Below are 70393 nucleotides of genomic sequence, written 5' to 3'. Positions count from 1 at the left end.
TTAGCATTCAGCTCTCTCGGAGCACCTCTGAGTGCATTATGAGTTTGTAGACCTAACTGCCTGGAGACCGGGTACCCCCAGGATCTTGTTGACTGTGCTTTGTTGTTCGTTTTGGATGCCAAGTTTGAAAGGCAACCTGCAGCTTTGTACTTATTTCCAGCTTCTGTTGACCTGCCATGTTCTTCCAGCTCCAAGAGCCCGTGTTCCGTTCATCTCACTCTGCCCATCTCCAGATGACGGACTTGAACCCTGCCAGACAGCCCCTCACTCTGCCAAGGCAGCCCTTCCTCTGTGGCCACTCGTTTGCCCTGTCACATCTGTTTCCAGGGTCGAGTCCCCAGTCTACCTCCCCTGGGTCCTATTCACCTACTAAGTGTTGACTCTTCTGTGGTTTCACTCCCCTGATTTCATTCTTTATGGTATCGGGGCATGCAGAAGGCTAGAGCACCCATGAGATGGGCAGGCTGCCCTTACTGGTCCAAGTGCTGCCCTGGAGATCTATCAGTGCGATGCAAAGGGGCTCAAAACATCTCATTTCTGCACCCAGCTTTGTGAAAGAAAGCTCCTTGGAGGGGCATGGCTTTTGTGGTGCCTTACTCTGCCCTTTCCACTGTGCTTTACTGAGCAGAGGGGGAAACCAGGGAGAGATCCTACAGATCAGGGAAGGTACTGAGGTGTCAGAGAGACATCAGACGTGCATTAAACTTTGCAGTGCCTGGGTGCTGGTCAGGTGGCAGCGTAATCTTGATGAGTTAGGGAAAGACAACCATTGCAAGACATTTCTCTGGGCTCAAACACTCTTGGGCAGTCTGGTCATAGGCCAGCAGAAGTGGGGGGTCCCATGGTAGATTCATAATGCTAGATGCCAGGGCTCTGCTTCACCAAAGGCCCCAGTGTGTAAGGAATGTCCTCTTATGCTGCAGCCAATGAAGTCCACGTGGGTTTTCACGGGGGCTTGAGTGGAATAGGACTCAGAAAGTCCTCACAGATGATCTGGCCTAAAGCAATGTCACTTCTCACCCTCATTTCTAGGTACATCCATGCAGGATCAGTGGGCAGGGGAGGGAACCAGCAGTGGGCAGTCACACACCCAACAGAAAAACACAAATCTCAGCAAAGCCTGATACAGAAATTACTGAAAGGAAATGTAAAGCTTATTTGGATTTTGAGTTCTTCAATGCTGTGTTTCTCCAGCTAATTGATTGCCCTAATGAGGGTGAGGCTCTTATCAGATCCAGAAGGGAGTCCACCTGGGGAAGAATGGGGGAGAAAATGAAGGGTAGATTAACGTGTAGTTAAGAGAGGGATAGTGAGAGGTAAAGTTTGCTGTTGACCACAAGCAAATTCAATCAGGCTATGTCCTTTCCTCCTTACTTTGATGTTGAGAGCTGTTTGCTTGCTGCAGATTTGCTGGGAGCATTGCTGAAAGCCAGGGAGGGAAGCAGCATGCATGGCTCCCTCCCACACTCTCAGCACTCACCGGGAACCCCATGTCTGCACCGACGATGTTACCACATCTCTTCTCACTGGAATCAGGAGTGAAATCCCAGGAGTTGAGGGGCTGGCAGTCGCTGTTAATAAACAGGTATGAGGAATATTTCTAGGCCTGAGCTGCAACAGAGAAACGGGTGATGCACAGGCTTGACCTCTGCATATGCATGTCCTGTATGTGCATACAACCAGAGCCCAGCACCGTGGGTCGCTTCCCAGCAAGTGCCGTGACTCCACAGGCAAGGGAGAGCAAGAATCATTTATCATCCGCCTTGAGAGATATAAAGCCCAGGTACGAATGGTGGCAGAAGATGCAACCACATTCCTGTTTCTTATATAGATTTTTAAAAAAAAAACATGCAATCTGACTGTCTGACTGCAGATCTGCGTAGCACTGGGATATGTCTGTGGGTGTTGAATGTTCGCAAACCTGCTGATGTTTGTCGGTGCTGCAGGTGTTCTGCACCTCAGTGGGTCAGGGGCAGAAAATGTAGGTGGCGAGTGGGTGCATAATGAAACCCCTGCACCCTTGTGCTGCTGTGGGATTGCATCACGCTTCAAATCAGACAAACAAATCAACAGGCCGGGGAGCCCAGACATTCTGACTGCTGACTAACCTCCCCTCCCCACGCCTCTGGCTGCTGAGCGCTGCCGTGGGCTTTTGGCATGGATGAGCCCTGTGGTTTGGTTTGGTAGGAGCTCAAAGTGGCTTGAATAGCAGGAGAAAACCCAAAGGTGGGGACACTTTGCCAAAGCTTCATCACCATGGTTTTTCAAGCAGCATGTAGCAGCAGCGAGCAACTCTCTAGAGCATGTGATGTTATAGAATAAAAGTGTGGGTGGCAGGGGATGCTAACGTGCTGGCAGTAATTCCCAGCTCAATGACAATGAACCACTGATATCATCATACATACTGGGCCAGATCCGGAATTCCTCCTCTCGCCTGAGACCCTGATGAAAGCAATGGGAATTGCCATCTGAGATAATGATTGCAGGATCAGGCGGATGATGACACCCTGCTTTTCTTATCTCATTATCTCTGGCACTGCCTCTCTTTCTCTCTGTGTCTCTTTCCACTACTTAGGATGTTTCATTCAGTGCTCTCAAAGTGTAAGGAGAGCCCACTGGAGACCTCTAAAATGCACATGATCCCTGGAAACTCCCTGAGCATATAGTAAAACCACTCTTCCACTTTGTTTCCAGCAATTAAAATGCATCAGAAGATGCCCAAATCCATGCAATGTCTTGCTGCTGTTACCCTGGGCAAGTGATTGCTGGATGGTCTCTAGTTAGGAGCAGCTGAGGAGGTGGGCTGTGCAGCAGCATGTGAGGAGGGAACCCTCTGCAGCAAGATGTCCTGGAGATCACTTTTGTTTGGAAACCACCTTCGTTAACATCTTTGAGGCCCCATCTTTGGCAAGGCCTGGTACAGATTATGTGCTGAAGAAATCTTATCAAGCCTGTTTAGCCAATTCAAGTGTTTGTATGTTTGCTGCTGCCTCTGCTCTCGTGCCCTGCTAGGACTTCCCAAAGTGAAAGCCACAGCACCCTGGGTCTCTGCAGGTTGAGCTACTCCAGTTCTTTCCCAGCGGATGGCAGAGTGAATTCGTCTCTCCTGTGCATTGGAAAAAAATGCGGGAAGCATGACCCTTATGCACTGTTCAACCTCCAGCCTTCCTGCAAGCTGCATCCTTAGGGAAAGTGAAACATTTCCCCTGCCCGGGAGGGCATGTCTTCTCTCCTGACAGGCACGCTGAATTTGGGTGGGAAGGGCTGGTGTTTGCAGACAACCCCAGATACAGCCTGGGAGGCTGATACAGCTCTTTGAGTAACGCTGAGCACTAGATGAACAATGAAATCCTTCTAAATTTCCTTGAGTGAAATCAAAGGTAACCGAAGTATCAGTCATGGCCTGAATTGGAAGATGCATTATCAAAGCTGCTGGTGCTGAAGGACCCACATGCTGCTCCCCTTGGGAACTTGTTCCCCCCATCCTCAGCATGTAGCCGGAGCAAGTCACAGTTTTGCTGATGACCGGCCAGGTGACATGAAGCACTGAGGCCCCAGGCAGATTCGTCATCCATGGGAGGCCAGATCCTGGTGCAAAGGTTGGACAGGAGGAGAAATGGAGGAGGCAGAGCCATGGAGGTGTCTGGCTGCAAGCGTGGTGGCGTGAGCATGGCAGATGATCTGGGCTTGTGGGCTGCATTCTTCCTCTGATGAAGAGGTCAATGGTGGGCCCACCTGGGATTCTCCGTGTCTATCCTACCCTTTATACTGTCTGCTGGCTAAGGCTTAATTGGAAGTGCAAGCATAACTCAGCTGGGCTTTCTGTTTGTCTCTAGCATGGCAGAAGGAGAGTTTCTGCTACTTGGTGGAGGAGAACTTGCTGAAGTATTTTACTTTGCATCAGCCCAAATCACTAGAAAAGGAAAATTAATCCAGATTCAGTTAAGAGTTTGTGCATTGGTGATCTCTCTGCCTGTGGGAAGGGAGGAAACTTGTGTACTCTCACATTCGAATGCTCTTCACACCAGATGCAACAGAAATGAAGAGAAGTTGAAGAGCATGACCTACCTGTAAGGGCAAGGTGATCCCTGGTTTGGGTGGAAGCAGAGCTGTACTTCAGAGACTGTTTTAGCAGTTACTAGTCTCAAGTGTGCTGTAGCCACAACAGATGAAAATACTCAACTTTCTTCCCATTTTTCTATGTTGACCAAGGACCTGAGCCGCACTCCTCATGTTCAGGCTCCAGGGATGCAGAGCCCCAGGTACACCTACCGCAGCCGACCAAGGAGAACCTCACCGATGGGGACCCGCCAAGGACAGACCCTCTGTCATTCAGACATGCCGAGACTGGCAGCGTTTTTCAAGTCTATTGGGTCAGCTGTGTGTGAGCCTCATCCTTTGAGGTGACAGTGGCCCTAGTGAGGTGGATCCTGACTGTGCAGTGGCTTCAGGGACCACCATTCCCAACAGGGATGTCGGCTCCCTCCTAGAAGAGGTCTAGTGGCACCGCCCAGCTCCACTGCTAGATGCAGACCCTGGCCTGGGAACCAGGAACTGTGGGATATCTGCCTCCAGCCCCACGCGTGATCACACCAGGCAGCTCTGCTCCCCCCTCTCTGTCTGCAGAATGGCATCTTTTTCCTTCTCTATTTTCCTTCTGTAAGCTTTTTGATCTCTGTGTGGATTCAGTGCAAAAGCTGGGTGTTTCATACACCTTTTTTTCACCTGCCGTTTCAAACATCAGTTGCCTTGATGACATCTTACAAGTTTGTCTTAAAAATGCTGATTTAGTTTAGGGCTGGTGCTGCAAGCATGCACGAAGATGTCCTTGTCAGCTTTTAAACACCTATAGCTGTAAAATGGATGCTTTCCCAGGAGAGCACCCCCGCTCACCCATTAAAGGATGCGCTCTCCTGCCTACTCGTTTCACAGCGATAAAAGGGCCAGTCTGAACTGTTACAAACACGGCTTATTTGTAGCTACAATACAGTGAGCTGCTGATAGGTTTCAACCAGAATGTCTGAACATGGGACAGCCATGTGATCCCTGCATCTTTACATCACGTATGTGGTTTCATTGTTTTTAAGGCGTGATGATCTGATTCAGCAATTCCTGAGCCAAACCCTGTAACTCGTACTTGACTAGAGCATTTTTTGATTTGAAGACATCAAGAGAGGGAAACTCCACCATTTCCTTTGGTAGTTTGTTCCAGTGGTTAATCATCCCCACTGCTAAAAATGTGAGCCTCATTTCTCACATGAACTTGGTTGACTTTTGCTTCCCATCGTTTCCCTTTTGTGCTGGTCTCAACCACCATGTGCGGCAGAAGCAGGCCAGATGACTGGGAGCATTTCAAGTTCAAATTCTAGTAATCCTGTGAAATTTTCTACAGGACTTCAACTTATTTTCTTCAGGGAAGTGATGGACAAAATATTCTGCAGCAGCTGACGCGAAAGAATTGACCTCCACACTCTTCCCTCTCTGCCTCCAATTCTGTCGCAATTTTTCTTCTGCAGCTAATTAAGAGGGAATCCCCTGCTGGAGGAAGAATCAGAAATAGAAAAATCCCTTTTCAGGAATAGGCACTATGTAACTAATCAAGCTGGGATTGCATTGTTAGGAGGAACCTTTCATAAATCGGGCCCGCAGCAACTCACAGCAAGAGCATCTTTTTCAGTTCTGCAGAATAAGCTGGCTGACAGCTTCCCTCAGACAGATTGCAGATGCAATCCAGTTCTTAAGTGTGAGAGCAAAAGAAAATGCCTCAATATGAGTTTAATTACCGTTGTTTTTATAAATCTGTTGTGACGCACATTTCAGCTGAAACAACCTTGCAATTAGTCATGTAGAAGCCTGCTGTAACCAAAATCTAACATCAAATCTGTCTCTACTTCCATATGCATTCCTGAACTCTGACCTAAAAAGAGAAGAAAAAAGTTTAAGGAGCTGAAAGAGAGAATTCCTGTTTCTGGATGTTTTTGCAGCGTGGTAATGAGGCTGAAGTTACAAGCTGGAGGTATTAGCATTCAACAGGAAGGAGATACCAATACAATTGCTGCTTGCTGATGGGCTTCGTCTCTCACTGACCTGCACTCACTGGAGAATTAATGGGATGGTATTTGGCGTGACAGCAATGCACCCGCAATGTCTCGTAATCCCAAATGTCAGGGTCAAAACTCATGTCAGTCATTCCTCTGGTTCGTCTCTATCATACCCAGCTGACATGGGTGCCTGAACTACCGGGAAGGGAGGGAGGGAGGAAATAATTTGCAGCAAAGTGTTTAATGAGTGTCCACCACAAGACAGGGTTTATTTCTGGATAGGTGGCCACCTCCTTCTGCACTGAGCTCAGCATGTCACATCACCTCCTGCCTCACCGGACCGCGTCGGCACGGTAGCCAATGTGACACACACCCATTGTAGCTTCTCCCAGGGTGTCCAAAATGATCCAATTTAGGCTGACAGCTACAATACACAGCAATAAATATGTATTGTAATGATCCTGTCAGTCATGACTGGGATGGAGCAATGCCTTCTACCCAAGTACTGAATTTGCAGACAAAGAATGGAAGCTGCATAAATGGATAAAATTGCAGGCTGTAAAAATGCGGTGCTAAATCCTGGCCCAAATTAAGTGCTTTGGGGTTGGGGTGGGAGTTCTTTTTGTTTGTTTTGGTTGTGGGAGGGTTTTTTGCATGTCTGTATGCTTGTGTCTAGATACAGCAGCCTGGAGAATGTCAGAATCAACCTGCCCAAGTCATTATCTGGTGAGCTAGAAAACTGCCCCATTTATGGCTGGAGGAAGGCATTTCTCACAACAGCTTCGAGACTCTCTCCAGGCCAGATGCCTGTGTGGTCCTCATTACTTCCTGCCCTGAACTCCCCCCTCTCTGAGATGCACAAAGTGATCTGTGGATCCATGTTCCCACCTTTCCTCAGACAAAGCCACAGTTTTCCCCTTATCTTCTCAATTTCAACCCTTTTCAGCTCTTTTAACTAGGAGGTGGTGGAACAAGGGGTCCTTTTCACCCTTCAGGAGGGCAGTCACGGAGTCTTGCTGCTGTCACTGACTGGCGCGACTTGTCCTGGGAGAGGCAAGCCTGTGTTTGGTATCTGATGGCTTTGGGCATGGGATCCCTCCTCTCTCTCTCCAGGTCCTTGCCTGCATTCAGAGGGATGTTTGAATGTGCCCTGTAAGTCCTGTCTTGGTTATCTTGCTGCATGGCAGGAGGCAGGAGTTTCTGGGCTCTTTGGGAGTGCAGAAACCATTTGGAAAGAAGAACACACTGTACGTTGTCCTCTGAAACAGGCAGAACATTGCCAGTGTCAAAGGACTGGAGGATCACAGGTGGTTTGTCCAAACATCAGGCCCCATTTTTCCTCTTGTGCACTAGGGTGGCTGTGCAATGCAGGAGGCTTTAGTTTACATACCAAGTGAAACACAAAATTAGTGTGTTCATGCCTGGCTGCAGAGTATCTGGAGCACTTCTCTTGTTGATTTTATGCCATGGGAAATGGAGAGGATCGGAGCAATAAGGCCCTGATCCTCCTCCCGCTTCCACACTGTCCCAGAGGGTTTCCTGCTGAAGGCTGGCAGGCCTCAGCCCCGCTCCCTTGTGCCCGCAGCTGATCACCCCATTGCATCAAAATCCAAAGTGTCTCAGACAGGGAGAGCGGGCTTTGGCTGCCTCGGGCCCCTTCCTTGTTTCCAGCTCTTTCACAGAGTAAATCGAACCTTTATCCTGCTCAGCATCATGAGGCAAGGCTTCCCACAGGCAGGGACAATGCCCTTTTGTTAAGGAATCAGGTTGTAGAGAGGAGGCTGAGCCTTGAAACACCTTCCAGCACCAGCCCCTGGGGCCTGATCTAAATAGTACCAAGGTGAGCGTGACATGAAGGAAGGATGCCTACCTGCTGCTCCTTCTGGGCAGCAATTGCCCCCCGGTATTTGCACCATCTCCCTCTTGCAGGTTTCTGTCCCTGCAGCAAGAGCAGCAGAAGCAGACACACTTGCTTCTCACCTGGTATGTTTTTTTACAGTCTGGGTCTTAGCTCAAAATACAGCCACCTACACCACTCCAGGGTGGATGGCCAGCACTTGGTAGACGCATCGTTTCATCCTTCTGGACTTAAAGCTGCAGAGCGGAAAGGGCAAAGAAGGTCCAAAGTGAGAGCGGTCAATTTGAGCTCTCTGGAAATTAAAGTCTAACCTGTGTCAATCAGAGTAAAATCCCGCAGTGAGAAGTCTTTCCTGTCCCAAACTTATTGTAGGTCTGCCCTAGGCAGGGAGGACTCATAGCTCTGCTCACGGCCCTTGCAAGGAGCTCTGTGTGGCTCCAGGCCACCTTGAGGAGAGGGCTTGGGCAGGTGGTGGGAAAGGGGAGCAGATGCTTAGCCTGCCTTTGGGAAGAATGTCGGAGTATTGCCAAAATGCGTAAATAGCTCTCCTCTGGTCTCCCCGCTGCAGTAAGGGTGGTTTCTCCCCTCTTTAAACACATCAGTAGAAAATGCAGGGGCAGTCTTGTCATGCTGACCTTGTGACAAGGTGGAGTCACCATATGGTGCCACCGTATGGGAAGTACGTGCTGAGCTGTGACTCTCCAGATCCATCTATCCTGCTGCTGCACTTCTGTGGCTACAATCTTCCTCTCCCTTTGCCTTCCCACCACAAGGGAGCGGATGGAAGGAACCCGTGAGAAGCTCTGTCCCTTCCACACCCCTGGCTACCTTCCCTCCCTGCCTCTGGAGGTTTGTGTTCAGAGGCATCACACCACGTGTGTGCTTCTTGGTGGGACACCTACATGGTCTGATGGTACGTCTGGCTCTCTAGCAGCGTGTGATGCACAGAGGGTGCTGCTGCAATCCATGAGATAGGTATAGGTATAGGTATAGGTATAGGTATAGGTATAGGTATAGGTATAGGTATAGGTATAGGTATAGGTATAGGTATAGAAAAGAGCACCCGTCACCGTGCATTCGGAGCCCATCACAGTGCCAGGCACAGCCCCAGGAGCAGGCTAGCAATATCACAAATGCGTTTTATTCCCAGAAAAGCTTTAGTTGCTCTTCGTGGGTAGTCAGTTCCTGGGGTTGTTAGGATAAAAAAAGGAGTGACAGCTTCAGCAGCCTTTTGTCTGTAGGCTCAAGTGGTACGATGGGAATGCCACAGCTGCACAATGTCTCTAGGACTGACCTCCTGTGGTGGAACAGTTTCTGAAGGCAAAGCTGTTTCATGTGTCTCTAAGCCCCGTGGGTTCAGGTGCCCAAGATCTTTCCAAATCAATTCAAATAATTTTTTTTCCCCTTCCTGGTAATAAGAGATGTATTGTAAACAACTGAAAACTGTCAGTGATTCAGCCAGTGGGATATGTCAGATGTCCCAATTCCCAAAGTAGCACCGCTAAGGTCTAGGTGGTGGCATGTCCCATAAGCCAGTGTTCCCAACTGGGAAGCTGCCCCTCAAACCACACTCCCGCTACAGCACCACTTCCCAGAGTGCTGCCTCTCGGGGGGCTCCTGAGAGGTCCTGGGGGTGCAGGAACGGAAGCATGCATGTCTGTATCACGCTCCTGGAGGAGGAGGGTGGTGGGAACAAGAGCTGAGCACCAGTGATGGAGGGTCACTTCGCCACCCCCTCCCAAACTGAGCTTCCAGTACAACCACAAGCGATGATGGACAAATGTTCTGGCAAGTGACAAATTCTTTCCCAGCTCAGCCCCATTCCCTTCCCACTGCTTTTTCCCTGTGAGTCGACTTCTGCCTACACAGATGCTTCCACACCAGCCTGAGTGTCCTCTTCATTGCACGCTGACGGGATGGTGAGTTTGTACTGATGTACACTTTCTTCCCCTGGATTTCTAGATTTTCCTGCATGTAGGCAGAGAGCAGCGTGATGCTGTATGACTGAAGTCCCTGCTCATGGTTCATGAATAATAAAGACTGCCAAAGCTCACAGCCCGAAAGCCATGTTTTGTAAGGCCTCCAGCACAGATTCACACAGCAAACATCTGCGGAGGTGTGAAATGTGACAGCCCCGTGCCGATCTTCAGCCAGAGGTTACACTCCCCACGCCGGAGCTGGGGGAAGGGATCGTGCAGGATGGTCGAGCCCCTCCAGCACAACGACCTCTGGCTCAGCTAGGACCTTTCTGCGGATAACTTAGCAAAGGAAAGCAAAGCAGAACCCTCTGGGTGCAGGAGGGATGGAGCGAGCAGCAGTTTGTAGGGTTAGCATTTTCCTCCTGCTCTGGAGGACTGACTGTTGCTCACTTTATCAGGACTGTAGGACGGGACTATCTGATAGCCATAGCCTATAGGTAAGGTAGCCCTAGAGATCCATCACTGCAAGCAGCCCCTGCCAGAAGGGCATTTCCCCAGAAGGATATGGGAAGGGATAGGGGAAGGGCCTGGCTTTGAAATTCTTTCTTTTTAATAAAAAAAGAGAGTTGTCATAAACTTGGAAATCCCCCTTTTAAATTTGATACACCGGCCTCTTCCCGGCCCCCAAGTCCTCGGGGAGGAAGCCATAGGAAGTGAGATTAAATGCTCTTGAAGTTGAGGGACCAGAGAGATGGCAACCCAAGGCCTGTCTGCACTTGTGTAAGCCAAAGCATCAACAGAAGGAGCTCATTTGAAAGTAAGCCCATATTCGAACAGCCTCTTTCCCAGCGGAGACCACCCTTTCCCAGGAACGTGAGCTAAATAAAAGATGACTTTATCCGTACCTGCAAGGGCTCACTGGGGGTGCAAACCTAGCAGCAAGGCAGTTTCTGTTGCAGGAGTTCCTGTGCAACAGGCCGTTTGCCATATCTGCAGAGGAAATCAGCCGTCACCGCACGGGCTCTTTTCTGCCAGTAGGAAATTGTGGCAAAGACTCACACTATAAGCAGCAGCATTCTATTGGGAAGAGTTTCCAATACAAAGTTGACTTAAGAGAAGCCAAAGCGCTGCACTGTTTCAGCTGTGCTTTTGATAATACTAGGGCAAATCACCACTCAGGTCCTGCTGGTCTCAGATTGTGTCCTTCCTACAGGACAAAGCTGAGCAAATGCATGGCAGGTTATCATCCAATGGTTTTAACTCTCCTGTTTTTAAAAGAATGGCATTTTTGTTAGTATTTACTTCATCTTAAATATAGATATGTATTTTATGGGATTAGCATGTGATACCCTCTTACTTTGCCTGTGAAATACAGGGGTAGAACATAGTCCTGCTGACACGGAGCAGTTTGGTGCACAGAATGAAAGCTGTAACAGGCTGAAAGTGATGGGGAAGATTTATTTTATAAAGATGACCAAGTGGGCTATGCCATCAAAAGGATACAAAGTTGAAGCCACATCCTGCCAACTTGGCTAATCCATAAAAGAGCTTTCAGTATTTTCCCTTGGAGTAACAGCTTTAAATTTTAATAAGCTGTAGTGTACTTTCACCGGATGTCATAAGCTGATACAAAGTTTAAATGGGGTTAAGTAGGTAGGAGCCTAGGAGAAATTAACATAAAAGATGTAAATTATTTCCTCTCTTTTACAAGTTTCTTTCACTAGGTTTATTTTGGGGAAAAAAAAAATTAATTCAAATTATTTTTTTCTTCTCTGAATCTTCTTCAGATGTCAGGGGAGGAAGACAACACTTGAAGTAACCATAGAGCAACTTAGAGCAGAAAGGACACTCAGTAAAAATAAATGAATTAATCAAGTTACTAATTCAGGTTACTTTCTCATTTAAAAGATTTTAGGATAGTTACCAAGTCACAGACTTGTGTGCCCAAACGTGATCCACACAAGCCTGTGAAACAAGGATTTGTAGGAAGACTCCTTGGAAGGCCATCCAGCCCACTCCTACCCCAGGGCAGGATCAACTCTCTCAGTCTTTCTGGACAGACTTTTGTTCAGCCCGTTCTTGGAGCCCTCGGCGCTGAGGAACCGCAGCCTGCCGCAGCGAGCAAGCCCAGCGCCGTCACTCTCGGCCGCCAAGGAGCTTTCCTCCACCTGCAGCAGATGTGCCTTCCTTCGCTGAAAGCCTATTACCCCTTGTGTTACTGCTGGTGAAAGAGGAGATCTGGTTTATCTCCTTCCTCTTCGCAGCTTCGAAGCTGTCACCGCAGCTTCCCCCAGCCCGTCGGCTCCAGCTGCTTCCTCTTTCCCCGCAGCTGCCTTCTAGATACCCTGCAGCACACCCAAATACCACCCAGAAATACCATCTAGGGCGATATCCAGAGGGTAAACCAAAGCCTACATCTACTTTTTGTTTGTTTTCTCTTTGCAAAGGTGGGACAAAGAGCTTTTCGGGCATGGGATGTGCATTGTCATGCTTGTGCTGGAGTAAGAGAGGGAGTTCATAGGCTGCATCATGAGCCTATCGCCATGCCTGTGCTGTGCCTGGGGACCCCTGAAAACAAGCAGGGGCTGGGGGGGGGGGGGGGGGGGGGTCTGCTACTGGCAGAAAACAGAGGTGTAATGTTTTTTACTGAGTGTGTTTATTTTGCTGCTTATATCTCTGTAGCGCATTGAAATGGCTCCAAATCATTCTCAACTAAAAGCATGAGCTGCTCCATTTTGAGCTTAAAAACTCATTTCTGTACCCAGGAGCTGTACTTATTCTCGGTGGAGTGGGCATAGTAACACGCACTGTGCAGTGGATTATATTTATGAGATTACACCCTCTAGGCAACAACCTGGTGCTTAAGAAATGAGTCAGTGAGAAAGACCAAGGCAGAGGGAATGAGTTTCAGTGACGGTAAGATCTGCTTCCAAAAGATCTGGACCAAAGTAATCAGTGTTCCTCCAAGATATGCTTGTCCTAATAGTCAATTAAATGGCACATGTAAGAATATTTAATGTCTTTTGACGGCTCCCAACAGTGTAAAGAAGCAGTAACTACACACAAAGACTAGGATTCAGAGCACAAGAGGCTGGCTGGGTACTGATGGGCAGCTACGGGTGGGAGATGTGAGTGAAAACCCAGCCGGGCTGAGGATGGCTGTGTTAGTGGGGGGAGAGCTACCAGTGCAGAAGAGGAGCAGGTTCCTGGGAAATACATCCGGGAAAAGGGAAGAGACAGGACGAGAAGGCAAGACATGCGTGCGGGGAAATAGCAGCAGGAAGAGGAAAGAACAAATGAGAACTGGCAAGTTGATAAAAGAACAAAAGGGCTTTGTCTCACATTAAAGGCAGCTAACTACACAAATAATTTTCCCATGTAAGCAATTACTGCAGCTACCCAAGGCATAGTACATGGTTGCAAATGGGAAGATGGGTTCTTTACGTTTATAACTGGGTCTGGCAAGTACTCCATCAATACAACTCGTGATGCTCTGGGCCATGACGGGCAAGCGGAGAAATTGAAACTTGATTGTGCAGATAGCTGGAATCCCTGTTTTAAAAATTGCCTGTCCATCTGTACATGGGAGTAAGTCATCAGCTAGTGGAACAGAAAGAAAAGCGGCTTCTAAAAGGAGACAGGAGGTTTGGTTTATTCCTCTTTCACTGCTGAGAGCAGCTGTTGACAGCAGCTTGCAGCAGTCGGTAAAGTCACGTAGGTATGAGTCAGGTAAAAATCAGACGTAAGTCTGAGATTCCCTTCCAGCCTGATTTTCAGAAGCGCTGAGTGCAGGCAACTCACATTCAAGCCAACACACTATTTAGCTTAATTCTGTTTTACAGCAGCAGAGCTGGGAATATAAACCAGGTCTGAGAGACTGGGGCTGCAATGAACTGAAATTCGGTTGGTGCTTCCTAACTGTATAGGTTGCGGCATACATTTTTTTCTAATTCTTTGGGAATAGTCACTTATGATTATGGATTCATTACAGAATGTAGATTTAAAGTGAAAAATGTCTGAACTCTTTTTTTATTGAAAACGCCCCAGCAGTCACTAATCTTTTTATTAGCTCTCTGCGGGAAGAAAAAAGATTCCAGCTGAACATCAAATCACATCTATGGGGACATAAAGTGGGTGGGGTGGTTGTGGTGCTGCGGAGTCTGTGTCCGATTGTGCTTTTCACCCTCTAGAATCAGCTTTTGTCAAGGGGCTATTCTGTTGAGACTGAGAGAAATTCGTAACGAGGCTAACATTCATGATCTGACCTGTTTTGTTACGTTTTTGTCTCAAGAGTGGCCAAGTCATGACACCGATGAGGTCTCAGCTTGACAATCCCCTATTGCCACTGCTCAGCTGTCCTTAGCGCTGGGAATAAATTTACCTGTCTTCTGACTCTCCATTTACTGGCACAAACTTGTCTCCCTGCTTGTGCCGTAAGTGTTTTGACATCAGCCACTCCAAAATTAGAAACTGATGTTATGGAAAACCTAATAACATTAAAGAAATGCCAACCCATCTTCTCTGCTGTCTTGTGCTATGCTTTGTTCGTCTGAGGAATTTCTTGCATTTCACAACTGACCGGCGGAGGCAGGTTCAGGATTGTGCCCCAGCAGGGATATGATGCAGCTCAAGCCCCAGACTAGGACTCCATGGCATTCAGGTTACTCCCTGTATCACCTTCCTGACCAATCTGTTGTGCAGCCCTTGACCTGCCTTCCCCTCGGTCTCCTTTCCAGCAGCCAGAGTTCTCTGGTTTTTCTCTCACCTTTGATCTTGCTGAGGTTTGGGGTTAATTCTTTGGGGTGACAAACACACTTGTAGCACCCAGCACAGGTCGTCCCTCATCTCAGCTCAGGCAATTCGAGCCCTAGAAATCTGGCTGATCCTGTCTCATCTTCCTTCCCAAGAAATGGCGCTCTTTTATTCACCTAAGCCCCTTTTTAAAGCTCCTTTTATGTTTTATTGTCTCTGAAAGGCAGTATTTTGCTCTTGAGTAATGCTCGCTGGATGCTGCCCTATGGATGCTGTGCCCTGGGAGCTTTTACCTGGGGTGAGGGTCCAGCTGTGCCCCCCAGGAGCTGGGACCACCCCTCTCCAGCTGCAGCAAGAAAGTTTCCCTTTGCAGCACTGAGAACAGACAGAAACAAAGAGCTGGGAGGAGGTGGGGAGGGGAGAAGGGAAGAATGAGCTAGGTTAGGGGAAATACAGCCTGGAAGAAAAGGAAAGGACCAGCTGATCTGAAAGCCCCGATAAAAGCCTGAGACAAAGGACGCAAGAGCCTGAGAGATTATCAAGGGGAAGCGGGAGGAGGAGCAGAAAGATGCAGCAGAACCTAAGTGGGAATGATGTAAAGTGCTGCAGGGAGGAGGGGAGTTTCCTACCTAAAGCAGAGGGTGGTTTAAGTTACTCAACCTCCTCCATTTATAGGAATCAAGACCCTTTCTCACTTCTGGCTGGGAGCACCTGACAAAGAAAGGAGGGGAAAAGTATCCGTGTCCACCCCACAACCCTGACAGCATGAGCCCCGATCGCTCATCTGTTTCCAAGTACAACCAACCGAGTCATTTGCTGGTGGGCAGAGAAGTCAGGGACACTCTGTGTCCAGCACCCTGCAGCGGAGGAAGCATTAGTACTGCTGTTGTTAGCCTTGTTATTTTCTTCTAATAAAAAGGTGGTCATGACTCATTCCATTAAGAAACAAAAGCAGAGCTGTAATCTACTGCAAGGCAGTTGTTTGGATGCTCAGCTTTAGGTGTGTAAGAGGAGGAAGGTCAGCTGCAGGTCAGGTCTGGTGATATACACCCTGCCCCCACTACAGGCCAAATGTCAGGGATTCCCCAGAGAGTTTGTTTTCTGGGCTGGTATGATCTGCCCCCTCCTTCAGTCTAACACTTCAGCCAGGAGTGTGAGGGGAAAAACCTCTTTCCCACCCCTCCACATTTCACTTGGGTTTCCTGAGAGGAAATGATGCTCTGGTGTGACTGCGCTGGCCCCCTCCTTCCTCCCAGGAGGAGCGCGCTAGCATCTGCCCGCAGGCCCTCTTCCCCTCCCTGTGCCGCACTGGGACCAGTTCGCCAGCTGGGCTTGTTACTGGGGGCCGAGCCCCAAGGGAGCCAGGCTGCTTCTCCGGGAGGAAAAAGCAGCTTCTGAAGCTGGGGGCTGGGAGGCAGGAAAGGCAGGTTGCATCCAGGCGGTGCAGAGGTTTCCTGCGTGAGCAGGAGTCGGTCACTGCACCCCTGCCCGCCCCAGACTCCCCACCTGGTGGAAAAAAATGAAGGGGAGGAATAGGCCTGCCCAGGGGATGATGTGACAGGTGTCGGCACCGCTGCGGCGATGCTTCTTGTGGTGGGGATCGAGTTCTGGCAGGGTCCGCGCTGGCACGTGGGGATGCCCAACCCAGCCACCCGGCTCCAGCCATGCCAGGGCGGGCGCAGAAGAAGGGAAGGAGCCGGGCTGCCGTGGCGGCGGTGGCCAGGTGAAGGCAACACCCACGCTAAGACGCTCTGTGAACATCTGCCCCAACCCACAGGCTATTTCTATTTTTGTTCCGTCTCATACCCTGACTGACTCAGAGGAGGGGAGCGAGGGAGGCCAGGTTAGAAGGAGCCAGCCGGGGGCTGCAGGGGGTTTGGAAGAGGAAGAGGAGGAGGAGGTGCTCCGAAACTAGCAGTTGCTATTCTTTCAATCAGCTTGAACATTTTCCTCGCAGAGGCTCTTTCGTGCTCCTCTGTTTCAGCTGCGGGCGGTGCGAGGCAAGGGTGGCGCTTCCTGCCCGCTGTGGATGTGCGCGTATTTTGGGGGCACCAGCAGAATAAACGACACCCTGCTCTTGGAGAGCTCCGCTGTGACCTGCCCGGGCTGCCGTGAGCTTGGCTGGAGCTCACCCTTTTGCCTAACTTCTTCCGGGAATTTCCAGTTCTCTTTTTTCATCACTTCACAAAGCAAGGCAAGGGCAAAGGCCAAATATCCTAATTCCAGTGCATCTTCGTATGTAGTGACTTCTGGACACAGGCGCAGACTGAGGTCTGTAGTTTAAGTCTGGCGGATCCTTGAGGCACAATTTTGCAGTCACAAGGAAAAGGACATAGGACTCCCCCCAGACAGCCATGCCAGTAATTTTTCTGTTGCAGGTGGCTCTCCCACACACACACACCCCTCCCCCCGCTTCATGCATTCGTTAATTGTGCAAAAATGGCACATCTTGCTTTGTCCAAGATCTTGCTCCTCGTTTCCTCCTCCGCTGCCAGGACGTGAGCCTTGGGCCAGGTCACCACAGCCTCGGGGGTGTTTCCCAGGCTGTCCACGCTTGTCGCTCGGCTGCCGGAGCTGCCTTGATGCGGCCCGGGCAGGGGACCCAGCTCTTCCCGAAGGGGTCCGGGAGCCGGCAGCCCCCACCCCCGCGCAGCAGTGCCCTGGCAGGCAGCTCTGCCTGCTCTCCAGCTTTGCTGGGGGTGAGGACACACACAGCGAGGGGGGGAGAAGTAAGGGGAACTGAAACCCCCTTTGCAACCCGGTGTGAGAAACCTGCCCCGGCGCTCCGCTTCCTCCCCTCCCCCCTCCTCCTCCTCCTCCTCCTCCTTCCCCCCCCCCCCGCCCCCCGCCCGCTTCCCGGCTCTCCTCGCTGACTGGGGGGGGCGGTGGTGCTGGGATGAGCCTCAGGCCGATGACTGGAGAATTTTTGCGGCGTTTTTCAGCTTCCTCTGCCTCCCGGCCTGACTAACGCTGCCTGCGCGGCCACAGCCCCCGCCCGCTGCCGGGGAGGGAGGGGGGAAGGGAACCCCGCCAGGGGGCGGGGCGCCGGGCGGCGCGGGGCGGGGGATGCCCATGTTTGGAAGGCGGGCGCGTCACTCCCCTAATATGGGCAGTGTCGTCAGGGCCCGGCCTCCCATTCATATAAATGCCCGGTGGCGGCGGCCGGGATTCCCTGCCCGGGCTCGGCGCGGTGCCGCGGTGCCTCCGTCCGTCCCTCCCGCGTCCCGGTGCCGCCGCTGCCGCCGGCCGAGCCCCTGCGGCTCTGCGCTCCCTCGCGGCTCCCTCGCCGGCACCGGGACTCCCTCCCTCCCTCCCTCCCTTCCTCTGCAGCGGGCCCCCTCCCGCCGCTCTCCCCGCTCCTCGCCCCGGCTGCGGCGGGGCGCGACCCACGGCCGGCATGAAAGTCACGTCGCTCGACTGCCGCCAGCTGCGGAAGCTGCTGCGGAAGGAGCCCTCCCGCTGCCTGGTGCTGGACTGCCGGCCCTACCTGTCCTACTCGGCCTCCTGCCTCCGCGGTTCGCTCAACGTCAACCTCAACTCGGTGGTGATGCGGCGGGCCCGCGGCGGGGCCGTGCCGCTCCACTTCGTGGTGCCGGACGCGGCTGCCCGCGCCCGGTTGCTGCCGGGGGGCGAGGGGGCGGCGGGGGGCGCCCGCCTGGCGGCCGTGGTGGTGCTGGACCAGGGCACGGGGCACTGGCAGAAGCTGAAGAAGGACAGCACGGCCCAGATCGTCCTCAACGCCCTGCTCTCCAGCCTGCCGGAGGCTGGGGCCAGGGTCTGCTTCCTGAAAGGTGAGAGGGGTGGCGGGGAAAGAGGGGGGCAGGGGCTGGGGGGGAGCGGCGCAGATCGACCCTCAAAGCCCCCTCGGGTAGCGGCGGCCCCGCGGTGCTCCCGTCCCCTTTCCTCCGCCACCGCCGCCCCGCAGTTAACCTGATTATTGGCGGAGGGCAGGGAGGTAACGCCGGGATTTCGGTTCTTTTCCACCCACTAGAACTAAATCCCGGATAGACTCTGCGGGCTGAGCCCAAATGCCTTTCCGCTCACCCCCGCCGCGTGTTTTAAGAGGCTGATGAAAAGGAAAGAATATTAGGGAAGAAGGGCAACAGTTGCAGATTATCAAAGGGAAGGGCGGACGAAAGAAATCGGGGCTGCGTGGAAGATCAGATCAGCCCCGCGGGTAAGAGGAGAGCCGAGGCCACCGCTTCTCGCTCCCTGGCCGGTGACACGGGCCGGCCCGTGTTGGGCGCCCGAAACCCGGGGATCGGTGCCCGCTCCTCCGCCCAGGGCAGAGAGGTTTCTCTCTCCACCGGGCACACCGAGGCTAGCAGGGAAACCCATAGCCGAAAGTCCCGGGCTTGCCGGGGTCAGAAATACCTCCTCGCCCCGACGTGTGTTAATAGCCCTGTGATTGCGGTTCTTTGCTTTTCTTCCGTGTAACCCGGGGGTAATAAAACGATTAAAAAAAAAAAGAAATCGCAGCCCGCCCTTTCTCTGTCCTCCCATCCCTGCCACCCCTCCGTTTCCCCGGTAGTGCTTTTATCCTTTTGCCCTCCCTGTTTCCTCAGCCCCCTCCCTCCCTCCGCTGTGCCGCCCCTCGCAGGGGTCAGTGCCCGCCCGGAGCGCCGCACTCCGGCTGCCGGGGTCGCACGGCTCCCCGGAGCGGGGCCACGCCGAAGCAGGAGTTTCTAAACAACTCCCATGGCCATACCCTGAGGCCATAAATGGCGGGGGAAACCAGGCAATGTTTCTTGAATGAACTCTCCCCCTGTGTCCTCACAGGCCAGGGTTAATTCACTTTTTTAAAGCTTTTTATCACACTAGTTTTTATCCCGATGGGCCCAGTTTGTGGCTCCTATAAGGAGCAGTGCCTGAAGGGCATCCTCGCCATCGTAGAGATACCTCCAGCCTGGGTGTTGTCCGGTACCAAGGAGATAGGAGACTCCCAGGGAGGTTTGCCACCACCCTGGCTCTGTCCGGGCACCACCAGCCTGCCCTGGGGTCTGACAGTCGCCCCAAAAGCACCAATTCTGCTGCTGCAGGGCAGGGATACTTGGACTGTGCCGGGCCAGTCTAGTCCTTGGGGACCCCGTTACAGTAGAGATGAAGAAACATCTCCAGGGTCGCACTGGGAAGTCTGTGGCAAAGCAGGGGCTAAGTTAAGCTCTGCTGACTCTCAGCCTGCTCTTTTAGCCACAAGATTGTCCTTCCCTCCTCATGTACCAGCCCCATGCTTTGAAGTGGTGACTGTGGCTGTGGGCAGTTTATCTGGGGTGGGGTTTTGATGTAGGCTCTGCTTTGTACGTGTATTGCCAAGTGTCTTATCTTGAAGGCCTGTCGATTTGAGGCTAAAAAGATTCACCTTTAGTGGACAAGAACGTTTCCTCCTTTTCCTGCTGCTGCTCCCCTTTGGTTTGCTGGAAGTGCTGTGGGTTGCAGGATCAGGCCCACGAAGTCTGCAGCTCCATTTCAGATCTAGTGTGGCCTGAGAAGCTGGTGACTCAGTGGGCAGCACTGCTGATTCACTGGGGCCATGGACCCCCAGGAAGCTGTTGTGGTCTGGGGATATAAATCATCCTGAAGCACTGGGCACTAATCAGAAGAAAGGGTCCTTTCAGGGTCTGTAGCGTGAACCTTGCAAATAATGGGCTGTAAAACCACCGGGGAGGGGGGGGTGTGGAAAAAAAACCCCACCAACTCCTTGAGGTTCCCCCTTCTAGTCCTGTTCTCGCTAGGTGTGGGGGAGCTGGGAGGATTTCTTGGCTACTTGAGGGCTAAGGTGTTCTTGTGTTGGAAGTTGCAGTGATAAGATATGAACAGGTCACCCCCCCACCCCACCAGGTCACCAAGCATCCTGGGGATCTGGCCCCAGGCAGGGCAGCTAATGCAGAGCAATTGCATGCCTGGCTGTGTTCCTTCCCTCACTTTCTGGCTTCCAGGGGTTGAGCGTGTCTCATCTTTCATCGCTTGTAGGTGCAGTTTCATTCTGGGTGAGGTCAGCCCCAGCACGGGGCTGGGGGGGGGGGGAGGGGAAGAGCTTTCAGAAACATTAAATAACAAGGATTCTATTGTTTATCGATTAGAATCGAAGTGCAGCCCAGCTCTGTTATGAGCAATCTTGTATTTGCAGAAATGACCTCAGGGAAGCTAGGTTGAGTGGGGAGGGGGAAGAGGAGATTGTTGGAGGATAGGCTGAGAAGATGACTCACTGTAAGAATGGCCTGCAAATATCCTGATCCCCAAGGCTTGTAATTAACCGTTCACCAGCTGCATGTATTAGCTGCCCCAGAGACATGAGACATGCATGTCGGTTCGAACACACACGCTGATTTGGCTCCAGCAGGTTTCTGTGTTCATTCAAGGGTGAAAACAACAATGCAGGGTGTAAATGGGGATAACATCTATTTATATAAACTGGACATATTTTTCCTATGCGATGGCAATGTTTGGAGGTCAGGAGGAGATAAGGTCAGCTATGCAAAACAAGAGGATTTAAAAGTCTACCCCATGAAGGGCAGCTGGAGATCAGGAGAGCAGAGGAGTCTGGAGAGCTGCTTGTGTTTGTTGGCTTTTTACACTGCCAGTTGTTAGGGATATCATTTTATCAACCCAGTTGTTGTGGATATCATCTTATCAGCCCCCTCTTATGGTCTCCATGGTCACTTGGCTGCTTGACCCACTGCCTTGTGCTGTGAGCTCTGGAGCGAGCTGGCTGAATGTGGCCGGGGCCCAGGAAGTAGGAGGAAAGGTGCAGGTGCTGAGTGCCAGTTGACTGCAGTCACCCTCCTGCCCTCCGTCATGGAAAACAGGCTTTCATCATGTTCAGTGGGATCATGCCGGCCACTTGCAACACGAGGACCCCATGGCAGGACTGAGTGGGCGACAGAAGCACGTCACGAATTTGAGCACAGATCTGCTCAAACATTGCAAACAAATGAGGCACCGGTGTTACGGGGCTGAAATGTCAGAGGTAGCTGTACTGGCCAGCCCTGGCAGCGGTGGTGGCAGGGGCCCTATGGCTGCTTCCTTTGTTTCAAAACCCTTCCTTGCACCCAGGCACTCACACTGACATGGCTTATCAGGGTGAAACAGTGGCAGGTGAATGAATTGTATTGGAGGGTTTGCTTTCTGAGCCTTGTTTACTTGAGGGCCACACTCTGAAGTATTGTTCAATCTAGCTGTTCAAGACCTTTTGCTGTTCATATATTTTCTGAAAAGGCACAGGTGGCAGACGGGTGGCACGCCACTGATGTTCCCAGGCTGCTTCTGCTACCTGACTTATTCATGTTCATTTTGGAGATTGTGTGCTTCCATCCAGCATGCTCCCAGCCTGGAAACAGGCAACGATTTAGCTGACGACAAACTTTGAGTAACAATGTAATAATAGGATTAATTCCTTTTCATTAGCAGTGCACTAAATGAAATGAATGCAGCACTTAACCATGCAGAATAGCTCGTGTGGGGCTATTCAGTTGTCAAATGCTGTCACAGGATTTCATTAAGTTTTATAGCTGTTATTTAATAGATCGGTTTCAGTGCGACTGTCATTACCCTCGCTATCTTGTGCATGTGGTGATTAACGACACGGTTGCAAGCATCCCCCTCTTGTGCTTATGTCCACTCAAAAATGCAAATAAAATGGTTCTTACGTTGTCACAGTGTATATAGTAATGACAGATTTAGAGAGGATGACTCCTGAGTACTGAAATCTCCAGCTCAAAGGTTGGAAATAATGCTCATTACAAAACCTGGGGGAGGAAGTTGATCCATGCTATACTGGAGTTAATGGTTGCTAGACTCAACAGAATTACATTCACTAACGGTTTTAATCTGGATCCACCAGCTTTTGGCAAGTTAATAATTGTCAGTGGTATCAGAAGTTTTTCTTCAGGTGCCTGAAGCCTTTTAAACCAATTTCCCCAGGGCAGCACTGTCCCTCGTTAACCCCCCTGGGGCTCATCACCATAGGGCACTATATCTTTGCATTGCAGGCACTGGAGCTTCATTTCTCCTCTGCTTTTAACTAAACCAGGTTTTGGAAGTGCAAACATTCCTCTTTTTTTTTCTGTTTTTTTTTTTCCTCTAGGGGGATACGAAACCTTTAACTCGCAATATCCTGAGTGCTGCGTGGATGGAAAGCTCATTTCCCCAGAGAGGACCGAAGCAGAGAGAAACCTTGCCAGCCACTGTGAGAAGCAGAGTGCCAACCACAAACCCGCTTACGATGAGGTGTGTGTCACGGCCATGGCAGATGACCTTCCTCTTGGGTCTCCCTCCTGCCACCAGGCTGTGTTGGAGGCTGGCAGGGTGCTGGTGGCCCTCGTGCTGGCACGGGCTGTCAATGAGTCGCAGTCTCAGGTTGGCAGCCTGAGTGTTGAATGAGATGCCCTGTGTCTGCTGCTGGTCAGCATCGTCTCTGCCTGCATTCAAAATTAGACAACAGAAGGAGGAAAAACACCCTGTCTAGCCCCAAAACTGTATTTGCAACCTGTCTTTATCACACAGCCAGGCAGCAGGAGCCATAAGCAGCTCACACCTCCCCAGGAGACTAAAAAAGGGCAGGGGAGAGGCTGCCAGGAGTGTCATTTTTCCAACAGATGAAGGAGCACGCTCTGCTCGTGCCTCCTCTGAGACCCCAGCAGGAATCTGAGGCTGGCAGAGGGGGCTGGGGCCATGGGGCTGCTTCTGAGAAGAAGCAGTAGCTCTTGAGAGCTGCCCTTGGGCAGGGGAAGTGAGGTTTCCGCGGGGGAAGTCATCACGCGCCCGCCTGGCCCGGGGAATACGTATGCTCCGAGATGTCACCCTGTGGTCGGGCCACTTCCGCTGGGGAGCATGTTTCCTGGTGCTGGGGGGAGCCCCCGGGTGATGCCCTTCTGCTCCCCCAGGAACACCTCTTGCCCCAGGCCCTCTCCTGCCACCCTGGGCGGCTCCCGGCTGTCCCTGGTGCATGGGACCTGCTGGGTGGGCAGCTCGGCAGGGTGGAAAGCCAGCCTCTCGCAGCCGGGGGGCTGGCAGGAGCTCTGGCGCATCATGGAAAGTTACCCGTGATCTCCGAAACCCTTGTGTGAGGTGGTGGCTTTTTTCTTTCACAGTCTCGTCACCCAGCCTTTGCTTGCGCTGAGGAAGGAGGAACTGAGATGACATCTTGGGGCGGGTGACGTGGCAGGTGCTGCGCCCCAGGGAGGTGCAGGGGGATGGGGAGCCTTGCTCCAATTTTTTTTGCTTTGCTTCACCTTTGGAGGTGTGAGTGGAGAGGTTGAGATAGAGCAGCCTCTTCCTCCATCCTTCTCTTCCTCGTGCTTGGATGTGGCTCCCCCCCTCACTCGTATTTCAGTAAAATCTCAGAGGGAACGGGCCTCACAATGAAAGTGCTTTGGGTGCGTCTCAAAGGGCAACACAAGTGGGCTGGATCTGACAAGAAAATGAAAACCTTTTTCCTACGTGGGCTTTGACATTGCAGTGATTCACTGGCTGGGCAGCACTGGGGTTCAAAACCGCCAGCGAGGGAGGGAGTGAGCGCTCATGCAGGCTCCCTTGCCTTTTGGGTATCAGGAGTGAAATACCTTTGAAAAGGAATTCCATGTTTCTGCTCCTTCTCTTCCAGGGCGGGCCAGTGGAAATTCTGCCTTTTCTCTACCTTGGTAGTGCCTATCACGCTTCTAAGTGCGAGTTTCTCGCCAACCTGCACATCACGGCCCTGCTCAACGTCTCCAGGAAAAGCTCAGAGTCCTTCAAAGACCAGTATTGCTACAAGTGGATACCAGTGGAGGACAGCCACACGGCAGACATCAGCTCACACTTTCAGGAAGCCATCGACTTCATTGGTAGGTCCAAATTAACAACTTTCCAGATCTTCATGTATATTAAATTCATTCATTTTAAAATACATAATGGTGGGAAGGACACATTATTTTCTGTATGATCCCCCATGCCACAACAAAAGTTTAAGTCCCCTCACTGTCCCAGCATCTCTCCTGGCAGAGGGCTTTCCATGAGGGTGGAAGGAAGAGGGACTTTCAGAGCAAGTCTCTAGCCTCTCTCCAGGCTGGGAGGCCAAGGAAGGAAAATGCCTCCTCTTGACTGCCATCAGGCCGATGAGGCGAGTGAGCTGGCTAGCTTTATTTTCTTTTTAAAGCAAGCCTAGGTGTAACATCAGCCTGACAGGGAGCAAAATATGGTTGAATAACACCAAAGTCTATTGATTTTGTAAATTAATTTTAAAAAAAAGTTCCTTGGACTTGCATGCTAGAGCCTGCAAAAGCCAGGTGAAGCAGAGTCAGCTTACTGCCCTGCAGTGCTGAGATATCCCAAAGACAAAGGATCTTAGAAATCTAGCATCTCCCTTTATCACAGAGCTCTTTCCATTCCTCCTTTTGATCATGTTGGTATCTCACCCTTTAATCAATGCCAAAAAAAAAAAAAAAGGCCTTTAAAGAACCCAAATCTTCCTGTGTTAGGCTGGGTAGGTCAGCGACACACTGGCTGTGCCAGGTAGTGCAAGGGAGAGGCTCCTCCCTGAGAGGCACAGGGTGGTTTAGTGGGGTGGAGCAGCCTGAGCCGGGGTGGAGATGGTGTTGAAATCGGTGTTGTTGCTCTCCAGGAACATTCGAGACAGAAATGGAATAAAACCCCAGTTACAGACTTGCTGAACTCATCGCTCAGCTGAGTTCAAGTCCTTTGACAGTGCAGGCAGAATTAAAAAAATCTGATCTGAGGGCGTCCTCTGAGCCCTTCCCCTCATTGGTAAGGGGCTTCTCGCATCTTTCAGGGAAATGTTAATTCAAGGCACTCTTCTGTCCCATCTCCAACCCCTTCTGATAGTTGCTGAGTCACTTGGAAATTTCCCAGATTTTGAGGATGACTTCAGTTTTTACTTTCTTTTGAAACTGGGTGTGTGGTGTGGATGCTGGGGGATGACTCAAATCCATGTCTTATTTTGTGCAGTAGTTAAATATAACCGGTTGTGGTGGCACCAGTCCCCAGGCAGACAATCGAAGACAGGCAAATGATAACTTGCTCAGCTCCGCATTGTTTCACTAGCACTACACTCGGCGCAGTTATCCATAAATTGGAGCTTGAACATACTGCTCAAGGCAATAGAGCAGAAAATGTCTATTTTTGAACTATATTTTTGTGTGGAAAGGGCTTATTTTAAGCACATTCTCTTTAATCTAATAACAATCATTGTGTTGTGTGAGTAACCACAGTGGCTCCTGTTGTGTAAAATGGGTGCTTCGCATAAGCCTTTTATATCCTGACTTAAGTCCAAGCATCTTTTAACCAGGCTGTAATTAGCAACTGCCTACCAGTCTTTGTGTGCTTTGTGGTGAGGCCCCAGGGAGTGAGCTCAGCCTCTCCACCCAAGGGTACCCACCAAGGGCTCAGCTCCTGGTACTGCTGTTTGCTGCTAACAGGCCAAGAAGGGAGATGGGTTTGGACTTTAAAGAAAAGTCCTGTTTTTCTAGCAAAGCTGATGAGAGGAAGGCAACCCTGCAGCTTTTGAAACGCCTGATGGGTGGGAGGGTTGGCCAGGCTGGGTTTGGGTCAACACTTTGAGATGCAGACAGAAATGCAGGTACAGCAAACATAAGTGTTGCCCAGGTACCTGGTCTCTATCTCACAATGCTCTACACAGTTGTTCCAAAAGAGAAATAGGCACATGGCAAGGAGACAAGGAAAGACTTTCCTAAAAAATGTAGAAAGAACCAGATCAGGATCCACAGATTCTGAAATCAAGTGTCATCTGCAGCTCATCTCCATCTCAGGCTGGATTTTTGTCCCCTTTCTCTTTTAATCTCCATGTTACCCTTAGTACCCAATAGAATAGAAAGCCTCTCCTTGCTGGTGGACTGGCTGTGTGCCATGCTCCGCCTCCAGTGCTGGGTGAGTGTCACACTTGCTCTCCATCTCCAACGACAATTGATGTCTGCAATGACTTTTTTTTTTTCTCCCCTAGACTATGTCAGACGAACAGGGGGCAAGATCCTGGTGCACTGTGAAGCAGGGATTTCACGCTCTCCCACCATCTGCATGGCATATCTCATGAAGACAAAGAAGCTCTGCCTGGAGGAAGCCTTCGACTACATCAAGCAGCGTCGGAGCCTGATCTCACCAAACTTTGGTTTCATGGGCCAGTTGCTACAATACGAGTCGGAGATCTTGTCTTCCACTCCCAGCCCCGCCGTTGCCTCCTGCAAAAGAGAAGCTGCGTCTTTCTTTGCAGAAGAACTGACATTAGGCAAAAACTTTGAAGGCTCATGTTTCGGCTTTCCTACCTCAGTGTTGAGTTCTGTGCCCATCCACTCTCCTGTCCACCAGCTGAAACTCAGCCCGATGACGGCATCTTCGTCCTGCTGAACACCCTGGGGAGACTGGAGCTGGTGTGGTCCTCTGATCCAAACTGTGACTCCAACAAGAACATTTCATGAATGTGCAATAGAGAAACCTCATCAACTTAGTCTGAGATAGAGTGGTTGTCGTGGGTCATACTTGCCGTATGCTGTGACTGTAAGATGCAAGTGCTCTAAGTGTGGCAGGTCTTCTGAACTTTTATTGTCTTTTTTTTAAAAAAACAGAAAAAGTGCTTTTTTAGGTTTTTATCCACAGAGTGTGCACCTACTACTGTATTTCCAGATCCCTGGGGAGAAATGAGAAATCCATTTAGTATATTCTCAGTTCCCATCTCTTTCCCTTCTTATTTTTGAAAAGACCCTTATCTAAAGTTTCAAGCAATAAACAGCAGCACTGGGGAAGAAAGCAAAACGAAAAGCACCACCTTTGCAATGGCAGAGGTGGTGGGAGTGAATATTCATTCTGCTTTTTCTCTGGTTTTCCTCCTCCCCTCTCCTATGTCACGCATCAGGGAGCAAAAGGCTGGGGTGGTAGGAGGGAGCTCCTTTCCCAGGACACTGTTACACAACCAGGTAAAAATCCCCTCTCCTGCTCCAGCCTCTGAAGTGTCAGGTATTGACCACGGTGTAACTGGACACCAAACCAGACCTTGGATCCATTCAGGTGTGGCATTTCCCGTAGTTCTGCATTTGCCTTTGCACTGGATGTGCTTTTAACTAAGGCGAGGGAACTTAACTGAAGCTATCAGGCTACCCTGATGAGCTATTATCCTCCCATTTATTTAAGAACAGCCCTACAATACTTGAATGTCTCCACGATCCTCATCTGAGTTACTTCCCATCAGATAATACTGTAACTGCTGGATTTTACACCAAAAAAACCCCTGACAAGCTCGGCTCCAAGCCAACTCTTCCTCCATCCGTTCCCAACCGTTCCCAGTGTGTATCGTGTGATCAAGTGGTCTTGTTTAGTTTCGTAGCTTGCTTAGCACATGTGGTCACTTCTAGGCAGACTTTGTCTGCAGAAACCATTTCTCTCTTGCTCATGTTGGCTTCTGTGTCTGCAGGGAGTTCAGAACTAGCAGCTCTCTGTCTGTTGACCTTTTTAATTTTTTAATATGTAATATGTATGGGAAATGGCAATAATTTACTGGAGATCTCGTGAATGTGAAAGAAAACCTGCAATGGTTTTTATGGAGTGTAAAAAATAATAAAGAAAAAAATAAAGCCAGGAAAAGAAAGCTGTTTGTTGTACTTGGAGTGAGCTGCAAAAGTGCTTTGGCAGAGCTTGGTGGCAGCAGAGATCACCTGAGAAAAATGCCATGGCCCAAAAGTGGTGTAAGGAGGTAGAAGTGGAGGGTAAGCATCACTGGGCTCTGTGCTGAAAGACTCCAAGGTACATCTCTGCGGAGGGGAGAAGGTGAGGGGGAGGACTGTTTTAAACAGAATGACATGAGTCATGGTTGTGTCACTTCCCAGCAGCCAGGCAGGCACTTCTGTTTCGGTTCACGCATGTTTTACACGAGATTTGCCATGTTGCTGAAGATGAAAATCTGAACGAGGCACGGCCCCCGCTTCCTGAGCACGTGCCATGGGGTGCTGCATGCCCTGGTCCCTGGTATGATGCATGTGGGTGGCAGGCCACCCGCGAGCGTCACACCAGGCTCAAGGGCATGTGGGTAATGCTCATTTTTTCGCTCCTTTAATGAAAAAAGAAAAATTGAAGCACCAGCATCTCTGAGCCATTTCATAGCCCTTTTCATCTGGAAGTTTTTAGGCTCTTTCTGGCTCATCACTGCAGCACGCTTATAACATGTGTTTCCAAGCTATCAGGTTGAAAAAGTTATGGTGGATGTCTGGCTTACAAAGTGTCTATGCTCTGTGGGATGCATCCATTTGTAATTTCTTACCCCCAGGGAAGCAAATCTGACAAGTGAGAAGCTGTCATTGGAGATGAGCCATTGAGTTCTTCCCTGTGTCAGGGGAACATGGCAGAAGCCCTGCTTGGGCTCTGGGGGAACCAAACATGGGAACCAGCAGCTGGAGGTAAGGCAGGTGATCTAATAAGAGCAGATCAATTAATTTTCTAAGAGATCTAATTGCTCTGGAAAGGCCTTTCTGGAAATCCATAGCCAGCTGCAGTGAAAAGGCCTCTCAGCCCTCCCAAGCAGAAAGGCTGGTAGGCTTAGCGAGAGGGGCTGCATCCTGACCACAGAGACCTACAGCCTTGACAGGAAACAAAGCAGCCAACAGCTCTCATTAAAACAGCATAAAACCCCTTCTGGGGGAATGACCAGCTTTGTTTCTCCAGGATGAGGAAGCTGGAGCCCTCTGCAGAGCTGATGATGTTTGCCATAGGAACCTGCAGAGCATAAGGCAGAGGGCTGAATTCAGGGGTTAACGGAGCGACTGCTGGCCTTGGCAGATTTGACCACAGCAGCTGGAAAAGATCACAGGCCAGGCAGGGAAGCCAGGTATTTAGCAGAGAGGGAAGGCAGCTGCTCTGGTTTTGGAGGGGAGCTCTGACCCTGGGTTTTAGCACAGTGTGTTGGTGGATTGTGTTGGCAGGGGGAGACGCTGGGCTAGGATTCAGGAAGGAGTGAGGGCCAGAGTCCTGTGGGAGCCTGAAAATGGGTTGTTGTCATGCCTGGGCATAGGAGCCTGAGGTTTGTGCTGCTGCCCAGGGCACCATTGCCCTCTGCTTGGCTGGTCCCAACCCACGTCTCCTCCCTGCAGGCTGAAGGAAGCCCCAGCATCCAGGGCAGATCAGGATGTAAATGCTGCCTCCCAGAGGGATATGCTCCCATGCTTGTGCTGGTGCCTGCTTTGCTGCTTCAGTGCTAACGTAAGACCTCTGCCTCCAGATCAGCTTCTCCCTCCGCCACCTTGGCAGATCCCGCCTTTCTGAGGGGACATCACAGCCATCTGACTGCAGGGCTCTGGGGTGAGAGTATGTGCTCTGCTCCCTTCCTGGCCATGCTGCTCCCACGGGCAGGGTGGAGCTGAGGATCCAAGCACCAACGTGTGAAGGTGAGCGTGACAAATCAGGATGGCACCTACTTGGGAGATGGGATGTGTGAGTTTGAACCTGCGTGGGCAGGGCAGGAACCTCGGTTGTCTGCTTCCAGACACCAGCACGTGACAGCTACCTCTATCCTTAGGGAAAGGAAGAGCTCTGACAGTGTTTTGTGGCTTGTGTGCTGAGCAAATTCACCAGATTTGGTAGGATGGAAGATTTAGGGGGCTTTTATACCCTAGATGGGCTTGGTTTTGGGTAGCTCACTCCTAGGGATGGAAGTTCAGATCATGCAGGTGTGTTGGTAATGTCAGAGATGAAGGATGCGGGCTGAAAGTGAGGGGGGTTGAAGTGGTTGGGCCAATGTGCCTGTGTCCACCTGCCAGCTAAGCTTGATGGAGGAGCAGGGATCTCAAAAACAAAGTTCTGATGGAAAGTAGAGACCTAAGTAGCTGTGACAGCAAGGGGAAGGCTATAGCATGATGCTTTCAGGCATCAGAAAATGCAAGTGAGGGAAAGATGCCAGGAATGCTGTAGCCTTAGGCAAAACTTTGATTAGAGCTTATCCCTTATGATACCTGGATCCAAAGAAGATGAGAGGAAATGTCACAGAAAAGAGGATTTTGCAGGTTCTGCTGCCCATGGAAGTGCTGTTTCAGGGCTTCCCTGGGGCATGCACATCTCTCTCCACTGACGCTCCTGATGTTGCACCCTTATGTCCTAGACTCCTTGGTGTCACTGAGGAGCTGTTTCAGATCCTGGTGTGGGACTGAAAAGGGCTTGTGCCACGTAGCTTTTGGTCCCTTGCTTTTAGGCTTGCAAGGAGCAGTCATGTTGCCAGCGTGAGTGCTCTTGCTCAGCCCTTCTCTGCTTTGCACATGCCGCCTTTCCTTTCTGCCTCCAAGACAAACAAACTTCAAAAAGCTGCCACAAAACATACATGTCTTTACGTGGCTGCAAATCAGGCTGTGAAGAGATCTGGGGTGGGGGTGGATGGGTGGGTGTTGTCCTTAAGTGTCCCTATGTGTTCTTTCAGACCATACATTGCTGGTGTGATTTGCAGCCTGTGCTGGTTACAAAGACTTCTCCCGCTTCTCTGATTAAAGGACTTTCCAAAAGGCAGAAATTACATCCTGACCAGTAAAACCCAGGTAAAATTCACCTGCTCCGTGGGGAGTTTATACTGAGGTGCCCATCCCCAATCCCTGAGCAACATGAGGTAGGTAGCTCTTAGCTTCTCACCTTCTGGTGGCGAGCTTCTTTTTTCAGGAGACAAAGCGTGAATGAACAAGACATTCTGCAGGCATTGTTATTTGTATGCTAAAAACAACACTTGCTGGGAAGTCAAAGGCCCAAATGTGCTTGTAACATGGCAAAAATAAGTGAGGCTCCAGGCATGGTGAATTTGACCCTCCATCTCCACTTTTCATGGCTTCGTGCTAATTGGACAGGAGACATGCTGCCAGCTCACTCTCTGGGGAGAAAAAGGCAGGAACCAATTTGCAGAGCCACATAAATATGGAAGTAGGATTTTTTTTGGCGTGGGAGGTGTTACCAGTACCACACATTACGGTTCCTTGGCTTTATCACATTGTAGGCTTTTACCGAGACATGAGTAAGTACTCTAAATAAGGAATATGAAAATAGCTTGTGAAATAGGTTGAGTCATCAGAGAAAACCAAATGAAGTTCTGACACTGTGGTCTCAGTTGCAAAGTCCTACTTTGTTTTACTGTTGCGTTATAAACTATGGGGTCATTTCAGTCTGTCTATTTCAGCTTCAGAATTCAAAGTACCTGACATCTAAGTAACGCTTACCAAATGGGTTCATTTTTCTATCAGCAGCGGTGCTGCATCCCTATCAGTTCTGCCTATGAACACTTGCAGGGAACGTAAAGGTTACCAAGAGAAATGGTTTCTGTCCTTATAGCTGAAATGCTCAGCATTTCTTCCAGCTTTGTCTGGTTATTAAGGAGGATTTATGGCCCCTAGATATCCCTTCCAAGTATTAGCCTACACCATGGAAGTCACTGGCTGTTATTTGTAGCTCCTGGAAATCCTAGCAGGACCTGCCATGCTAGGAGCTGTACAAACACCAAGCAAACCCAGAAAGCCAGTAACTCAAGACCAGGAGTGACTGTGGTAGATAGAAAGGGAGAAAGAAGCTCAAAGCCCCTTAGGGACAGCATTGCCTTAGGACTTCCATATTTCTGCCAGGGATTTTTTGCATATGCCAGAATAGGACCTATGCTAGGGAGTACACGGGTGGAAAGCACCTCTAGGACACATGCATGCATGGGATCCATGGGATCCATTAGACATGCTGTACATGAGCAGAAGTGGGAAACACCTGTAGTATAAATCCTACAGCCACATGACACAGGGGTCCCTGTCCTAGCCTCAGCCCACGCTCACTGTGGTCACGACGAGGATTTCAGGACAGGCAGCACATAAAGGTGTCTGATCTGCTGGGACTGTTAAGACACTCAGAAATGAGAAGCAAACTGATAAAGACCTCAAAAACCTTTAGTAGAAGCATTTTTCCAGATTTGGTTTTACTGAGCTACTCCTGTTAGTAAAGTTACCCACATGAATAAATGTTCATTGGAGGCTTAAGTCTCTCAAGTGAAACGACAATGTAGTTTTTCGTGGGCTCTCTTTTTTTGTGTGTTTGTGTGTCTGTGTGTGCACGTGTGAATAGTGGCTTATTTCTGCCACACAGATACTCCATTTCTGAGATTCCTTTGTAAAGCAGGCAGCATTTGATAGTGAGTCATCTCTCATTATTAAATTGCCCATACATTGCGAGCTGCCTCCAGGTCCTGATCCAAAGCCTATTGCCTTTGGTGGGGAGGATGACTCCTGAACACAATAGAGTTCGGATCAGGCCCTGGATGAATCTTTACGTTAAATCTTTATTTTAAGGGGCATTCATTCTAATTGGAAATAAAGTTGCTGCTGCATTGAAATGGAACATGAGGTCTACAGGACTCAAACTGGAACAATGGGTATACCCTCTCTGCTCTAATGCCTCCAATCATGTTAAGTCAAGTTAACTGGAAAATCAATTGACATGAATTCCAGCATGACCATTAACTGCCATCCGGCTGGGTCCTGAGGGACTAGCCAAGATGAAGCAGATTTATAACAGGGAAGGAGCAGAACTGTGTGTGTTCATCTCCTAGAGATGCTTTCAACCTGAGGTCTCCCTAGCAATGCCCACTTTGTCCCGAGTAATTTCTGTGGCTAACGGGCAGCCCGGGAGGTCAGGCAGTCTGGGATCAGTTATGGGCCCTGCCCTCGGCTTTCCCAGGCAAGCAATGCAGCTGCTCTGTACAGTCCTGCTGGCACAGTCACGTTTGTCAAAAGCATAAAGGAAGTGAGCGAGACCTGGACTGACCGAGCTGACCAGTCAGATCCCTTGAGTATATAGAAAAGGACTGTAGCAGCAAAACTGTGTTTTCCACAGCACAGCTGATTTCTCCTGCAGAGGATGTTTCTGGTCTGTTGGTAAAAAGCAGAACTTTGCTGATGTTGCTTTGCTCATGCAAGAAGCATTTTGCTGCTAGAGTGGACCTGAATTTCTCTCTAAATGTTTCTCGAAGGCTTATCTGTACGTCTCTGCATCCTCCCTTGAATGAGGGATAATGATATCGATCTCATTCTGAGAAAGGCATAAAGCTTTTTTCATATGTTTGCAATGCACATTAGACCCATGGACAAAGGCTATCCTAAGCACAAAATCTCGTTACCATGATGTATTTATTGTACTGTTCTTGTGAGGCCATATATTCTGTATTACAAGACGGAGGGTTTGGTTGTTTTTTTTCTTCCCCTCCCCAGGATATAATGTTTTACTTAGTTAAAAACAAAACCAATTGGGCAGCACTTTCAGACAACCACCGTGGGGTAAAGCAGCCATTCTGCCAGGAAGCGGGCAATGGGAGCCCTGGGTGGGTGGCAAGAAATCTGTGTGCTACCGAGTGCTAAAGCACTGAGATGGTTCAGTTTACTAAATCCAGCTGTGAAGAGCAGCTGGCTTTCTGGCAGTCAGCACGACATTCACAGGCGGATATGCTTGAGAGAATTGATCAGGGGCCACCAATGGGGAGAATGGAAAAGGGGAGGGTATGTTGTTCCCTGTGCTGCTGAGTGCTAAAGGGGCTGCTGGCAGTTCTGCCTACCAAATCCAGCTGCCAGGAGCTTTTCTGGACTTGAATTTGACATCTGATGGGGGATACGCCTCGGCTGTGAGCGTGGGGAAGAAGGGGGAAGCAGAAGGCTTCTGCATAACCAGGTACTGCCCTGCTCAATGCTCTGGCTTGCAGGATCCTGGGGAAAGGTCATCGGGACAAGTCGGGGACGTCTGTAGACAGCAGGGGAGGCTGCCAAGAGGCTTCAGACTGTTTGCATCTTGGTTTCCCTTCCCATTCCCAACTCCCAGGAGGGAGCTGCGGACACCAGGGGAGGCAGCAGGCACAGCATGCCAGGGCAAGGGGAGATCATGTAGAATAAACAGTGAGATTCTTCCCTGGAGGGCTGGAAAAGATAAAAAAGATGCCCGTTATCTGGACCAAACTGTGAAAAGCTGCACCGGTGAAGCCTGCCAGCTTAGGTGTGATAGGAGAATTAAGTCCTGCTGCCCCTGGGCTCAGCCTGGGAAGACTCTGAGAAATGATGATCGTTAAGGCAAGGGAGGTCCAAGATAATCCCTGGGGTAGTGGTTTTACTTTCCATGATAAAGCTGGCAGGTATCTTTGCTTTCCTTTGATCTTCAAAGGACAGGAGGAAATTTCACACTTAGGGGAGGCCACCCCGTGTCAGGTGAAGTTGCTGCAGTTTGTGAAAGTCGGCCAGATGCCTTAAGGTCAGCAGCTCACCTGCCTTAGTGCGAAAATGCCTGGCAGAAAGGAGTCTGCCTTTTCCTGGGGCTGGTTTTTGTGCCCTGGTTAGAAAAATCACATTTGTTTTTGGATCCAGAGGCTGCAGACGGATGGCTCAAAGAAGGAGTGAAATCCAAGCAATGTGATTCTGATGTGATTCATTAGTTTGGATGTATATTACTTTGTTGGATGGATGCAAGCAGCCAAAATAATGATTTTTGTTCTAATCTAATCGCAAATTTACCACAGCCGCCTCCTTCCAGGGTGCTAATGAGGAGAAGAGGCAGGAGGAAAGGGATTTTTTGGTATTTCAGGATGCTCTGTGGAAAACAGATGTCCAGTCTGGCATCTCTGACAAATGTAATTTTGCTTGTACAGGCCACAAAGACTGAAAAAACTGCCCCAAAATGAGGCAGGTTGGATAACAGGCCCACGTGGGCTCTCTCTGCCCCTTGCCCTGCAGCCTGGCTCACCACACATGCTGAGCACAGACATTTGGAGACTTCTCTGCATCCACCCGCCAAATCCCCCCGGAAGCATCTGTGGCCCTCGGTTAGTCTGTGTCCTGGCAGTGCTGGGAATGGCTTGCAAAATACCCCTTTGGTCAATGATATCATCCAACCAGCAACACCTCTGGGGCCAGGACAGGCACTGCCACTTCCCCTCGGTCCTTCACCCACTCTTTTATAACAGCAAAAAAAATCAGTCTTTCTGCAGACGCAGCTTCAGAGCAAGCAGTGAGTCCCGCAGATGGGACACACGTCTGCATGGCTCTCTTACTGTGAAGATCGAGTTTACTGCTTGCTTGAACAGGAGGAGATTCTTTGGAAGGAAAATTGACTGTTGTTGATTCACGTCCTGATCTCCCAGGCTTGCGCCGGTGTCTGAGTTGGCGATCTTTCACCTAGAGTTTGGGATTAGGCAGGTCTTCAGAGACAACCCTCGCTTATGATTTATTTTGATGAGAACAAGTTGATCCTGTCCTCCCAGGACTGTCCCTGAGCCCCGCTGGTGGATGGGCAGGTGTCCCCCCTAGGAATGTCATGCAGCCCCCCGAAAGCAGCCACCCCACTACCCCAGTGCCAGTGAGGTGGTGCTGACCCAGCCCCGCTTCAGGACAGCCCCCACCGAAGCCAAGGGTTGCTGTGGGCTGCCACTCTCACAGCTGGGGCAGCCACCATGTGCGACAGTTCTGTGGAGTCCAGGGTCCCTGATTCACTTCTCCTTCACCCAAAAATAGGCCTGGGAGTGCATCTGGAGGGCACAGCTGTCCCCATAAGCAGCCCACTGCAGGGCCTTTCTCTTGTCTGAGGGTTAAAAAAGAAAAAAACACAGAGCAATGGCTTCTTTCATGAAATTTCCAAATGCAACAGAGTTCTTTATTGCATCAGAGCAAAGAAAAAAATAGCTGGTTTATACCCTTCAGCAGGATATGGCCCCTCTCACCCCACGGCAGGAGCCAGCCCGGCCCTTGCCGTCTGCCGGGACAGCTCCCGGCACAGCCCTGCCGCAGCACCAGGTGTGTGATTCATTTCATGTGTATGCAACGGCTTGATTTATAAAATTAGCAAACCAAGTGAAATTAATTCAACCACAACCACATTTTATTCATAGAGAAATTTGGTAACTTTGCTCAAGAAAAAAAAAAAATTATTGGAAAGGAAACGTACGTGTGGCTGGCTTGCATGTTTTCCAGAATAAGTGCTCCTTGTTCCTCGAAAGCCTGGTGGGTTGAACGGACTGAAACTGATGCTCATGCCCAGGTCAGTCGAGAAAGGGCTGGTTTCTCTCACTTCACCTGATACAATCTCCACTGAATTTAAAGGCAAGAGAAAGACACGCTATGGACTTGCTGCCTTAGGACTCACACTTGACGTGGGTAGTTTAGGAGGAGAGGTATTCTTGGCTGTCCCACAGTTACCCTGCTTGACCTTGGGCAAGACACTTTCTTACTGCCTTGGTTTCACAAGCTGAAATGAGAATATCAGAATATCTGGTAGCGTGTTCAGAGTGCCATTAAACACGAGTTTCTGCAGGGTCTAACCGAAGTGTCAACCAAAGCTCGGTTCCCTGGTTTGCTCCTGAGATTCTGCTGCAACACCAATATGAAGAAGAAGTGCCCCCAGCAGTGTTCTGCCTCCCCTACCGACTTCAAGTGATGAAGCACAAGTGACTGACTGTTGTGATGAGCCTACTGATTTCTACAGTCATCTAAAAATGGCAGTAAATACCTCAGTGATTGCAGCCATTCATGAATGAAAGCAGTCTATACACATGTTGGTTCACAACTGAAAGTGGTAATAGAAGAGGTTAATAATACACTTAAAATGCTTTTTTTCCCTCCACAATATGTTAAACACCTTTTTTCTAAGAGAAATTTTACTATTTGAGAAGACAGAAAAAAATACTACAGGCTTGAAATCCCATCTATATATTCCCATTAAGCTTCATGAAAGAACTGCCTGACGTATTTTCATGCAGATGAAGCCTAGATGAATTAAAGCACTGTTCCCACTTTCTCCTTTCTAATGCTAATGTTTAATTCTAACGTATTTATAGAAAAACACTGCTTATAAAACAGGGCCATAGAAAAAAGCTCTGCAGCACCTATTGAAGCGAGGTGAACTCCACGTGTAGCAAGCACTGATTATATGGTTGCATGTTCTGAATAAGGTGTGCTGTTTCACTAGCTGCCAGCTTTCTGCACTCCTACAGCCACAGCAGCTTGACAGGATGAAGATGACACGCATCACCCTTGGATTGGGTGCATATTCAGCATGGACTATGAAACCAAAAGAGTAACAAAAAATATAATACTTACCCCACCCCTCCAGTCCCTCAAATATGAATTTCCAAAAGCTATGTGACAAAACCTGTATGCAGGGGCCTGTATTTGAAACACCTTTTGAACTAGGCAATCATTCACCACTTAATCCTTAATGAATGCAGTTGCTATTTTTGCAAGCACATCACACTGGTGCAAGCGTTTGTTGAAATCTCAATGAGATACGATTTTATTCCTATGAATAAATATAACCTGGTGTCTGTACATATCCGTACACACCCACATGTCATCTCCAAACTGCAGGAGTATGTTTTATATCCAATGCTGTCAAGAGGGAAGTAATACACGGGGATAAATAACATCCCAGGTCCTTATTTGTGCCTGTTTGTAATACAGAGGGTGATGCACTTCTTGGTACACCTCAACAACAGCAAGCTGTCTGGGGCACCAGGCGTGGACCAGCAGGTTGTGGGATCATGGCTCTTAGAGCTTTGACTCGAGCCAGGGTTTTCAAGAGGACTTGGTGCATCCAGGCATAATCATATCAGTGCAGCAGGCAAGAGAAAAGGCAAAATTTTCCTCAGCTGACGGCCACCCTGGTGAAACCCCTTTTTAGGGGAGGATCTTTAAATCCTTGCTCTGGGAGTCTATGATCAAGTGAAAATAAGTTTCTGAACTACAAAGAAAAGCTGGAAAATACGACTCAAGGCATCCTGTACCTCTAAAAGCAGAAGACAAAGAGGAATGAACTTTAGAACCTGCCAATTTGAAAACATTTCTATGCCTACTATTGCCCTGAGAAACAGGGATGAGCAACACAGGGTGGCGCTTCCACCCGTGGTGTTTAGCATGAGGAGAAGGCTGTTAGTGAGGAGATATCCCAGCTGTTTGTTGGGACAAAACCTTTGCTGACACGTTTCAGCAGAAGTCAGACTGCGCTGCCTGCCGTGCGGTGCCAATGGAGTCTCAAATGCATAAAACATACTGCAGTTTTCTTCCGCCTGAGTGCTTCATGAGGTGATTTTGAAAATTACAAGTTTATCTCGAATGTGTAAATCTGTGCACTTTATTTACATGCAAATACTAACACAAAAATGGATGTAAATAATTATTTTAACGAGGTATAGGATTGGTTAAGTGTATTGTGAGGAAAAGTGGGGAAATTGACTTCCCTTTCGTTTCTAAACTCTCTTCTCCCACCTGCCAGTGAGTTCTCTTGGATGGGCCAGGCAGCTGGGACCTGAAATATCGGCATCTGTAATTCAGTTCACACCAGAAAAAGTGAAGAGTAAATTCCATTACACAAACCAATCCCAGAAAGATGTTGTGAGACTCATTTAAGCATTTAAAATTCCCCCAAACCCTACAGTGAAAGGGATATTGAAAATGCAAATGGAGACAGTATTTTTCCCCCAAGTCCCATTGAACTGAGCTATTTAAAAGTAAATGCAGAACAGTCAGGCAGGAAATTTTCATTTTGAATTTATTTGTGAAGCAATCATTAAATGCTTTAGTTTCTTTAGGCACTGTGCTTTCTGAAGAGACAACGAACCATTTCTTTAAAGGTGCAGGTGAAATCTGTCACAACAGCCTCCCGATGGATCTTTAGTGAGACTATTTCATGACATGGCAGTTAAGAATGGTTGGGACTGGGGAGATTTTCCTGTTAAGCAAGAAAAGTAATTCATCCACCTATTATTCTAGGAGAGGTAGAAGCTGGACCGTTCCGTTTAAATCTAATTTTTATTAGTATTAAGAGGATCAGCTTGGGAATTCTATTGCATGTACAGAAATGTTGGCTACAGCTGCATTTCTGAAGTACTGTCAAACAGAAAATTGTGCTTTGTCTGAGACATCATGCTCCTACCGTTGTCACAACACCACCTGAAATTACTGTAACTGAAAGAAATTAGAAGGAAATTAATGTTTCTCTTCCTTCATTTGTTTTTTGTGTGTGTTGAACAGCTCCTTCAGGGAGCTCCACAGTGCCTCTCTGGGAGATAAGGAGCGGGCACAGCCTCAGGCTAACTTCTGTTTTCCGGAGGGTGTTTCCCGCCGTGCCTGGCCCTCGGCTCGCCCTGGGCACGGGTTCGCCTTCGCCCAGGCTCTCCGCGGTGGGCGCAGCGCTCGGCCCTGAGCCGTCGAGGCCGGCCAGGCCGCCCGGGCCCCGCGCCGCCGCGCCTCGCCCCCGGAGCCTGCGGGGCCCGGTGCGGCGGGGCTTCGTGCGGCCTCGCCGGAGGGGCTGGAGCCGGCGTCGTGGGAGCAATGAGCAAAAACGGATGTAAATAAGCTAAAAATTGGGGAAGGGGCTGGAACCCACCCTTCCCGGTCCCGCGCAGCCGCCGGGGCAGGCCGGGAGCCTCCGGCCTGGTGGGGACGGTGGGTGAGGGGGCGCGCTGGGGGCACGCTGGAGCCCTCCCGCAGGCCCCAAAACTGCTAATTCCTTTTTTTTTAATACTTTTTATTTTTAGATCCTGGAATAAAAGACAGGAGTGAAGATCAAGGTATTATTTTACATTCTAGGCAAGCACTTTTACTGCCCCTCCACCTCGGCGGAGGCCTGGGCGGGGTGCACAGCGCTTCTCTTCCCGGGGTCAAAGCTCCGCCATGTCCCGGCCCCCGGCCCCCGCAGCGCCCCCTGCAGGCGCGCGGCTCCGCGCCCCCTCCCGCCCCGCCACTTTCCCCCGCTCGGCTCACACTTGCCTTTGGCGCCCAACCCGCCCCTCAGAGGGAGAAACCACTTTTCCCAACTCCCTGGGGTGACCCCCACTGCAGGGTGAGGCAGCGTCACTCTCCTGCGCTTCAGAGCGCCTTCAGGCTGCCCAGTGAGGCACGCAGAAGCTGACAGAAAGGGGACTCCCTACTGTCCCTTGCGGTGGCCCTTCTCCGGCGGAGCAGGACCGCGTTCTCTTTCTCCAGACCTCCCCCCCATCTCTTGCTGAATGGTTCGCGCCGGGTCGGAACTGGGGGGGGGGAGGCTCCTCCGCCATTTTGTTTGCGTGAGGGGTGAGCGGGGCGCTGTGCTGAGAAGTCTGGGGAGGCTGAAGGGGCGGGAGGAGGAGGCGGCGGAGACCCGGGGTCACGCCGAGCACTCGTGCCGGGAAGAGGCGGTGAGGGCGGGCTGAGCGACGGCAGGAAGCACCGGGGCGGGCGCCTCCCCCATCCTTCGCGGACATGTACATCAAGCAGGTGAGCTGGCGGGGTCCAAGCTGCCCGCCTTGTGCCGTGCGGCCTGGGCCTGGCCGGGTCGGTTTGGCCCGGAGTGCTCTGCCCTGCTCTGCCCCGGCGCTAGGGGGTCTTCATTCTCCGGGCGAGCGGCAGAGCAGGTCCCCGCCCGCAGTGAGCGGCCCGCTGGCTGGTGGCGGGTCCAAAGGCCTTTGCTTGGTTCGCCGCTGTCCCGGGGGCGCAAACCGTGGCTCTTGCAGGGGGGAAGGGTCTTCGGTCGAGCCACGGAGCAAGTCCGCCGTGTGGGCCGGCAGGTGCCTTTCCTCCTCCGGTTCCCGGGCTGGTTTCATTGCAAGTGTGAAGTGGCGTTGGTGGGAAGCCCTTTTGGACGGGGGGCGTCTTCCCGGGCTCTGTGGGGACCCTTTGGACATGGCAGCCCTGGCGGCCGGCGACCCAAGGCCAGGAGTCCCGTACCCACGCGGGGCTCGTACACAAAGAAAGGGCTCTTCTCAGCTGTCAGACGGCATCTTTCACTTGTTAAAGTTGTGGGTTCTCTTTTTCCTTTTTTTTTTTTTTTTTTAATTAAATCTGCATGTGGTTTCAGTGGGGAAATAGGACTGTATTTGGGGGTTCAATTCAACCTGGTTTTGTCTGCCCCTTCCCCCGGCAGAAACAGCAGTTACTGTTGGTGCTGGGGTGATGCCTTAGGCCCCCGGGCATGGACTATTTAACCTGTTATACCTCATCCTGAAGAAGCAATCTACAGCTAACCTTCTCTTAAAAAGAAGGTTCTTGTATGGACCTTTTCCAAACAGTTTTTAAGATTGAGCTGGTCACTGATGTTACTTCTGTAGTATATCCCCGCAGTCGTGTTGCTTGGTATGGTTGAATTTTTATGGCTGCTTTTGTGCCACTGCCTATGCATGTTCGTTCAAAGCCTACTGGGATTCTCATTTCTCAGTGGACTCAAAATTGACCTGGCTTTCTGACACCCTACGGGCATCTTTATTAAGAGGAATACTTTATCATGTTCGAAAGTGCATGTTCTACAAAGAAATCAGTTTTTTATTAACTGTTTGGCTGACTAGGGAGTGTTTCAGATTCCTTTTGATAGTGTTTTAGTAAATCTCACTCATCATTGCAGGTTCGCGCATTGCTTTAAAAGTCTTTGAATAAGAATTCTTGTTCTCCAGATTTGAAGTGCAGAATAGTAAACAGTACTGAAGGTATATAGAATCAGAGTGAGAAGTCCCAATTAAATCAGGGGAAATGAGTACCATATAGAAAAAAAAAAAAATTTAGGTGATCGATAACCGATAATGCGCTAGGAGCTACAGAAGAGAGCATTAACAAGGTGCGAACACAAGAGCAAAACAGATGAGGGTGTATTTGGTTCCACCAATATCACTTATTTTGTTGCTTCCGAGAATTCATTCCTGGAGTTTGAAGATTGAAATTATTTAAGTCTAAATCCAGGGCTATGCAAGGCAATAAAGAAGTTGCAAGGTTTCAGAATATGTAGGATGATGAAGCAAGAAGCTGTCTAGGAAAGAACTTTGAAGGATGGGTCTTCCTGTATCAGACTCTTGTGATGCCTGAGTATGGGGGTGGTGAAAGTTTGCGCTTATATAGTAATATCCAAGAAACAATGATTGGTTGTTTTTACCTTTTTGTAGAGGCTTTCAGTTCTTGTGAGAATAAAGTAGATGAATTATTCCAATCTGGATATTTTTAGAATATTATAGGTAAGATGTAAAAATACTGGAGACCAAGTGCTTTGCCTGTACTTTTCTTTTTTTTTACGTCTTTAAATCTGGTGAATTGGGCAGCAGCATTGCTTGCCAAATGTTATTTTTTTAAAAATATGTGTTTGTTTTTCAAAATCAGAGTGAGCAAACGCAGTTGCTGTGGCCTGGAGTTGGTGGCAAAGCCTGAGTAAGGTTTGCTATTCCTGTTTTTCCTTTGAAACCCAGTGGTACTGAGGTAGAGCTTGCTGTTACTGCGAAAGTCTCCACCTAGCAGATGAGGCAGACTGGGATTTTTTTTTTATGGGAGGTGGGGCTCTGTGTTCACAGCCGCAGTGACTGGGTAGTCTTCAGTCCATACGTTGTCTTAAACTTGCTTTCCATAGTTTGGTCCGTGAAATTCTGAAATCCTTAATTACTTCCAGTACAGTTGCTTTGGATGTAGGTCTGAATACAGTGCAGGTACTTAATAAGAACTATCTAGATGGCTGCAATTCAAAAAAGTTTAGACAGGCAAAGTGTTGGAGGAAATTTTATTGGAAGACTATTCCCTTTCCAGAATAGTGGCTGTTGCTTAGATCTGGTGTTTGATGGTCAAGGATTAGTAATTTTCTGCCTACCTGTGTTCTTAGCTTCAGATTCCAGTAATGAAGTACTTTTGCAAAGAGAATTTGACAGGGAAGCCTGGGAAGAAAATGGCTCTCCAATTTCTGACTAGAAGTTAGTTACTGCCTTTTCAGTTTTATTTAATTCCAATTTTTATAAGTTTGAGCATTTGATTTGCTGTCTGACATGGCATTTCCATTCGGTATTAGTGAAATAGTTTTAATCCGTTAGTAGAAACAAGGCGGTAAGAGGAGTTTTCTGTGACGATCATTGGTAACCAGCTGTCACATAATGGGAGAAGGACTTAAGACCAAACTTGACATGCATAAATGAGGGCACTTTCTTCTGCCAGTCTTTCATCTAGTGAATTTTACAAACGGGATTTTTTTCCCCACCGTTTATATAGCACTCTGCCAGAATGTTATGGAATATGAATGTGGTGCTGAAGGTAGTTGTTTCTCGAGTTGCTCAGGTTTACAGTTAATGTAGGCTTTTGTGGTGGAGGGGAATGGCTTGCTTTAATGTCTACAGTACCCCTACTAGGCTTCTTGCTGAAGTTTTGTATGTGCTTCTCAGATACCAAGTATTATACTCATCTTCTGGCACTTGGGCTATTTTAATACTTGAAGATGTGAGAGAAGGGATGACAGAAAACCAGAAAATGGTGATGGGACCATAGACCTTACAAACAAACCAGACTTAAATAATTTTACATTCTAAACTTCAGCAGTAATAGTAATGAGAAATATCTTGTAAGATATTTTACTGTCTTCCTAACAAGTAATTAGTTTGATGCCTATCATGGTGAAACATTGCTATTATTTTACCAGTATCTTGCTGCTATTGGGGAAGAGCTGGATGAAGGAGCTAACGATTAAATGTCAACTCTAGTCGTCTTGTGAGCGTTCTTGCTGAAAGATCTACAAACATCAAAACTTTTCAGGTGGCTGCTGTATTTGTGATGTCTCGCTGAGCAGAGCAAAGCTGCTCTATAGTCTTTCAGCATGGCTTTAATGTCTGGAAGAGGTTGCTTAATGCTGGAATGTTGGTGCTGGAAGTTAGAGCCTCTATGCAGAGCTGAAGCGTTAGGATATTGTCACTCTCTACCTTGTATGTTACTTGGCCTGGCAAACCTCAGATCACTACGGAAATTGAATAGTTGGAATTTGACTGACCATCTGCTGTGCAGGTTTGTATTTGTCTATTTAGGAACTGAATTCACTAGAACCAAGATAAACTTCTTTTTTTTTTTCTTTTCCCTTCAGGCTGCATGGTAAAACAAATTAAGACTGTATTGCATGTAAAAAAGGTGGAGTCTGGTATAGTGTTTGCAGTCTGCAATTGCTCTACTTCAAGAATTTGCAAACAGAATTTTTATGCTGTATGTGGACTGCATTATAAAAATTAACTGTAAATCTGGCCCTACCAGGATAAGTGCCTGTTATATTGGGGTTTTTTTCCTGTATGTAATATTTGATGCAAATACATCTTTTTTGTGTAGTTTGTTACAAAAAGATTCTTGGAACTGTCTTGTTCACCAGCGTCTCTTGTGATATGGGGACAAAAATCTGTCCCTAAAGTGATGCTTAGGTCAGGGGGGCAAGCCTTGTGATGTAAGTTGCTGATGGAAGGTTGAAGTGTGTGCAGGAAAGGTGGGGGAAATCGGGTATATTATAATTGATGTAAATATTCTGTAAAAACTGCTCAAGAACAGAGAAAGCTTTGTTAAAACAACTCACTCTTCTCGTTAGGTGATCATTCAGGGCTTTCGAAGCTACAGGGACCAAACCATTGTGGACCCGTTCAGTTCAAAGCACAACGTCATTGGTAAGTTCTGATACTTATCCTTTAACAGCAAGTAGAGTTGCATTGTTACTTCAGATCATGTTCACATTAGACTCCTTTATAGTTTTTGATACTCTGTCTACATTTGATGACTCTAATTTCTGTTTTGGGAACTTCTTTACAGTTGTCTGTAACATATCACAAGGCGTATTCTACTTACAGCAAAGTAATGCTAACGTTCAGTTTTACTGTGAGACAGTGTCTGAGTCTTCAGAAATTGAGTGAGGTCTGTGAACTCCTTCATATGTGCAGATCTCTGCATCAGCCAGGCCCCCTTTAAAGGCTGCCCTGGCAGGAACGGCAGCAGAGAATTTGTATGGGATTCTTTTTGTGTGTGTGTGCACGCAAGTGTGATCATTTTTGATACGTAAGCACACTAGCTACTGGAAACTGCTGCAGAGAGGAAGATCCTCTTCATTCCAGCTTTGGAAGAATGAATTTCTGGAATGTGGACTGTCAGAAAGTCTAATACTAGTTTCAAAGTGTGGTTTCATAAACAGCACCTAATCTAACAGCATGTTGTTGTGCACCATTCTCAAGGCCCTTCCTGGTTTTGCCCATAGATGCCTGGTCTTGCCTTTTCATTTGAATTGATTTTAGTGACTGTGCAGCAGTTTTGAGACTGCTGACCCAACAGAACAGTGAATTTTGGACATAAAAACTTGGTAGCCTGGATTTACTCTGAGACTGGAAAAACATGCATATGACTTGAATAGCATGTCCTATTACATAATGTTACTTCAGCAGGAGCTAAAACCTTATCCTGGTATTAGTGTTTTTAAAAGGGAAAAAAAAAAATCCAGCTTCACTATTTTTTGCTTTTTTAAAAACCTCATAGCAGCCCTAAGTAGTTGAGGGGATGAGGTGAATCCAGAGGGCACCTAGCAGGAAGGGATGAAAAGCTTGGGATGCTCATTGCTGCTGGAAGGCAAGCAGCTTCCAAATTAGTAGAGTAGGTGTGGATCTTAAAGATAAGACACTGAGCCTTGCTGAAGCAAATCAGAATAAACACTGATATTACTGTATGTTACTGTAGTGCAGTGTTCTTACACCTTTATTTTTAAAGTAGAAATAGTACTACTTCTGTTTTTTTAAAACAAAACTTTGCTGAATTAGCAAGTGGAGTATTAAGAAGTTCATACTCTGTCTGACGTTCATACAGTCAACCTGAATGTACAGACAAGCGATTTCCTTTGGTTAAATACAAAAAATTGATTCTGGGACCAGAACAACTGGATTTAGGTCTACTGATCTTATCCCATCGGGAGATCAGTATTAACAAGAAAAGGATGGGAATAAATAGGGTTGATTTAATCATTCTTCTCATTGTAGAGTAGCGTTGGAGTTTATAAGTCACTGTAATGTGTTTGAGTGGGGTACGGGCTGCTCTTTTGTTCTCAATGACTATGTAAGTGATCCACCTACTAAGTTTACTTCCTTCCCTTGAGATTTTGTTTGTCTGTGTTACATTTGTTCTTGAATATTTATATGCAACATTTAATGTACATTGTAGTGTTAACCTGCGTCAACTTGAGGTTATACTTTGTGTTTTAATTTTCAGTTGGAAGAAATGGGTCTGGAAAAAGCAACTTTTTTTACGGTAAGCATGGATTTCTTAATGTAATAGCATGGGGATGCTGATGATACTGGGTTTCTTTGTTTTTGCCAGGAGTTGGTTTACCAAATGTTCCTCCCCAACAAGGTGTGGCATATTGGTAATTACTTGAGATTGATGAAAAGCAGATCTCAGTGCGCTTGTTTAATACTTACCTTCATGTTTTTCCCTAGTATTTGTCTTCTCTCCAAAGGCCTTCTGAGACTTAAATGGCAAAAAAAGTATTTGCAGGAGGAAACTGATTCTAAAAGTCACCCACCTCAAAAGCTGATCATGATAGTTGCAGTTGCTTTAGACGTTCTTAGGGGCTAAATTCTAAGCTGGTTGCATAGGAGTATGGCACAGCTTATACAACCTCTTAACATATGGTTATGAGGGGGATTTTGTGGGGTGGGAGCATCAATGGAGGAGCAAAGTTGCTAGTCAAAGGTGTTAGTGGCCTTTGTGACGATAGTCTTTATATACATACTTACAGTGTTAAGTATTTTAGCAATATTTTCAATCTAGCCTGCTTGCTATGTATGTAGAGGAAAGCTCATGAATCCCTACTTATGCAGCATTGTTAATGCTTGTGCAGCGAACTAGTAAGGTGGTGACAATGAGAGTTCTTCAGAGAAGTTGTGCTGTACAGCAGGCTGAGGGATAAAGATCCAGCAGATGAAGGTTTTTAATAAAGAAACATTGTAAGGTATTAGCAACAGCATGACTACCCTATACAACAGTAAAACAGTATGCTTTGAGTTAAAGAAACTGCTGCAGATCTCCCTAGAGGAAATAGTAAATCTTCTGTTTCTTTGCTATTTTATTACAGCAATTCAGTTTGTCCTTAGTGATGAGTTCAGTCATCTTCGCCCAGAGCAGAGACTGGCTTTGTTGCATGTAAGTGAAGGTGTATAACAGCAAGACTAAAGAATAAGCTAATGCATTTGAATGTATAAAAATGGTAAATAGCACGGCTGTGGATGTTTTAAGCCAATTATTTTGAAAGCATCCTTAAACATTTTTTGTTTCCCTTTGGCAAAAGGGACTTTATTACAAAGTAATACGTTGTGCTGGTAATGCACACCAGTGAATATGTATCCAGGATTTTCAGAAATAAGAATATGTGTATTGGATCTTGCATAGGTGCTCTTGACTCTCAAATCCTTGGAAGGAATGGGGAATTGGGATTGTCAGGGGAAAGGGGAGATGAATGAGCTCAAAATCCTTCTAAGGTGAGAATTATCTAACCAAAATATCTCCTTTCTTAGGAAGGCACAGGTCCTCGTGTTATTTCAGCGTTTGTGGAAATTATTTTTGACAATTCAGACAACAGGTTACCGGTAAGTTGAACACATTGCTTCAGAAATGGGTGATCATTTCAGACTCTAGTGATCTCAGTATTATAGAAGTCTACAGTATGGTAACTGCTTTTGAGTCAGTTCTGGTAAAAAGTGCTGTAAACATTCTGGATTGGTTATACGTACCTACTGCAAGCAGCTAAATTTACTGGGTTTTGTTTTCTTCAGATTGATAAAGAGGAAGTCTCACTTCGCAGAGTCATTGGAGCCAAGAAGGACCAATATTTCTTAGACAAGAAAATGGTGACGTAGGTACTTCTTTTCCTTAGCTGAATGATACTAGGAGTATTTCTGTAAAATTCTGTAGTCAAAATGAACACTCATCTCTAGCCTGAAATAAATTAATTCAGTTGTGTAATACTGAGTACTGGTAGTTTGACAGCAAGGACATCAGTCCTTGTGCAGTAGACAGCAGGCTTTGAATTTACAGTTTAATCCGTTCATTAACGTGATGTTTAACTGCTTATATAGCATTTCTTTCAGGGCTTTTTTAAATAGAAGAGTTACCAGACTTTAAGTGTTTCATCTCTTTTTGTGCTATCGTTACCTGTATTTGCCTCCTCTTTGCTTTGAGGTGCTTCCCTCTTAATCTGTTTCCAGTGCTGTAGTATTTTGGATATTTTCCATTTTTATTCTCTCATTTCATCGTAGAATTGGCTATTACGAAATAAAGTTCTTCAAACAGGCCACATTGCATACAGTGATTATAGCATGTGATGTATAGTTGTGATGCTTTACTGAATTTTTACAGCTGTCGCTTTTACTATGAGTGTTTTAAATAGATTGACCATGACATTTCAGGAAAAATGATGTAATGAATCTTCTTGAAAGTGCTGGATTTTCTCGCAGTAATCCCTACTACATTGTCAAACAAGGAAAGGTAAGATTCTTTTTCACAAAGTGGAGGAAATTGCTATCAATAGTGTCATGTTTCCTGCATGCCAAACTTGGTTCAATTATTGCAGAAGTAAAGCAAAACCTGAATCTGTTTGTTTGAAACAGTTCTTGTACGTGCTGCTTTTGCAAATATTACTGGTTTAGTAGTTTGTGTTGATTCTAAGAAGAAAGTTTTAGTGTCTGTAATGTTGATATTTAGAAAAGCTGTGAGGTTTTTTTATGATAAGCTTTGCAGTCATGTGCTTTTCTGTATACTTAAATACAAAGCAAACTTAATTCCTGTGGGTATTTAAGTATAAATTCATAGATTTCTGGGCCTTAAGATGAGGCAGTAAAGTAATTGTAGAGTATTTTAAGAGGCTAAAAAATAGTGTCAGTGGAAGATGAATGGAAACACTTGTGTGGAAGCACTAAAAGTGAACACACAGCAGGGAAAGGGTTCACAGCGTGGCCTGTATGAGACCCAAGCACATTACCAGAGCTTTCAAAGGACACCCAGAGCTGGAGACAAAGGGGAGAGATTACTTGTAAAGGCTCAGAGTGGGACACCATGGAGACACTGGTAATAGTCAGCTCCAGAAGGTTACTGAAAGGCATACTTAAAAGGGGAACGCAGGAGACTTGAGGAGCACTTGATGGCAGAAATGCTGACCCAGCAGTACAGTCTTTCAAATGTTTATCAGGATAGTTTTTCCTATACAGCAGAACCTGTGTATTTGGAAGAAACAACTTCGACTGGAAAGTTACTTGTGTCTTATAGTGGGGATTGGTGGTGCACGTGACTTACAGCCAAAATACACACACTGTTTTTAATAGAATACAAGTTGGAAACAGTTACCACCTTATAAAAGGATGCAACCACTGAAATGCTATTGAAGGAAGGTGAATTTTACATTGAGTGTAATTGTATGACTGATTTAATGTTGGATTAATGAGTGTTTCATGACCTGAATTATTCTAAGATTTATAACCCCTACATTTTGGTGTGGTTTTGTGGTGCATTTAAACTATTTGGTTTAGCACCAGGACATGAAAGCCCAAGCTTGAGTTTCTCTAAATGTAATTTTGAGTGCGTAATGATTTATTCAGCTTACATAATACTAGTATCTTGAATTCTAGCAGTGACTGGTAGCATTTGAGCACCAATAAAATTCATTACAAGCAGAATACTTGCCATCCTAAAGTAATTATCTCAAAAGGAAAGCAGTATGGTATATACTAGGTACCTGAGTCTTCCAGCCAAAACCTCAGGCAAACAGAGACAGCAAAACCAGTACAGTCTTTGATCTGTCTTGGTTAGCTGTGCATCTAGAGCAGGCTATTGAAATCACAGATCTTGAATTTTCAGATCAACCAAATGGCCACAGCTCCTGACTCTCAAAGACTGAAGTTACTGAGAGAAGTAGCTGGTACCAGAGTATACGATGAACGTAAAGAAGAAAGTATTTCGCTAATGAAAGAAACAGGTAAAAAGAATTTAAGAAATTAATGTTTTATGCCACAGTAATTCCCTCAACTCTAAAGTATTGCTTTTTCAGTAAAACTAATTGCTAGATAGATTTTATTTGTGATATATTAAATGATACAGAGCATGTCGTATTTCCTTCTTGAATTTTAAATATCTCAAAAGGTTTAATAAGTGACTTCATATGAGCTTTTAGTAATAAAACTTTTTAGCTAGGCTGATGGGGTTTTGTACTGTTCAAAACATGAGTGATGTCAGCTGGTAGTGATCCAAAAATCAGGATACCTGCTGCTGTGCGAGCACTAAAGTTTAGGTAGTGTGGTCCATAATTATTTCAAGTGTGCAAGTCAAGAGAGCACACGCTTGTGTTGCCTTACATAACTAGTATCAACTGTTCTGCTCTTAGGGTGGTTTTTGGGGGGGACTTCTGGACATGGGTCTCTTCTTGTCAACAGTTATGAAATGTGTAGTTTTATCACTGGAGGAGATTCAGTAGCTTTAAAGGTGTGAGAATGTATTACAGTGTTTAACTGAACTTCAATCTTGTAATCTTCTCTAAAGAGGGCAAGCGAGAGAAGATCAATGAGTTGTTAAAATACATTGAAGAGCGACTGCATACCCTAGAAGAGGAGAAAGAAGAGCTGGCTCAGTACCAGAAATGGGATAAAATGAGGAGAGCATTAGAGTACACCATTTATAATCAGGAGCTTAATGAAACCCGAGCGAAGCTTGATGAGGTGAAATATCTTGGCTAATATAAAATATAACATGAGCTGTTGATTTGCGTTTTGCCAGTGTCTCCTTGTGTTCCTTTATAGAATCTTGTCCAATGTTCTTCGCTTATTTAACAAATTATTTTCTTTCTGGAACTACTGCTGAAACAGAATCTTGCTGCTTAAGCTATTGGTGATATTTCCACACAGCTTTCTGCCAAACGAGAGACAAGTGGAGAGAAATCCAGGCAGCTGAGAGATGCACAGCAAGATGCTAGAGATAAAATGGAGGTAAAAATGCTTTTAACAAGGGCTCTCCAGAGGTGTGTTTTGCTTTGTGGGTTGTTTTTTTTTTTGAGGGGGTGGGGGGTGTTTCTAAAACTGTGTTTAAATTCTATTTTGTGCTTTCATCCCGTTTGGAAACAGGACAGGTTTTTCACATTTCTGGTATATCTTGATCTACATAATAATGATCTTGTGAGTTTTGATAGGTTCTGAAATACACGTGCAGTGTTTAAGGTACTACATACTTAAATTTGCATAGGAAATAGAACGGCAAGTTCGAGAACTGAAGACAAAGATTTCGGCAATGAAAGAAGAGAAAGAACAACTTAGTGCGGAAAGACAGGAGCAGATTAAACAGAGGACTAAATTAGAGCTGAAGGCTAAAGACCTACAGGATGAATTGGCTGGCAACAGTGAACAACGGGTATGTAACAGTGATGAAGTCTTAAAATGTCATTGGCATGCGGTAGTGTACTTGTACACTGAAGTTTTGGGTTTAGACTGCGGCCTTTCATTGTTTTCTGAGGTTTGTCAGACAGATATCTTAGTTCTTTGTGATGTCTTTAGTGTGCTTCTAGGGGATGTCATCATAGACTCCTGTGTTACAATCCTTTATTTATCCTGCATGTTGCAAAATCAGGCACCTATAATTCTCGTAATTGCTGCAAGTGTTGGAAAGGAGGCTTTTGTTTGTAGCACTAATTTGAATTTGGTGGTTTGACCCATACAGACCTTCCTTGCTTGTACAGTTTAGCTTCTCGAGAATGTTTCATTTCATCCCTCTTTGCTGTCCTGATTGGAATTGAATTCACTTCTGTGAAGTGTTAAAAACCAGCTTAGTATCAGCTAAGTAATGGCGTCTTGCAGTCTTAAAACAAATTGTTGTTTAGAAGTGTATATTTATCTAATAATACAGTTCCTGGTATTACCTAACTTTAAATACTGCTTTGTTTGACTTTCAGAAAAGACTGTTAAAAGAGAGGCAAAAGCTTCTTGAGAAGATTGAGGAGAAGCAGAAAGAATTGGCAGAAACGGAGCCAAAATTCAACAGTGTAAAAGAAAAAGAAGAGAGGGGAATTGCTAGGTCTGTGGCATTCTACAACCGGGAGTCAGAACATTTTAAAAACCCCACAAGATAATATCAATACCATCCATGTGTGCAGTTAACTCAGAGTTGTACTACATGTTGCTTGAGAATGGGGTGGCACTGTATACTTGCAGATGGTCTGTGAAAAGCCTCCTTTTATTGTTGTGGGGGACAGTTTGGTGAAATTTTAATTTTTAAGGTTAACCAGTTTTGTGGGCTATTGTCAGCTTCTTGTTTTGTGAAATCTTATGGGTGGTTTTGTGGTTTATAACATGATCCTTTCCTTTTTGTTACTGATTTTGTGTTTAAACTTTAGTACCCGATTTGAGACTTCCTGAAAATTCTTATGGTAATTCTTCATGCTTGCTCTTAATAAATTCAATTGCTCTTTATAATACAGCATGCATTTCCCTTCTCAAAACAGACTTGCACAGGCTACACAGGAAAGAACAGATCTTTATGCAAAACAGGGTCGAGGAAGCCAGTTTACTTCCAAAGAAGAAAGGGATAAGTGGATAAAGAAAGAACTGAAGTCTTTAGATCAAGCTATCAATGACAAGAAGCGGCAGATTGCAGCTATACACAAGGATTTAGAGGATACAGAGGCAAACAAGGAGAAAAATTTGGAACAGTACAGTGTAAGTTTTCAGTTTATTACTTCTTTTTTTTTATTACTACTATTTTGAGAGAAGGATTAAACACTCTGTTTAATCTTGGACAATTAGATTTTAGTGCTTGTTTATAAGGAAGATGAGACTTTCTGATTAGGTGGTCTTTTAAAAATGTACCATTGAAAACATCTACAGATGAACTCTGAACTCCCTTTAGTACTGCATCTAACTTCACTCTATATGTTGACTTTTTCTGGTACTTTTCCCAGAGTGCTTGGCCTGAGTTTTCAGGAAGAGACTTAGATCTACCTTGCTCTTGTCTGTGTTGAACATGGCCATTTCATATAGAAAACAGTTTGTTTTTATAGAGGTCTATGTTGGTTGTTTTCATTCTTCTCTTATTTTCCTAAATAGAGGATCTTTTAAACTGTGCTGCAAGAACTGCACCTTGCACCATGATTGCAGCTGGTTAGAAGTTGCATCCCTACCCATGTTAGAAGACTTAATCCAGTATTATTAATCTTGGTATTATCTGCATAACTTTTAGGTTTTCTTTCCATTAAGAAACAGCTCTTGCACTGCAAATACAGCGGTACAACCCAAAAATACCGCTCCTACTAGCATCGACAGGAGTGAAAAACCTTGCATGGTGGGAGACCACCTAGTGCCAATCTTACTACCCTGCCTGTGCTGATAGTGTTCTTGATCTTTGTGTGATGTATCTACCAAAACTGAGGGTCAGTCTGACAAAATCTAGGAGTGTAGTTGTACGAAGATGATGGTATTCTGCTAATGTACTGCTCAGATGAGGCCCTCGTTAGAAAGTAAAGGTTCTCTGAGTTGGTGAATGAAGAAATGGCATTCACCACTGACTGTATTGTACTGCTCAGTAGGAATTCTGTAGAATTGGAGAGGTTAAATTTGAGGTGGCCTTAGATTCCTTTTGTAAACATGTCTTGGTTTTCTTTTTCCCGTTAAGGAAGGTCGATTTGTGCTTAGACTGAGTTGTGTAGTTTTTTGTTGTTCAAAGGGGATTTGTCTTGGGTGAACACAATGGAGAGCTTGCAGAGTTAGGTTGGGAAAGCCTGGCTATGTTTTGAGAACACAGCTAGTCTGCCTGTACATAGATAACTATGAAAACATATCCGAGTGCGAGCCCTGAGCTGCTTTGAAAATGGCAAGTGGTAAATGCGTGAGGGGAGGCGGTCTGTGCCTTGGCCGAAACAGCACACTGTTGGCAGCAGCAGCGGTAAAGTACTAGTACTGCTGGAGAGCAAGCTAAGGTTTTTGACTAATAGCAGTGTGGCGTGGTAGGCAAGACTAGTCTGTATGTTCTTATCACAAATGTTATTTCAGAGCATGATTGCACATAGTTATGTGTATGATAGTTACAGTTTTGATTAAGTTTCTCACTGTGAGTTAGTGAGCCATATCACTGTAATACTCAGATGTGTGGTTCAATGCTGTGCCTGCCTGGCAGTCTGCTTGTTAACTTCACCTGGTTACTGCTTCCTTACAAAGGTGTATGTATTCTTAGTGCTTTTGCAGTTTGCTGTAAGTTGGTTAACATGTTTGTAGGAATTGCTTCTGAATTTTAACTAGTAATTTAGTATTGAATGAAAGATTTTAAACGTAGAGAGCTGTAGTTTCATACTGTTCTTTTATTTGTGTTAGAAACTGGACCAGGATCTTAATGAAGTGAAGGCTCGTGTTGAAGAACTGGACAGAAAGTACTATGAAGTGAAAAACAAAAAGGATGAACTACAGAGCGAAAGAAAGTTAGTAATTAATTGAAATATGTCTGAATCTCACTTAATGTGAAGGACTCCAACTGTGTAGTAGTTAACATGTCATGTAGGTATGTTTTTTAAATATAGCCATGTATGGATGCCTGCACTTCGCCTCCCTGTTAGATTAGCAGTCTTTGAGAATAGTAATAGTAAAAAATGCTCAGACTTCATTCATGCTTAAAATACTTTTAATTACTTCTGGGTTTTAGTTATCTATGGAGAGAAGAGAATGCAGAACAACAAGCTCTTGCTGCAAAGCGGGAGGATTTAGAAAAGAAACAGCAGCTTCTCAGAGCAGCAACAGGAAAGGTAAGATACCTTGTATTTGAGAAATCCTTGGGGAAAGTTTTCTTCTTTCTTAAAGGACAAGTCATACTGAAAGATATGACAGTTATTTCTTTTGGTTATGGTCTTACTGTTGTAATTAAGATGGACAAATTATATTTGTAAGCTGTATCTTTCAAATATTTGTAGCTGTAGAACTACTTGGAAATTAGTATTGTAAGCTCAGGGTAATTGAGGAGAGATAAGGAGACCAGGTAGAAATGGAATACTTGTAAAATTTCTTCTGGTATCTTTTTGCTTCTAAAAGAAAAAAAAAGGTGCTGAAAAGTGACAGAATCAGTTATTTGGTTATCTTCTGTTAGAGCTGTAGGTTAGTTAGCCACAGCTTGGCCAAAAAGGGTGTGACTTTCACAAAGTTAGAAATTAAGTGGGTATTACTTCTACATCTCTTAATTGCAGTACAATAATGGGTTCTATTTTAACAGGCCATTTTGAATGGTATAGACAGCATAAACAAAGTTTTGGAGCACTTCCGTCGAAAAGGCATAAACCAGCATGTTCTAAATGGCTATCACGGCATTGTGATGAATAACTTTGAATGCGAACCAGCTTTCTACACCTGTGTTGAAGTTACTGCAGGGAACAGGTAATTACATGCTTTTTAGTGATACTTAAAGCAGCTGCAGTGTTACAAATTAGTTGTTGGTGCCAGTTGCCACTGAAAGTTTTTTCTCCTTTTGAACTTGAGCTCTCATCTTTTTATTTGGTCAAAGTGCCTTCTGTATAGCATGATCAAACTGATGCGCCTTTGAGTAAGAACTAAGAAGAATTCTGTCTATTCAAAAATTAATCCTAGCTGCTCTTGATCTTGTCTTAAAAAAACCTAAAACAAAAGCATGCAAAGACCCCCAGAAAAGCCCCAGACCCACACTCCTGACACCAGAAGGACTTGTGGTGAGGCTGAGCTATATTGAATAAAGTGGGCGGATCTTCCGGTATGGAGAATTCTATAAGCAATGCTTGTGTTTCAATGATAACAATCAATAAGAATTACTTCACTTACACTAGAAAATGTCACAGGTGAAGATGGTCTCGAAACTGTCAAAACCTGCTATTTAAAAGCTATCTGAAAAGATGTTGAATGCTACGGAGTCTGTCTGTAATGTGTGTTCTAGAAGAAGTGCGTGCCTGTTGGGTGACCCACCACTTCTGCAGCATCTGACACTTGAAATTAATTAAAATTGTCATTTTGTGTGATCATGCCCTGTTCCAGTTCATGAGTAGTCATGCAAATCCTTGGTCTAATGGCATAAGGGCAGGAAGGAGGACAGAGGTGACATGATCTTGCAAACTGTCACATAGAGAGATTGATCGTACCAAAATTTGAAATGCGGTCCCTCATCAGAAACATCTGTGTCTGCATGAACAAGGGTGTTGAACTTCATATTGTTCTCTGGATCCTGTTCTGCCCCATAGTTTGGGGAAAAAAAAAAAAAACAAAACCAAACAAAAAACAAAACCCAAAATAGTAGCAAGAAAACTGTAGTTCAACTTGCAAAAAGAAAGATCACTTATTTTGGTCCCTCTGCTAGTCACAGTTATGCACAGGGAGATAGTTATATCCGTTTCTGTTGATTGTGTGCAGAGGCATAAGGTGCAAATGCTGTAAATCTGTGCAAAGGGGGCTGAGTGTTGTGTATTGGAATGGTACGGAGGGCAGAGGTTTGCAGTTGAACCAGGAAAGGCTGTGTGCACGGTGCCCCGGTATGCATACTGGGCTGCTCTGGTGGCTGCAGGGTGGAATGTAAAATTCTTGCTGAATCCCGTTTTAAGGCAAGTGAGTAGTGTGTGTATCCACTTGCTTATTCGAAGGCACAGCCTTGAAGAGAAAATGCAGCGCAGCTTTATATTGATGTATTGTTTACTGGTACTTGTGTGCTTGCTGTTCCCGTACAAATGTGTTAGTGCTTCTAGCACAGTAAAGTTTTGCTTTTTTGTTGGGCTTATTAATCAGGCTGTTTTATCACATTGTGGATTCTGATGAGGTCAGTACAAAGATCCTAATGGAATTTAACAAAATGAACCTTCCTGGAGAAGTTACTTTCCTCCCTCTGAACAAGCTGGATGTTAGAGATACTGCTTATCCTGAGACTAATGTGAGTTGGAGTTCCTTTTGAACCGTCTTCTACTTCGTAATTGTAAAGCCTCGTATTTTGAATTGCATGTGTATATTGCTTGTTGCCCACCACTTGCTTTGCTGTGGAATGTCTGCAATTAAATACTACTTCTAATGTATGCTTCTCAATGTAAACTCTGTTACAGCAAAATACTTAACTTTTCTACCAGGTATTTGCTGTTTAAAGTTTAACTTCATCTTCCAAGTAAATAGGTGATACTAAAAAGTAGAATTTTACTGAGACCTGGTAATCAATAATTGCCTGAATTACTGAATTGTAATTTTTTAAGCTAAAACAGTGGCATGGACATGAGCGAAAGAGCTGTGTTACATGGTTACAGCGATGGTCAGTTTCTCAAAGCTATTGGAAATGAATTGTGGTTTTACCTTTAAAAGGGCATAGATAAACCTTCAGTGACAACCATTTGAAAAGTAGTTCTGAAACACCTTTCAAGAAAGTATCTGCTCTTACTTGAAATTTTAGTAGTGAATCAATTGTGTAAAAGCTAAATGCATCCTACAGTAATCATGGTAGACTTAAGTTCTTTAAAAATAGAGTGGTTTTTTCTTCCTTTTTTCCTCAGATAAACATAGAAAAAATAAATAGGAAACAGTCAGACTTCTAGTACGCTTATTTTGGGAGCGCTTTACTAGTAAAACTGTGTTAATGTTTGTGTCCTGTTCTCTACAGAAAGAAATAATTTTTTGGAGGAAAAAAAACTTGTTGCCGATTTTATGATACTTACTCAGCTTGTTTCAGTAGTGTTTAATCAATCGGATGAGATTCCTTGCAGACTCTTAGTTGACTTAAGGCTCAAGCCTAGCTGTGAAGTGCAAGATTTTGCAATTTTGATTTCCATAGAGTGTTTATGTGTTTGTATTAGGAACACTTAGTCAGTGTGTCATCCTTCTACCACCTGGCAGCTGTTTATTTCGAAAGTATCATTCAGAATATTGTGCTTGGAGTTCAGGGTTTGACATCCTGTATGTAAATAATGAGATACACAGCTCCAGAAGTCTTATTGATTGTGAAGCCGATGTTAATATTCAGTGAATGTGAGATATGCTAAACTTTTAGGATATGCTAAACTTTTAGGAGTTCTTGTTATAAGGCTAGGGTGTATTCTGTTTTTACTCTTGATGGTAGTTTCTTTTTTCCAGGGCTCTCTTGAATTCTGTGTGTGAATTAGTTGCAATATACTTCCTATTTTTATCAATATGTTCTTCTCATTAAAATCACTGTCACTTCAGGATGCTATTCCTATGATCAGTAAACTGAGGTACAATCCAAGATTTGACAAAGCTTTCAAACATGTTTTTGGAAAGACTCTAATTTGTCGTAGCATGGAAGTGTCTACCCAGCTGGCCAGAGCTTTCACTATGGATTGTATTACTCTGGAAGGTAAATATCATAATTTTATAAGTTACTTATTGTAAAAATGAGATCCCTGGAATGTGAGGCTCATTAAACATGGTCTGTTAGTGTTGTCAAAATAAGGCTGCTATTTTAAAATAGTATACTTGGCCAAGATGTACAAGGTTGCACTTCAAGTAGAGTGCTTAAAAATACAGGATTTCTTCACAAGCCATTGAATTTTCTTATCATCCGGAAGCTCGTAGCTATGTGGCTCCATCCTGAGAATTGCAAAGCGGATTAGGTTTCTATTCATCCAGTTTGTTGTATCCAATTTAACAGGCGTTTGTTTTCTTGGAGTATTTATGGTGTTTTCCACAAACTTAAATCAGTGTTCAGGGTGCGAATGTACGACCTTAATTACTGATAAGTGCAAGGTGAATTCTTCTGCTTATCAGACACACTTATATGTTATGTTATCTGAAATAATCTATATCTCTTGTTAATTTCCTGTTCTGGGAGGGTGGATTCCCTGCAGGCTTTTTGTCTCTTAAAGTCAATCTGAAAAAATTCCAAAGGATGTCTGAGAAGGAAATGATTAATTTTTCAGTAACAGCAATCTCTACGAGCCACAGATGCTGCTAATTACTCAGCCTCTCTTTGGCTTTCTCCCTCACAGAAGATCAGAGCTATTTTTTTTTAAACTCGTAGTGCTAGGCTGTTGCATTTTTCCCTTAAAGTATTTTTTTCCTTCAAGCTGCGTGGTTTCAGAAGTTGATTAAAAACAAACAAACAAAAAAAATCAGCTAATGCTTAAAGGAGCTCATAGCAGTCAGTATGTGTTGGTCTTGAGAGAGGAAATGCATTTCAAGTTGAGTACAGAAATAAACATTTCTGTAATTACTGTAAATATACATACGTGATTCCTGATACTGATGTGGTGCTTCTGTAGGTTAATTGGAATGTTCTAATTAATCTATATTGTAGAAACTGCTTTGAACATTGTGGAGAGCATATAGCATGCAGTTTATGGTCTCATTCTGTTATGCTTTTAGGTGATCAAGTCAGCCATCGTGGTGCTTTGACTGGAGGTTATTATGACACAAGGAAGTCTCGGCTTGAATTGCAAAAAGATGTTAGAAAGGCAGAAGAAGAACTTGGTGAACTCGAAGCAAAACTCAATGAAAATTTACGCAGAAACATTGAAAATATCCTTTGCTTATGCTTGGGGAAAGGTCGTGTAATGACGAAGATTTTGTTTTGCGGTTACAGTAATAGATGAAAAACTGGAGACCAGGGTTTGCTGATGTTACATATTAGCTGTGGCGTTTGTTTTGACTGTTGCTTGTGCAACCTGGTTCTGTAGGTTACTGTAGGGATTTTAGTAACAAAGAAATCAATGATAAAACAGAAACAAACGAAAACCCTGCTGTGAAAATTGGTCTACAACCTGTGAAAATAGCAATTTTAAAACATATCCGTTGTTTATGTGCCTGAATCACATTCTTTTCTAAAATCCATTTTTAGATCAATGCAGCTAGTTTAGAAATAGTTTCTATACCACTGCTGTTAATTTTTTGGTAAAACTTCCATACTGGGGAAACTTGACTCAAAAATAGTAGTTGAAGCACACCTTGTTCCATAGCATGCTTCAGAGAGCAGCTGGCACTGTAGGCTCAGGAGAAAGTTCCTTTAGTAATCTGTCCCCATCAAAATTTGATCTTGATCTTTAAAGCTTAGAGATGAGGTTAAACCCTAAATTACAAGACTTCCTATTCCTTCTAGAGCTTGTAGTAACTGCTATAACCAGATATTCTTGTTATCTGTGTTAATCTTCACTGCTTCTTCTGACTCATGCTGTGTTTTTAGTACTTGTGTCCTGAATTGGGGTGTTACATAGTCCACCTATGCTGTGGGGAGGAGACTGAGAGCATTATATTATAATTAAACTCTGAGTTGCTTGACAGTCTTGGTCTTTTCAGTCTCTTTGTACAAAAATTCAAGTAACTGTCACCTTTTTCTCTAACCCCTTTAATGCTACAGTGTCATTTTGAGATCCAGTATCTAGAGTTCAGGGGCAAGGGAGGTTTGTGTAGTTGTCTTCTCCATTATCCAGGTCATTCTGTCTTTGAACCGAACTCCTTTGTTTGACCTGTGGCAGTGCATTAGAGCCGTTTTTTTTGCGCAGCAGATAAACAGAACACTGAAGCCTATGCTTAGATCCACAGCTGATTAGAGAGACTTTAAAAGCCTGTACCTATGACTTGTTAAGTCAGTGGAAGAATTTTGAAATGGTCTGTTAAATGTGACTTAGGCTGGATTTGCAGCTGGCTTGACATGCACCAGCAATAACGAATGTTGTTCACCATTCTTACTGTTACCTGTAAGCAATGTGCAGGACCCAGCTTGTGTATCTACAGTTAAGTGCTTATTAAGTGTGTCACGTTCTCCTTCCTTGAGTCTTTAAACTACAGATACCTAGGCATGTGGTTTCAAAAGGATTTGTGCAGAAACTAATTTTAGCACTGATCCCAGTGTGTATTGTACAGGTAGCCTGCTCTTTGTAACTAGGGATGGGAGCTTCAGTTCCTGCTTGTATCTGAATTCTCCAATTACCTGTTAGACCCTGCGGTTTCGGTGTAACTTAATGTTTAACCAGGACTGCTATTTTGGAACGGGGACGTCTTTCTTGCTATCATTTAAGTCAAAATCTTTAGCCTGGGTTTCTGTTTGAGGAGGGATCTATGGGGGATGTAGTGAGGGTGCTCATCTAACTGATAGAAATCCTGATGTGGCATACCCTTCAGCTGCAGTTGATCAGCAGCTGCCACAAGAGCTGTTACTGCAGTCTGACAGTGACTTAGAACATAACACAAACAGACCTCAGTTGTTTTGAAAGTAAAATAGGCGTTCCAGATAACTTCCTGTTCTGTAGCTCATTCACTTTTCCCAAAATCTTTTAAGTACGTGGTGAAGTGTTTTACTCTACCCTCTGCTTAGGGGAATTACTTAATTTTTAGGGCACTTAAGTTGATGTTGTGTTAAAATAGACATTGTATGTAGTAGGAGTTAACATGGTGTTAGTGATTCAATATAAATTAAAACGGAATCTTCTGCAAGCTATGGCCATGACCTAAGCCATTGTATGCAAATTAGCACAAAGGAGTCACACTTTTTGCCTCAGAATTGAGTAAGGGATAGCTGTATTGTTCTAATATTTCTTTCTAAGTGTCGGCATCTGCTCTTCTGTATCTGTGTGTGATCAGAGTTTTCCTTACAAGTTCAAATGTATCCCTGTGTACTTCCGAGTGCCATCTTGTAAAATTAACAGCTAAATGAAGCTTTCCTCGTTTGTTCTTAGTGTTGATAAGGGTGCTCAAGTTACTTTTGTTGATGGATCTTGATCTCTTCTGTACAACTGAGTATTTTGGTTTTGCGGGGTTTTTTGGTTGGTTGGCTCTCACTTTCATGGCAGCTGAATATGAATAAATATTGAAGGTACTAGTAGGTATAAAATGCCTTTTAAAGCAAGTACAGAGTTTTCCTTAGCCCACAGTATGGATTAATAATGAGATTGACCAGCTAATGAACCAAATGCAGCAAATTGAGACACAGCAGAGAAAGTTCAAAGCCTCTCGAGACAGTATTTTGTCAGAGATGAAAATGCTGAAGGAGAAGAGGCAGCAGTCTGAAAAGACATTTATGCCTAAGGTATAGTATGGGGATATTGAAAGCTGTTAAGGATTTTATATGAATTGTTTCATTATTATTACTGATAAACTTGCTTTCATTTCTGGTTAACATCATAGTATGAAATACGAAGAGAGTGAGTCACAAAAATACGTTTATGTAAACAGTGAACTTCATGTAAATCTACAGATTGCGTTGAGGAATGATTCTGTCTAATATCTGTTCCATAGCAACGCAGTTTGCAGAGCTTGGAGGCAAGTTTACATGCTATGGAGTCAACTAGAGAATCGTTAAAAGCAGAACTGGGGACTGACCTGTTGTCTCAGCTCAGTCTTGAAGATCAGAAACGTGTGGATGCTCTTAATGATGAAATTCGACAACTACAGCAAGTAAGGAAATGAAAATGTCTTGTGATTAAATGTGGTACCTTTTCTTCCCAATAAACTTATTTTTGTCCTTTCGTATGAAAGGTCACTTGCACTATATTTGTAATTAAAGTAGTGTTTCATCAGTAGTAGGTAGGCGTGGTTGGAGCTTTCTCATCTGCAAAGTGCATTTGCATGTTTTTCTCAAATGCTGGGTGAATTTTACTGGCTGTATTGTGAGAATTACCAGCTATTTGTGCTGGAATCATCACAGTTTCGTTGCTCCTGCTCTTGGACTTCACAGCAGTAGATACAAACGTATAATCTGAAAGGAATGGTGTACAGTGTGGGAAAATGAAACTATGCCTTTAAGCACGTGGTCAATGAGACAAAAACTAAGGTTTTGTCTGACACCCATGCTTTGGAAAAAGCTACTATTTTTAAGTACAGTCTGTAAAGCTCTTCTGGGTTTAAGAATTGGATTCAGATGTTGATACAGTTTAAGAGACTTAATGATTTGTATAGTTGATTTTTACCCTAGACAGCTGCAAAAATACTTACTATTTGGTTCTTTCTACCTGTTAAAATTAGAACAACAGACCAAAGAATTATGTGATATTTTAATACACAGAATTACATGAAGAGTGTTTTTCTTTGTTTGTCCTAACTTTTTTAACAAGGAAAAAACCCAGCTGTTTAGGAATCAGTTAAGGTAATTCATACACTTATTTTTTTTTTCAGGAAAACAGACAGCTTTTGAATGAGAGGATTAAACTAGAAGGAATTATCACAAGAGTTGAAACGTATCTCAATGAAAATCTTAGAAAACGCTTAGACCAAGTGGAACAGGTAAGGATTTTCTTTTAAATGTACTTTGGGAATCTCTTTTTGCTTTATTTCCGGGGCTTTGTTAATCAGTTGATAAATACTTGTTCATTACCCTCCATTATTTGTGATGGGCTTTGCTTCCCTATATATAAGCTGAGTTCAGTGTTTTCCTTAATTTCAGTACAATATTTTAGGTATGCAAATTTTTGACAGAAATCCTAAATACACTTATATAGGACCACACACTTATGTATAAGTAGGACCATCATAATGACAGACTTTTTTTGAAAATGTAACTATTCTCTAAAACATTACTAAAACATTTGATTACAGTTATATGTAGAGCAGGAGAAGGTAACTTTTGTTCCCCTCCGTACTGAAGCTTGGTGACATTTACTTTGTCCCATAGGAACTGAATGAGCTTCGAGAAACAGAAGGTGGCACAGTTCTTACTGCCACAACATCAGAACTCGAGGCTATCAACAAACGAGTGAAAGATACACTGGCACGGTCAGATGGTTCGTAAAATAATTTTTTGGGGTGGGGGGTGTGGTATTATCCAGGATTTTGACAGTTCACACATACCATATTTTGGTTTACAAATAGACTGTAATATGAGAAGGAATCATTAATTTTAAATATACTGTAGTAGTTACATAGTGTGTAACAGATTTTTTGGAACTTAGTTCCAAAAGAGCAAGTGAAACAAGATTCTGTACAGTTGGTGCATAAAAGAACGTGTCCACAACTGCACACAGCAATACCAGCAGGCATGTGTTAGGGCGTGGTACTTCTGAAGCCACCTTCATACATACTTGATCTTGTATAGTTATTCTTGAGTTTTGTCTAACCTCTCTAAGTTGCTGTCAAATAGGAAATAGCATCTGTATGATGCAAACTTCTTCTCTTTCTAGACTTTAACCACAGGACCTTAGCATGCTTGTTAGATATTTTTTTTTTTTTTTTTTTTAGCCATATACTCGCAGGGAAGGAGAGGGGGATTTTTGCCTTTTTGTCTTAATTTTAACTTTCTACTCCTTAATAGATCTTTTTCTTTAGATCATCTTTGTTTTGTAAATACTTGACTAGATAACTGCTGATTTTATGCAAGCATGTAAGACTTACCATTTTGGCTTTTGTGCTCTTGCCCAACACCTCAGATCTGGATAATTCCATTGACAAAACAGAAGCAGGAATTAAAGAGCTTCAAAAGAGCATGGAACGCTGGAAGAACATGGAAAAGGAGCATATGGATGCCATTAACCACGATACAAAAGAACTTGAAAAAATGACTAACAGGCAAGGCATGCTCCTCAAGAAGAAAGAGGAATGCATGAAGAAAATTCGAGAGTTGGGTTCACTTCCACAGGAGGCTTTTGAGAAGTATCAGACTTTAAGTTTAAAGCAGGTAATCAGTGTGCTTGGCTTCATGTTTCATGACCTGGCACATCAGCGTCACGTACATCTCGAGTATCACATGTGGCTGGAATTGCAGGTCGCTTTGATACGTTAATATTTTCCATTTACAGTTATTCCGCAAACTGGAGCAGTGCAACACGGAACTGAAGAAATACAGTCACGTTAACAAAAAAGCTTTAGATCAGTTTGTGAATTTCTCAGAGCAGAAGGAAAAATTGATAAAAAGGCAAGAGGAACTGGACAGGGGCTACAAATCCATCATGGAGCTGATGAATGTCCTCGAGCTCAGGAAATACGAGGCTATTCAGCTGACTTTCAAACAGGTAACAAAGTGGTAACAGTTGTAAAGACGCTGGTGCTGAAATCACATTGTCCCATTATGTAGCAGCTATGTGGGAAGAAGCAGATATTAAATACGTCTGTTCTATAATAGTAGGAAGGAAGTATCATGTAACTTGAGGCCTGTATTTTCTTTTAAATACTGAAAAAGAAATAGGCTGGCACTCTAAATGGGTGCTCATCTTGGTTGTGTTACAATTCTAGCTTTGCTTTAAGCCTGTTTAAACCTCCTTTCTGGTGAATCTGTTGGTACTACCCTACAGCCCTTTCTGGAGAGTGTCTGATAAAAAACCGCACCAAATCCATTCTTCAGATTTAGTGAAAGAAATTCTTAATGTTAACGAAGGATCTTAACTACTAAGTGTGTGAAGTCTTCTCTTAAAAGATAATTTGCTTAACTTGATCTCATCTGAAGTTAGCTGAAATAAATCATACTTGCTTTTGCTACTGTTTTATGTTTTAATTCTGCCATTTTCTTGAGGGGGGAAAAAAATTGTGAAAATTCTCGTAGTACAAGATTAGTTGGCTTAGATGTTTTTAAACCAAGCGTTGTGTAGCGTCTGTTTCTCACTTATATTAAGAATGAATGTGGATCTCTGCTTTGAGGGGAGATACTCAGTGTGGTTGTGTAAAACCAGCTATTGTCTGCATTTGATTTCACTGTATAAAACTGAGCTGGTGAACTGACTATTTCTTTTTTCAGGTATCAAAAAATTTCAGTGAAGTATTCCAGAAGTTAGTCCCTGGTGGCAAAGCCACGTTGGTGATGAAGAAAGGAGACGTGGAAGGCAGTCAGTCCCAGGATGAAGGTGAAGGCAGCACTGAGAGTGAAAGGGGATCTGGATCTCAGAGCAGCGTTCCATCTGTAGACCAGTTCACTGGAGTTGGCATAAGGGTGAAGAAAAAATACTTGTGTTTCAGTACTCTAAATATTTGTTTAGATTGCCTTTTAACTGTATTTTTAAAAGGCAGTGTTTAATTGGTCCTGTTTATTTCCTACACTAGCAAATGATGCTGTAGTTTAATATTTTGAAATCATCTTGCTGTTGCATTGTTTTCTTAGGTGTCATTCACGGGGAAGCAGGGTGAAATGAGAGAAATGCAGCAACTTTCAGGTGGACAGAAGTCCTTAGTGGCCCTAGCCCTGATATTTGCTATCCAGAAATGTGATCCAGCTCCCTTTTACTTGTTTGATGAAATCGACCAAGCCTTGGATGCTCAGCACAGAAAAGCTGTTTCAGGTAACTGCCTACCTTTGTTCATCTTCATTGTGGTTGAAGGGGATAGTCTGTCTTCTCATCCCTGGCGTTTAAGTGAAGGCTTTTAATCATAAAGGCACATTTTTGAGTATTGCAACATGTGTGTTAGAATTTAACTTTGTGCCTTCTTAAGCTTTCATGAACTTGGTTTTAGGTAGAAGCTCTGTTGTTTACTGTGTTTAAAGGGTCTCCTTACTGCACTTCAGTGTGACAGAAATAGTCCTGTGTCGAAATGTAATTTGATTATTAAAAAAGAACTTTTAGCTCATTGCATTGTTGGAAAAGTGCTTACTCTGTTTTCATCATAGAAGTTTAATAACCCACTGATATTGCTGAGTGGCTGGATTTGTCAGAGCTGATACTGGAATGTATGATAATACTTGAAAACCTTGTATTGATCCTTTCTTGATTTGTGAGGGGTTTTGTTCTTTGTTTTATTAACCAAAACCTCATTTTGAATTAGAAATAGCAAACTCTTTGTCTGTTCCGTATTAAGACCTGTCCCACTTTATTGGAAAGATGACATTAATAAAGAATTTCTGTGTTCCTTTTTAGATATGATTATGGAACTAGCTGAACACGCTCAGTTTATTACAACAACTTTTAGGCCTGAACTGCTTGAGTCAGCTGACAAGTTCTATGGTGTAAAATTCAGAAACAAGGTAAATGATATGTTTTAGTTATGGTGTTTACTGAGAACCTTAAGGAGTTCTGCGTTTCAGATTTGACTTAACAGGAGTTCAAAGTGAATCAGTCTTATTTCAGTAACGGACTTCTAGTTATATCACAGGCTTGTGTGAAAGTTCTCTCCTTCCTGAAAAAGAATTTAAATATTTACAGATGTCCCAAGTCATGTTCTTTAAAGGAAATTAGAGATTGATTGTAGGCCTGTGGCTGAGACCTGGAACCTTCAGAAACAAGTCTGCCTTACTCTGCAGGAGATACCATAATAACTGTATACTTCTCTTTGTTCCACCAGGTTAGTCATATTGATGTGATCACAGCAGAGATGGCCAAGGACTTTGTAGAAGATGACACCACGCATGGTTAAACGAAGTTGTACTTAACTGCTTGTCTGGAAGATGTGTATAGTGCTATGTTTATGCCAGGGACTTGTAAATTTAAAATAAGTATTTAGTCCTGGTTTAAAATAGTTTTTGAACGTACATTTTAACCAAGACCCCAGAAGGCTTAGTTTCAAAGGAGCTTGAGTATCATTTTGTCTCTGTTGCTGTATTTTATAAGATAATTGTTAATGTTACCTTTTTACAGTACCTGTAGTTTGGAAACTTTATTCTTTTCCCTCAAATCTTTTGTAAAGTGTCTGTTGCTGTTTTAAAGCTTTTCAGAAAGTGCTAGCTATTCCTTCTTAAGTATAATTTTAGCGTTTCTATTGCCTCACATGGTTTTTTTAATGGCTTCAATTAAAAAGATTGGTTTTAGCGCTGTGACTTGTATACATTAAATTTTTGGTTTATATTGTGGTTCTTTAGAGGATTTCACTGAGATGGAGTAAATACAATTTGGTCATCCTGAAGCTGCATATTTCAGAAGTATGAGGCAAAGCAATTCTTCCAAGCCATTCTTAGTTCTCTTTTCCTCCTTTTTTGCATATTGACAGTGCCAGCAGAAAACAGCCTCAAATTTGTGCTTTTCCAAGTTCATAGTGTTCTGGTTATTGAACTGAAAAAAAAATAAATGTAAGTATCAGAAGATACTGAGAAATCTGAGAAGACCCTAGAACTGTATCAAGACAAATCACACACACACACCCTTTTTTTTTTTTTTTTCCTGCCACCCTGGCCAGGGTATCAGCTCCTCAATCAAAGAATCACAGAACGGTAGGGGTTGGAAGGGACCTCTGGAGATCATCTGGTCCAACCCCCCCTGCTAAAGCAGGTTCACCTAGAGCTGGTCGCACAGGACTGCATCCAGGTGGGTTTTGAATATCTCCAGAGGAGGAGACTCCACAACCTCCCTGAGCAGCCTGTTCCAGTGCTCTGCCACCCTCAGGTTAAAGAAGTTTTTCCTCATGTTCAGATGGAACTTTCTGTGCTCCAGTTTGTGCCCGTTGCCCCTTGTCCTGTCACTGGGCACCACTGAGAAGAGCCTGGCCCCATCCTCTTGACTCCCACCCTTTAGATATTTATAAGCGTTGATAAGGTCCCCTCTCAGTCCTCTCTTCTCCAGGCTAAAGAGCCCCAGGTCTCTCAGCCTTTCCTCATAAGAGATGCTCCAGTCCCCTCATCATCTTCATAGCACCCTGCTGGACTTTCCCATAGTTCCCTGTCCCTTTTGAATTGGGGGGCCCAGAACTGGACACAGTACTCCACATGTGGCCGCATCCAGGTAGAGTAGAGGGGGAGGAGAACCTCCCTCAACATTCTGGCCACACTCTTCTTAATCTACCCCAGGATACCATTGGCCTTTTTGGCCTCAAGGACACATTGCTGGCTCATGGTCCACTTGCTGCCCACCAGGACTCCCAGGTCCTTCTCTGCCGAGCTGCTCTCCAGCAGGTCAACCCCCAACCTGTACTGGTGTATGGGGCTATTGCTCCCAAAGTGCAGGACCTTACAGTTGCCCTTGTTGCATTTCATCTGGTTCCTCTTCACCCAGCTCTCCAGCCTGTCCAGGTCTCGCTGAACGGCAGCACAGCCTTCTGGTGTATCAGCCACTCTTCCCTGGTTTTGTATCATCAGCAAACTTCCTGAGGGTGCACTCTCCCTTCATCCACGTCCTTGATGAATATGTTGAACAAGACCGGACCCAGTACTGACCCCTGGGGAACACCACTAGCTACAGGCCTCCAGCTGGACTGGGCACTGCTGATCACAACCCTCTGAGCTCTGTCCTTCAGCCAGTTCTCTATCCATCTCACTGTCCACTCATCTATCCCATGCTTCCTGAGCTTACTTGTGAGGATGTGATGGGAGACGGTGCCAAAAGCCTTGCTGAAGTCAAGGTAGACAACATCCACTGCCTTCCCTCATGCTGTCATAGCAGGCTGCCACATTGGTCAAGCCTGATTTCTTCTTGGGTGAGTCCATGTTGACCACTCCTCATAATCTTTTCTTCCTCATGCTTAGAGGTAACAGCCAGAATGAGCTGTTCCATCACACTTTCAGGGGTGGAGGGGAGGCTGACTGGCCTGTAGTTTCCCTGGTCCTCCTTGCCCTTTTTAAAGACTGGAGTGACGCTGGCTTTCCTCCGGTCCTCGGGCACCTCTCCTCTCCTCCGTGACCTGTCAAAGATGATGGAGAGCAGCTTAGCAATAGCATCTGTCAGCTCCTCAGCACTCACGGGTGCAGCCCATCAGGGCCCACCCATTTGTGAGTGTCCAGTTTGCCTAAAAGATCTCTAACCTAATCCTCAACCAAGGGGAAGTTTCCTCTCTCCAGACTTCTCCCCCTGCCCCCAGGCTCTGGGATTCCTGAGGGCTGGGCTCAGCAGTGAGGGCTGAGGCAAAGAAGGCACTCGGTAACTCTGCCTTCTCCGTGTCCTCTGTCACCAGGGCACCCTCCTCGTTCAGCAGCGGGGCCATGTTTTCCCTAGTCTGTCTTTTGCTATGGAGGTATTTGAAGAAGCCCTTCACGTTGTCTCTGCCAGCCCTAGCCACGTTTAATTCCAAGTGGGCCTTGGAACGGCCCTTCAGCCTGAGAGACCAGCGTAACTTGAGCCAAGTGACCAGACAGAGTGTGAATCTCTTCCTGCTGTCTAGGCTTCTAGAGAAGGGGTATTGAACAATTTGGTGTGTTATTGTGGAAACTTCAGGTTTTACAATGAACCTTGTACTTCTTAGATAGCAAAGCAGTTGTAAAAAAAAAAAAAAATCAGTTGGTGTTACAATAGTATATGTATAAAAGAATCGCCTTAAACAGTACCTTATGTAACTTTAAGTAGTACAGTGAGAA

The 70393-nt window shown here is 45.6% G+C and overlaps 2 protein-coding genes across 2 annotated transcripts; both read left to right on the top strand.

Annotated features, from left to right (window-relative positions):
• The first annotated feature begins 17967 nt into the window (after positions 1–17967).
• DUSP5 (dual specificity phosphatase 5) lies at positions 17968–26924 on the top strand. The gene is made up of 4 exons (XM_086466792.1): positions 17968–18361; positions 22654–22796; positions 24172–24391; positions 26524–26924. The coding sequence occupies exons 1-4, from the start codon at positions 17968–17970 to the stop codon at positions 26922–26924; spliced, it is 1158 nt and encodes a 385-aa protein (XP_086322918.1).
• A 13807-nt stretch (positions 26925–40731) lies between these two features.
• Positions 40732–68162, top strand: SMC3 (structural maintenance of chromosomes 3). The gene is made up of 29 exons (XM_009952568.2): positions 40732–40789; positions 44868–44943; positions 46523–46561; positions 47388–47455; positions 47827–47898; positions 48085–48164; positions 48718–48796; positions 50162–50279; positions 50840–51015; positions 51202–51282; positions 51536–51700; positions 52239–52360; positions 52788–53001; positions 54649–54752; positions 54974–55073; positions 55535–55695; positions 57064–57205; positions 58477–58627; positions 59635–59787; positions 62139–62290; positions 62500–62658; positions 63376–63483; positions 63872–63980; positions 64623–64870; positions 64992–65204; positions 65924–66115; positions 66284–66461; positions 67035–67141; positions 67459–68162. The coding sequence occupies exons 1-29, from the start codon at positions 40775–40777 to the stop codon at positions 67528–67530; spliced, it is 3654 nt and encodes a 1217-aa protein (XP_009950870.1). The 5' UTR covers positions 40732–40774; the 3' UTR covers positions 67531–68162.
• Positions 68163–70393: the final 2231 nt, after the last annotated feature.

This window comes from Leptosomus discolor, chromosome 6, assembly GCF_034619465.1.
Source record: "Leptosomus discolor isolate bLepDis1 chromosome 6, bLepDis1.hap2, whole genome shotgun sequence".
In the NCBI taxonomy this organism is placed as follows: Eukaryota; Metazoa; Chordata; class Aves; order Leptosomiformes; family Leptosomidae; genus Leptosomus; species Leptosomus discolor.
This window is presented reverse-complemented; position numbering and strand designations above follow the sequence as displayed.

Excerpts from the sequence above, each read along its gene's own strand:
- DUSP5 (XM_086466792.1), top strand. The coding sequence starts at position 17,968 with ATGAAAGTCACGTCGCTCGACTGCCGCCAGCTGCGGAAGCTGCTGCGG. Across the intron at positions 22,797-24,171 it reads ACAAACCCGCTTACGATGAG|GGCGGGCCAGTGGAAATTCT; the intron begins GTGTGTGTCACG and ends CTTCTCTTCCAG. Across the intron at positions 24,392-26,523 it reads GGAAGCCATCGACTTCATTG|ACTATGTCAGACGAACAGGG; the intron begins GTAGGTCCAAAT and ends TTTCTCCCCTAG.
- SMC3 (XM_009952568.2), top strand. Across the intron at positions 51,283-51,535 it reads ATGCTAGAGATAAAATGGAG|GAAATAGAACGGCAAGTTCG; the intron begins GTAAAAATGCTT and ends AAATTTGCATAG. Across the intron at positions 65,205-65,923 it reads TTCAGCTGACTTTCAAACAG|GTATCAAAAAATTTCAGTGA; the intron begins GTAACAAAGTGG and ends TTCTTTTTTCAG.